At 37.2% G+C, this 72,089-nt stretch overlaps 3 protein-coding genes and 4 pseudogenes across 7 annotated transcripts; 5 read left to right on the top strand and 2 right to left on the bottom strand.

Annotated features, from left to right (window-relative positions):
* Positions 1-12,909: 12,909 nt before the first annotated feature.
* On the top strand, positions 12,910-13,851 carry LOC308346637 (olfactory receptor 4K13-like; the record flags this gene model as incomplete). Its single annotated transcript, XM_080809698.1, has 1 exon — positions 12,910-13,851. The coding sequence occupies one exon, from the start codon at positions 12,910-12,912 to the stop codon at positions 13,849-13,851; it is 942 nt and encodes a 313-aa protein (XP_080665824.1).
* An 8,099-nt stretch (positions 13,852-21,950) lies between these two features.
* On the top strand, positions 21,951-22,892 carry LOC308346638 (olfactory receptor 4K13-like; the record flags this gene model as incomplete). The annotated part of the gene is made up of 1 exon (XM_080809699.1): positions 21,951-22,892. One exon carries the CDS (start codon positions 21,951-21,953, stop codon positions 22,890-22,892), a length of 942 nt encoding a protein of 313 aa, XP_080665825.1.
* A 341-nt stretch (positions 22,893-23,233) lies between these two features.
* On the top strand, positions 23,234-39,079 carry LOC308346639 (olfactory receptor 4K17-like; annotated as a pseudogene). The gene is made up of 2 exons: positions 23,234-23,270; positions 38,444-39,079. The product of its transcript is annotated as an olfactory receptor 4K17-like (transcript).
* Positions 39,080-40,805: 1,726 nt separating this feature from the next.
* Positions 40,806-41,854, top strand: LOC308346640 (malate dehydrogenase, mitochondrial-like; annotated as a pseudogene). The gene has a single exon. The product of its transcript is annotated as a malate dehydrogenase, mitochondrial-like (transcript).
* A 9,465-nt stretch (positions 41,855-51,319) lies between these two features.
* LOC308346812 (olfactory receptor 4K14-like) lies at positions 51,320-52,593 on the top strand (the record flags this gene model as incomplete). The annotated part of the gene is made up of 1 exon (XM_080809857.1): positions 51,320-52,593. The coding sequence occupies exon 1, from the start codon at positions 51,655-51,657 to the stop codon at positions 52,591-52,593; it is 939 nt and encodes a 312-aa protein (XP_080665983.1). The 5' UTR covers positions 51,320-51,654.
* An 11,295-nt stretch (positions 52,594-63,888) lies between these two features.
* Positions 63,889-64,830, bottom strand: LOC308346641 (olfactory receptor 4F6-like; annotated as a pseudogene). The gene has a single exon. The product of its transcript is annotated as an olfactory receptor 4F6-like (transcript).
* Positions 64,831-70,946: 6,116 nt separating this feature from the next.
* Positions 70,947-71,898, bottom strand: LOC308346848 (olfactory receptor 4K14-like; annotated as a pseudogene). Its single transcript has one exon. The product of its transcript is annotated as an olfactory receptor 4K14-like (transcript).
* Positions 71,899-72,089: the final 191 nt, after the last annotated feature.

A 72,089-nucleotide genomic window follows, 5' to 3' on the forward strand; every position in this document is an offset into this window, starting at 1 on the left:
AGACTGCATTCCCAGGACTCTGAGTCACTTGACCTCCAGATGCTTACAAATGAGTATCACTGTTAGGTTAACATGAGGTAGGAGGAAAGGACAACAAAGAATATACACAAACATACACACATTCACACTACCTTAGCCCAGACATCTGCAGTACTTCTGTGGCTCACTCTGAAACTTAGCCACATTTCCATGGCTCTAGTTCTCCTAGGGAAATGGGCCACAATACTTCTGACTTTTGCATGGTAGCTGTTATAACCAGAATAATGGTCTCCCAAAGAAGTCCACACCTTTATCAGGGAACTTGTGAATATGTTACCTTACATGGCAAAAAGACCTTTGCAGATATGATTGTTTATAAACCTTCAGCTGGGGAGATTATCCTGGATAATCTGGGTGGACTAATCTAATGCATGAGTATTTAAAAGCATTGAACTGTTACGCTGTAAAGAAATTAAAAACAAAATAAAAGCATTGAACCTTTCAGGGATTCAGAGAAAGCAAAAAGTATACAGGGAGGATGAGACTTGAGGAGGCTTTAATGTACTGTTTCTGGCTTTGAAGAGGAAGAAGACATGACCAACGAATACAGGCAATGCCTAAACCGTGAGAATAACCCCAGACTAAATATCAGCAAGGAAATAGAGATGTTATTCTACAACCACCTGGAATGAAAGTTGGCCCATAGCCAACATGAGCCTGGGAGCAGTTTCTCTCTCAAAGCTTCCAGTAAGGAATATTGTCCTGCCAACCACCTGATTGTATTGCAGTGAGACCAATGTTGGATTTGGGACCTACACAGATGTGAGATAATAAATTTGAGTTGAATGAAGCCCTTACATTTATGGAGACTTGTTAAAGGAGAAGAAGAAAATAGAACATATGGCCACACCCTTGGCATGTGGTAAGACTGTGTCTTCTCTTGTCCTTCCAGTTTAGATCTGGGGGTAACTTCCAGTTAACATTCATTTTTTGTTTCCTTGAACATTTGCTGCTATCATTTCAAATTTCTTGTCATTAGAGTAATTAAACTCCTTCTGTTTTATATATGTACCCTGTTTAACTGAAAGCATTTGCCTGTAAATATTTATAGGACTTAACATTAGTATAAAACTAACACTTTCCCAATTAGACCTGAGAAAATATGGAGGTGAGGAGAGACAACGGGCATCACTCTTCTAGGAGTCAGCCCCTACACAGAATTTTTACTAAGTAGCTGCCTGATAATACTATTTAATTTTTTTAAATTTTTTAACTTTTTTATTTTAATAAACATATAATGTATTTTTATCCCCAGGGGTACAGGTCTGTGAATCGCCAGGTTTACACATTTCACAGCACTCATCATAGCACATACCCTCCCCAATGTCCATATCCCCACCACCCTCTCCCGTCCCCCCTCCCCCCAGCAACCCTCAGTCTGTTTTTTGAGATTGAGTCTTTTATGGTTTGTCTCCCTCCCAATCCCATCTTCTTTCATTTTTTCTTTTTCTACCTCCCCCCAAACTCCCCACATTGCATCTCCACTTCCTAATATCACAGATATCATATGATAGTTGTCTTTCTCCGATTGACTTCTTTCACTAACCATAACACCCTCTAGTTCCATCCACGTCATCGCAAATGGCAAGATTTCATTACTTTTGATGGCTGCATAGTATTCCATTCTGTGTATATACCGCATCTTCGTTATCCATTCATCTGTTGATGGACATCTAGGTTCTTTCCACAGTTTGGCTATTGTGGACATTGCTGCCATAAAAATTCGGGTGCACGTGCCCCTTCGGAGCACCACGTTTGTATCTTTAGGATATATACCCAGGAGTGCAATTGCTAGGTCATAGGGTAGCTCTATTTTCAGTTTTTTGAGGAACCTCCACACTGTTTTCCAGAGTGGTTGCACCAGATTGCATTCCCACCAGCAGTGTAGGAGGGTTCCCCTCTCTCCGCATCCTTGCCAGCATCTGTCATTTCCTGACTTGTTAATTTTAGCCATTCTGCCTGGTGTGAGGTGGTATCTCATTGTGGCTTTGATTTGTATTTCCCTGATGCCGAGTGATATGGAGCAATTTTTCATATGTCTGTTGGCCATCTGGATGTCTTCTTTGCAGAAATGTCTGTTCATGTCTTCTGCCCATTTCTTGATTGGATTATTTGTTCTTTGGGTGTTGAGTTTGCTAAGCTCTTTATAGATTTTGGATACTAGCCCTTTATCTGATATGTCGTTTGCAAATATATTCTCCAATTCTGTCAGTTGTCTTTGCTTTTGTTGAATATTCCCTTTGCTGTGCAAAAGCTTTTGATCTCGATGAAATCCCAATAGTTCATTTTTGCCCTTGCTTCTGTTGTCTTTGGCAATGTTCCTAGGAAGAACTTGCTGCAGTTGAGGTCAAAGAGGTTGCTGCCTGTGTTCTCCTCAAGGATTTTGATGGATTCCTTTCTCACATTGAGGTCCTTCATCCATTTTGAGTCTACTTTCGTGTGTGGTGTAAGGAAATAGTCCAGTTCCATTTTTCTGCATGTGGCTGTCCAATTTTCCCAGCACCATTTGTTGAAGAGGCTGTCTTTATTCCATTGGACATTCCTTCCTGCTTTGTCGAAGATTAGTTGACCATAGAGTTGAGGGTCTATTTCTGGGCTCTCTATTCTGTTCCATTGATCTATATGTCTGTTTTGGTGCCAGTACCATACTGTCTTGATGATGACAGCTTGTAATACAGCTTGAAGTCTGGAATTGTAATGCCACCGACTTTGGCTTTCTTCTTCAATATTCCTTTGGCTATTCGAGGTCTTTTCTGGTTCCATATAAATTTTAGGATTATTTGTTCTATTTCTTTAAAAAATGGATGGGATTTTGATAGGGATTGCATTAAATGTGTAGATTGCTTTAGGTAGAATAGACATTGTCACAATATTTGTTCTTCCAATCCATGAGCATGGAATATTTTTCCATTTCTTTGTGTCTTCCTCAATTTCTTTCATGAGTACTTTATAGTTTTCTGAGTATAGATTCTTTGCCTCTTTGGCTAGATTTATTCCTAGGTATCTTATGGTTTTGGATGCGATTGTAAATGGGACTGACTCCTCAATTTCTCTTTCTTCTGTCTCTTTGTTAGTGTAAAGAAATGCGACTGATTTCTGTGCATTGATTTTATATCCTGACACTTTACTGAATTCCTGTACAAGTTCTAGCAGTTTGGGAGTGGAGCCTTTTGGGTTTTCCACATATAGTATCATATCATGTGCAAAGAGTGGTAGTTTGACTTCTTCTTTGCCAATTTGGATGCCTTTAATTTCTTCTTGTTGTCTGATTGCTGAGGCTAGGACTTCTAGTACTATGTTGAACAGCAGTGGTGATAACGGACATCCTTGCCGTGTTCCTGACCTTAGTGGAAAAGTTTGCAGTTTTTCTCCATTGAGAATGATAGTTGCAGTGGGTTTTTCATAGATGGCTTTGATAATATTGAGGTATGTGCCTTCTATCCCTACACTTTGAAGAGTTTTGATCAGGAAGGGATGCTACACTTTGTCAAAAGCTTTTTCAGCATCTATTGAGAGTATCATATGGTTCTTATTCTTTCTTTTATTAATGTATTGTATCACATTGATGGATTTGCGGATGTTGAACCAACCTTGCAGCCCTGGAATAAATCACACTTGGTCGTCGTGAATAATCCTTGTAATGTACTGTTGGATCCTATTGGCCAGCATTTTGGTGAGAATTTTCACATCTGTGTTCAACAAGGATATGGGTCTGTAATTCTCTTTTTTGGTGGGATCCTTGTCTGGTTTTGGGATCAAGGTGATGCTGGCCTCATAAAATGAGTTTGGAAGTTTTCTTTCCATTCCTATTTTTTGGAACAGTTTCAGGAGAATAGGAATTAATTCTTCTTTAAATGTTTGGTAGAATTCCCCTGGGAAGCCGTCTGGTCCTGGACTTTTGTTTGTTTGGAGATTTTTGATGACTGTTTCAATCTCCTTACTGGTTATGGGTCTGTTCGGGTTATTTATTTCTTCCTGGTTCAGTTGTGGTAGTTTATATGTCTCTAGAAATGTATCCATTTCTTCCAGATTGTCAAATTTGTTGGCGTAGAGTTGCTCGTAGTATGTTCTTTAATTGTTTGTATTTCTTTGTCGTTGGTTGTGTTCTCTCCTCTTTCATTCATGATTTTATTTATTTGGGTCCTTTCTCTTTTCTTTTTGATAAGTCTGGCCAGGGGTTTGTCAATCTTATTAATTCTTTCAAAGAACCTGCTCCTAGTTTCGTTGATTTGTTCTATTGTTTTTTTAGTTTCTATTTCATTGATTTCTGCTCTGATCTTTATGATTTCTCTTCTCCTGCTGGGTTTAGGCTTTCTTTGTTGTTCTCTCTCCAGCTCCTTTAGGTGTAGGGTTAGGTCGTGTATTTGAGACCTTTCTTGTTTCTTGAGAAAGGCTTGCACCGCTATCTATTTTCCTCTCAGGACTGCCTTTGTTGTGTCCCACAGATTTTGAACCGTTGTGTTTTCATTTTCATTTGTTTCCATGAATTTTTCCAATTCTTCTTTAATTTCCTGGTTGACCCATTCATTTTTTAGAAGGATGCTGTTTAGTCTCCATGTATTTGCTTTCTTTCCAAATTTCCTCCTGTGATTGAGTTTGAGCTTCAAAGCATTGTGGTCTGTAAATATGCAGGGAATGGGGGCACCTGGGTGGCTCAGTGGGTTAAAGCCTCTGCCTTCGGCTCAGGTCATGGTCCCAGCATCCTGGGATCGAGCCCCGCATCGGGCTCCCTGCTCAGTGGGGAACCTGCTTCCTCCCCTCTATCTCTGCCTGCCTCTCTGCCTACTTGTGATCTCTGTCTGTCAAATAAATAAATAAAATATTTAAAAAAAAAAAAAAAAAAAAAAAAAAAAAAAAAAAAAATATGCAGGGAATGATCTCAATCTTTTGGTACCGATTGAGACCTGATTTATGACCCAGGATGTGGTCTATTCTGGAGAATGTTCCATGTTCACTATTCTGTTGCTTTGGGATGGAATGTTCTGAATATATCTGTGTTCTCCATCTGGTTCTGTGTGTCATTTAAGGCCTTTATTTCCTTGTTGATCTTTTGCTTAGATGATCTGTCCATTTCAGTGAGGGGAGTATTAAATTCCCCTGCTATTATTGTATTACTGTCAATGTATTTTTTTGATTTTGTTATTAATTGGTTTATATAGTTGGCTGCTCCCATGTTAGGGGCATAGATATTTAAGATTGTTAGGTCTTCTTGTTGGACAGACCCTTTGAGTATGATATAGTGTCCTTCCTCATCTCTTATTATGGTCTTTGGCTTAAAATCTAATTGATCTGATATAAGGATGGCCACCCCAGCTTTCTTCTGATGTCCATTAGCATGGTACATTGTTTTCCACCCCCTCACTTTAAATCTGGAGGTGTCTTCGGGTCTAACATGAGTTTCTTGTAGGCAGCATATTGATGGGTTTTGTTTTTTTATCCATTCTGATACCCTGTGTCTTTTGATTGGGGCATTGAGCCCATTAACATTCAGGGTAACTATTGAGAGATATGAATTTAGTGCCATTGTATTGCCTGTAAGGTGACTGTTACTGTATATTGTCTCTGTTTCTTTCTGATCTACTACTTTTAAGGTCTCTCTTTGTTTAGAGGACCCCTTTCAATATTTCCTGTAGAGCTGGTTTGGTGTTTGCAAATTCTTTCAGCTTTTGTTTGTCCTGGAAGCTCTTTATCTCTCCTTCTATTTTCAATAATAGCCTAGCCAGATATAGTATTCTTGGCTGCATGTTTTTCTCATTTAGTGCTCTGAATATATCATGCCAGTTCTTTCTGGCCTGCCAGGTCTCTGTGGATAGTTCCGTTTCCAATCTAATGTTTTTACCCTTGTATATTACAGACTTCTTTTCCCAGGCTGCTTTCAGGATTTTCTCTTTGTCACTAAGACTTGTAAATTTTACTATCAGGTGACAAAGTGTGGACCTATTTTTATTGATTTTGAGGGGCGTTCTTAGCATCTCCTGGATTTTGATGTTTGTTCCCTTTGCCATATTAGGGAAATTCTCTCTAATAATTCTCTCCAATATACCTTCTGCTCCCCTCTCTCTTTCTTCTTCTTCTGGAATCCCAATTATTCTAATGTTGTGTCATCTTATGGTGTCGCTTTTCTCTCGAATTCTCTCCTCATGGTCCAGTATTTGTTTGTCTCTCTTTTGCTCAGCTTCTTTATTCTCTGTCATTTGGTCTTCTATGTCACTAATTCTTTCTTCTGCCTCATTTATCCTAGCAGTGAGAGCTTCCATTTTTGATTGCACCTCATTAATAGCTTTTTTGATTTCAACTTGGTTAGATTTTAGTTCTTTTATTTCTCCAGAAAGGGCTTTTATCTCTCCGGAGAGGGTTTCTCTAATATCTTCTATGCCTTTTTCGAGCCCGGCTAGAACCTTGAGAATCGTCATTCTGAACTCTAGATCTGTCATATTACTAATGTCCATATTGATTAGGTCCCCAGCCTTCGGTACTGCCTCTTGTTCTTTTTTCTGTGGTGAGTTTTTCCGCCTTGTCATTTTGTCCAGATAAGATTTGCTTTCTCCTCCTCTGGAATTCCGCTGTTCTTGGTGAGTGAAGTTGGTCTTGGCTGGGTTTCTTGTTGATCTTCTGGGGGAGGGACCTGTTGTAGTGATTCTCAAGTGTCTGTGCTGCAGGCGGAATTGCACTGCCCTTGCCAGGGGCCGGGCTAAGTAATCTGCTCTGGTTTGCTTTCGGGAGCTTTTGTTCCCTGAGCGCTTTCCGTAGAGTTCTGGAGGACGGGAAATAAGATGGCGGCCTCCCAATCTCTGGCCCGGAGGAGCTGAGAACTTGGGGTCCCGCTCTTCAGTGCACCCTCAGAGAAAAGCGCCCAACCACCCCGCCTCCCTGGCCTGCGGTCGCACCTGTAGGAAAGCAGTCAATTGCTGGAACCTGGAGAAAAGTGCCCAGTCTCTTCCGTCTCCATGGTGTCCGGCCGCGCTCCAAGCCCACCCAGCCTGAGACCGGCACAAGGTAACCCTGGTCTGATAGCTCATTCCTCGGCTTTGTCACTGTAGCCAGCTTCCCCGCTCTAATACCTGCGAGCTCTGCGGCGCTCAGACGCCCCCAGTCCTTCTTTGACCCTGCCTGGGCTTCCCCCCGGTTTAGCCTCTGGAACGATATCCCTCCATGGAGCAGACTTTTAAAAGTCCTGATGTTGTGCTCCATTGCTCTGCCACTTGCCGGGAGCCGGCCCATCCCCCCATGGTCTGTCTTCCCGTCGCTTTGGATTCACTTCTCCGCCAGTCCTACCTTTCAGAAAGTGATCGATTTTCTGTTTCTGGAATTGTTGCTCTTCTTCTCTTTGATTTCCCATTGGATTTGTAGGTGTTCACAATGGTTAGATAAGCTATCCAGCTGATCTCCTGCTACCCGATGTCGTCTCAGCCTGCTACTTCTCCGCCATCTTGACTCCTCCCCAATACTATTTACCTTTATGTTATAGGCCACTTTTACTTGCAAAGAAGGCTATACAATGTCATTTAAGGAATTCAGGTGTCAGTTACCAACGAAGAATGGGAGAAGGTTACTCAGCAGTCTCTGCTACACAGTTGAGCCTCATGGCTAAACTAGTCATTGGTGAGGAAAATGAAAAACTGATTGGCTCAGGCTGGTGAGATGCAGCTTTTTGGACAGGGATGGATACTCCATGGGAGTGTGGACACCTGATCCCAAGAAAATCTGCCTTTTTTTTTTTTTTTTCAAGAAAGAAGCATCATGGTTGGAAAACTGCCATAGCCAGTTATAATCACTGTTAGTTTAACATTGCTCTACAATTCTAGTTAATGAAATAAGGCACAAGAAATGTATTAGAAAAAAAATACTATTACTGTTTATAGATCATTTATCAGTAACCCCCCCCCCAAAAAAAAGACAATTAACTGGGAAAAATTTACAAATGAGATTTCTACAATGATATCATTTACAACTTAAATATTTAAAAAAAGGAAATAATAGCAATTAAAATCAATTATGTTATAGAAAAGATCAGACAGCATCAAAGTAGGAAATATGCAAAATTAAATTTAACAAAAATTATTGATAATGAAGATGAAAAAATTTTATTGCATCATAAAAGGAGGCAGACTTAAAATCTTTCTTGAGGAAAGACTCAATCTTGTAATTTTGTTGATTTTTTCTATCTTTCTTAAAAGTTTAATACTGTGATATCAAAATATCATTGGAACTTGTTTTAACTTTAGAAAATAAGTTTATTTTATTTAGAATTAAAAGATATGAAACTAGCCAAGAAAACTGTGAATGAATAAAGCAGTGAGAGCAGACTTGCCCTTCCATACATTAAATATGCTGTAAATAAAATGAGTAGTAAAATACATAGTACCTCCTCAAAAATTATCAAGGAAAACAAAACAGTAAAAGAGCATACCTGAAGAAGAACCTGATCTCTCGGCAAATTTAAAAGCTTATAAAGAATGCATAACAGGGTCGCCTGGGTGGCTCAGTGGGTTGGGCCTCTGCCTTCGGCTCAGGTCATGATCCCAGAGTCCTGGGATCGAGCCCCGCATCGGGCTCTCTGCTCAGCAGGGAGCCTGCTTCCTCCTCTCTCTCTGCCTGCCTCTCTGCCTACTTGTAATCTCTGTCTGTCAAATAAAATAAATAAAGTCTTAAAAAAAAAGAAAAGAAAGCATAAAAAATTCAAAAGGTTATAAAGAAAGCATAATAAAGGGTGCCTGGGTGGCTCAGTGGGTTAAAGCCTCTGCTTTTGGCTCAGGTCATGATCTCAGGGTCCTGGGACCAAGCCCCGCATCGGGCTCTCTGTTTGGAGGGGAGCCTGCTTCCCCCTCTCTCTCTGCCTACCTCCCTGCCTACTTGTGATCTATCTGTGTCAAATAAATAATAAAAATCTTTTGAAAAAAAAGCATAATAAACTCAAAAAATAAAGAAAGAAAAACAAATTCTTAGTCGAATGAATTGTTATTTAATTGCAAAGATGAAAAATTATCTCACATTATTTTTTTAAGACATTTATTTATTTATTTATTTGACAGACAGAGATCACAAGTAGGCAGAGAAGCAGGCAGAGAGAGAAGGAAGCAGGCTCCCTGCTGAGCAGAGAGCCCGATGTGGAGCTCTATCCCAGGACCCCAGAATTATGACCTGAGCTGAAGGCAGAGGCTTTAACCCACTGAGCCACCCAGGCGCCCCTATCTCACATGATTTATCAATAAATTCCAGCTAAAGTTTAAATGTGAAAATTTTGGTCTTAATAAAATTTAGAATTAAAATAATCCAGAATATTTTTATTTTTCCTAAATATCACATTAATCAATGCTTAATGTAGAAAACAAACTACAACAAAAGAATGAACCTCAGACAAAATTCTCATCAGTCAACTCTAGTCCTATTTTTCCACTGCCTACCTGAATACTGAATATTGTCTTTAAATTATTATCAATTTTATGGATGAAAAATGGTGTCTCATTTCTGTCACGTCAAAGCTGCATTTAACAATCCCAATTACTTATTTACTACCAGTCTCTGAGGAATTTAAAACAATCAAATGAGTTTTCTCCTCTGTGCCTTCTACCAAGGGATACATTGATATACTATTGTCTTTTGAATTTCAGAGCAGAAAATGAAATCACTGGACGATTATGCTTCTATTTCATACTGATGTTACTTCTGAAGTCCAAGTGCAAACTGGTAGGCTACATAATCCTGACCTGTTACTTTACCTTACAAACCACATCTATCTCATTATTTTCATTAATAATCTTTTTAAATGTGTCCATAAGTGATAATTACAAATGCCAAAATGATAACAAAAAGGAAGAGCTGAAAGGGAAAAAATTAACTTTGAACATACCTGATTTGTTACAACTGGAAAAAAATTACAAAAATCAGAAACACCGTACCAATGATTGCAGGAAATTAAGATAATTCGGCAATCCAGACTAAGTAAATTATTCTTAGAGAAAAGAAATCTAAGTATGTTCAAATTTTTTGACTATCCTTATCAGGTTGAATGATCTCATTCTTTGAATTATAGCAGAAATATAGAGAACGTTCCTTTGTTGTTTTTAGAAATGTAATTATTTTAAAAGAAATAAATAATAGAAATGCAAGGATAAAGTGCCTGATTCATGGCTTTGAAAATCACAGAATGTCACCACTCATAAAATATTGATGCTATCATTAACTTCTTAGGAATTATTAGAAAAACATGTGAGAAAATTCAACTTCCCTATGGCAACATTCTGAAAATGACCAGGTAGTTAATTGCTCATTAAGAAAAAAAAAATTAGAGATAGCATCTTGTCTAAGACCCTATCTCTGCCAGACCCATTTGCACCTGCAAATGTACTTACTGCATACTTCGGACAAATAAAGAAGGTCCAGGGGCTATAGCTTAGGTAAGTAAGATCGCTGTCTTATAGCCAGGGTATGAAGCACAAAGAAGGAGTACATATTCACATCTGTGAGTGAGAACTAACAAACATTTTCATTTTCAGTTCTATTACCTTGTGAAAGAAGGAAGTTTTTATGTACTCTTAATAATGGTGTCAAACATAATGGAAGATTATGAGCCATTTATGATAACTGTGCATCTTAGTGACAGTAACTATACATAGAAAGGAAAATATGATTAAATGTTATTATGGTTATCTAGATAGACTATATTTTTAAAAATTTGAACTGTGTAACTCAAAAGTTAAAATGTACCCCAAAACCATGTATATTCTATTTTCTTTTCTGACAATCTGCATTAGTTCTGGGTCTAGGCTTTCATAAAAGCAAGGGAGGGACTGGAGATGAACAACAAGCCTGGAATAAGACTTGAAAGATAGAGCTACAATCAGGCAAACAGGAAGGTTTTTAAAAAGTGAATTTGTATACATCAAGCACTGACATATTCCCTTGATATATGTGTATTTTTTAAAAGCTCATTTAACTTAGCTGAATCCACTTCAGTCAGTAACATGATTTCTATGACTTTTTCCATCTCAGCAAAGTTAAAGGTTAAAAGAACTTAAAGGAAATAACTGTGAGAAAGGATAGGTCCAAGGAAGCTAAGAAACCCAAGATGGCACTCTAGTCAAACAATACATTATATTTTAATTTTTAAGAGATTTTTAATTTGTTTAATAGACAGTGAGAGATACAGTGGGAGAGGGAATACAAGCAAGGGGAGTGGGAGAGGGAGAAGCAGGCTTCCCGCTGAGTAGGGAGCCTGATGTGGGGCTTAATCCCAGGGCCCTGAGATCATGACCTGAGCCGAAGGCAGAAGCTTAATGACTGAGCCACCCAGGGGCCCTCATATTTTAAAATTTTTAAAGCCATGTTTACAAATGTCAATGATTCATCTTACGTATCTTTACCCCTCACTAATGGAGTTAAGTGGAACAAGACTACAATGGTAAACTTCACTAGTCTTAATAAAAGTGATTTAGATGTTTCTATACACTTACATATGTGAAAACATATGACTTAAAAACAGATACCAGATAAAAATAGGTATTTAATTCAATTTTACAACAACTGGATAAGCATGCACAGATAGGATACCCTTTATGTATAATCACATGAAGAGTTAAGAAATATGTAAAGGAGCACCTGTAGTTCTGAGAGTCAATCTGGTCATTCAAGTCTAAAAGTTCAATCTTTCTCAGTAATTGCCTTTAATCTCAGCTATAAGTGTTTCTTTTCTTTTCTTTTCTTTTTTTTTAAGATTTTATTTATTTATTTGACAGGGAAAGATCACAAATAGGCAGAGAGGCAGACAGAGAGAGAGGGGAAAGCAGGCTCCCCGCTGAGCAGAGAGGCTGATGCGGGGCTTGATACCAGGACCCTGAGATCATGACCCAAGCCGAAGGCAGAGGCTTAACCCACTGAGCCACCCAGGTGCCCCAGAATTCTCAGTGGTTTTCTTTTTTTTTTAAGATTTTATTTATTTATTTGACAGATCACAAGTAGGCAGAGAGGCAGGCAGAGAGAGAGGAAGAAGCAGGCTCCCCGCTGAGCAGAGAGCCCAATGTGGGACTCAATCCCAGGACCGTGAGACCATGTCCTGAGCGGAAGGCAGAGGCTTTAAGCCACTGAGCCACCCAGGCGCCCCGCTGTAAGTGTTTCTACATGCAACCTTCTATCCGCAGTATGTTCATGGACTATAGTCAGTTCAGGAAGCATAATACAGATTATGTGACTTCACCAATATTTAATATGGCAAACCTTTTTTTAAGATTTTATTTATTTGAGAGAGGATGAGAAGAAGGAGAGGGAGAAGGAATCTGAAGATGTCTCCATGGATTCAGCTCAAGCCTCCAAGGGGCTCATCCATTCATGTTATCATGACCTGAGCTGAAACCAAAAGCTGGATGCTTAAGTGATTGAGCCACCCAGGTGCCCCTAATATGGCAAACTTTTTACTGCATATTGAGACTGTCACAAAAAAAGTGTCAGTAATGAAAAAAATTATTTTAAAAAAGTGTCAGTTAATGACTTCCTGAAAGATAAAAATCCGTTTTGCTGATGCCTTCCAGAACTTTTTTCTATCATTCTAATAAGTTAAATGTTCACATAAAGTCTGATCTGCAGCTGAACAAGAAGGGAGAGGTTTTCTCAAATGTCCAACTGACCTTACCCCTATAAGCAAAACACACATTTCACTGAGTTGGTTCCATGCCCTCCACACTTTCTAATGTCACGTGGTCCTATGAAATATCTCCAGCAAAATACCTGCAAAGCAGTCATATTACCAAAATGGTTGTGTGCCTACATATGAGACAGCATGTAAGTAAAGATCAGGTTTACTGACTTCTCAGTCCCTATGACATCCTGTTTTTTTTCTTCTTCTAGGCAACCTCTGACAAACATGCAAAAGGATAAATGGATCTCCTGAACAACAGATCAAGTGTTTCTGAGTTCATCTTGCTGGGACTTTTGAGTTCTCAAGAAATTCAAATATTCTTTTTTGCAATCTTCTTTCTTGTCTATGTAGCCATCATAGTAGGAAACCTCCTCATTGTGATCTCTGTAATAGTTGACAACCATCTTCACTCCCCCATGTATTTCTTTCTGGCAAATTTATCATTTTTTGACTTGTGTCTTTCTTCTGCTACAACTCCCAAAGTGATTGCAGACTTCCTTAGAAAACACAAGACCATCTCCTTGTGGGGCTGCATGGCCCAGATGTTTTTGGTACACTTCTTTGGGGGTGGAGAGATGTCTCTTCTGATAGCTATGGCCATGGATAGGTATGTCGCCATATGTAAACCCTTGCACTATAAGACCATCATGAATCACAGGGCTCTCATTGCACTTCTACTGCTCTCATGGGCAATTGGGTTCATACATACCACAAGCCAGATGGTTTTCACCGCCGGTTTACCTTTCTGTGGTCCCAACATTGTGGACAGCATTTTCTGTGATCTTCCCCTGGTCATCAAGCTTGCCTGCACTGACACCTATATCCTAGAGCTCTTGGTGATTGCAAACAGTGGGCTCCTCTCCCTGGTCTGCTTCATTTTCTTGCTCATATCCTATATTGTCATGCTGGTCACCATCTGGCAGCACTCCTCCAGGGCATCCTCCAAGGCAGTGTCCACACTATCTGCTCACATCACTGTGGTCACTCTCTTCTTTGGTCCCACTATCTTCATCTATGCTTTCCCATTCAGTAGTTACTCTGTAGATAAGTTTCTTTCTGTGTTTTACTCTATAATCACCCCCCTCCTTAATCCAATTATTTATACTCTGAGGAATCAGGAAATGAAAGCAGCCATTAAGAGACTCAGCAGCCAGCATCTTGGTTCCTGGTTCACTTCCTAAGTAATGTCTATAACAACTGATTATTTGTGGTCTCTGCTATTTGGGGGTTTTGAGTCTTACATATTTATTGGAATAATTACAATGAAAATGTTAAATACTGTTTATTTTCCTCAAAATTCATAGAACCATTAATGTCAGTTTTATTAAAAATTTAATGGAAAATAGTCATTAACACAGATTCAATATATAAATATATGTGCATTCATTAATTCCTTGTCAGGATTTAAGGAAGCAGCCCTGTTGAATGTTTAAAACACCTAATTATAAATATTCTTACAAAAATTTCATATGGTTTTAATGGCTCAGCATGTAAAAATAGGTAACTTTAATATGACAACACATTATATGGTGTTTAACATCAATTTTTTCCCTAACACTGTATTTAGTATCACAATAGGTGTTAAAATATCCGTCAATATTTGTCAAACCATATGAAGTCTTCACAGAGGAATTGTGATTTGAATGAGGGTAACTTTCTCACTATAGCCTCAGTATACTACATATTTAGTAGAAGGTAAAAATATGCCTAAAAATAAATATTTTCAACATATCTCTGAGTACTTGAATAGTTTTCAAAGAATCAATATCAACTGAAATATTAAAAATTAAAACCATGAACTACTTAGTGTAGCTTGCTCTACCAGATCACATGGACACTTATTTTCTTAAAAGATATTTGTTTGTTTATTTATTTATTTATTTAACAGAGAGAGAGAGAGAGAGAGCAAGAGAGGGAGCCTGATGCAGGGCTTAATCCCAGAAGCCTGGGATTCTGAAGACAGAGGCTTAAGGACTGAGCCACCCAGGCGCCCCTCACTCAATGCTTTTTCCACTGAATTTCATCATTCATGAAACATTAAAAAAATATTTACTAGGTACCAATCATTGTTCAACACAACATAGATACATGGTTATAGATACAGACCTGGTTTCTGTTCTGGAGAGAGTAACCAAGGGGAAGGATCTATGTTAGGGGCGGTGGTCTCAGAAGACCACTTTAAAGGGAGACATTCATACAAACCAGTTAAGAAAACTTCAGAATTAGAGATTTGAGCAAAGAAAAGAGCCTTCCATACAAAAGGGCCAGTGTAAACAGACACTGTAAAGTGAGAGTTTGTTAAGTATTAAAGGTAGACTTTGGTGAAGGAGATTGATGAATAAAAGGGAGAAGATCTATGCTGAGATTTTATAGAAAGGAAAACCAGAATTTTCAGGCCTAGTAGATTCCTCTTTATTGTCAACGTAAAGCCGCTAATGTGTTTTGAGAATAAGGAGGATGGGATCCAACATACATTATATTACGTTATACCTCTGTCCTCTTAAGTAAAGAATATAATGTAGCTAAAGTGAAAGCAGAAGGAATTGTTAATGGACTGTTTAAGGTAGGAAGCCTGAATTTATTAATAATACAAATATTGAGTTTGTGGAATCTATAAAGACTTCCAAAGACAATTAGAAAACCTAAAATTATTTTAACATCTTGGGGACCAAGATGCTTTTTTGATGTCTTTTTAATATATTTTTAAATGTCTCAGTTTTAAAGATATTTTAATATTTTATTATGAAAACGTCTGAGTATAGTTCACACACACATTACATTAGTTTCAGGTGCACAGCATAGTGATTTGAGAAATTTTATGTATTATGCTACTATGCTTACCAGAAGTATAACTCCATCTGTCACCATACAACACCATTATAATATCATTGACTATATTCTTTATGCTGTGACTTTTATTCCTGTGACTTGTTCTTTCCATAACTGAAAGCCTGTATCTCCCACTCACCTTCACCTTCACCTTCCTGTATCCCCAATTGACTCACCTCTGGAAACCATCAGTTTGTTCTCTGTATTTATATATATAATTCTGCTTTTTGTTTCATTTTTTGGATTCCACACATGTGTGATGTCATATGGTATTTGTTTTTCTCTGACTCATTTCACCTAACATAACACCCTCTAGGTTCATTCATGTTGTTGCAAATGCAGTATTTCATTCTTTTTATGGCTGAGTAATATACCATTGTGTATATATACTGTATCTTCCTTACCCATTCATCTAGCGATGAACACTGGTTGCTTCCATATCTTGGCTATTGTGAACAATGCTTCAATAAATGTAGGGGTGCATATATCTTTTCAAATTAGCATTTTCATTTTCTTTGGTTAAATACCCAGCAGTGGAATTACTGGATCATACTGTAATTCTATTTTAATTTTTTTTGAGGAATCTCCATACTGTTTCTCTTAGTGGCTGTACCAATTACATTCCCACCAATAGAACATAAGAGTTCCTTATTTCCCACACCCTCACCAACACTGTTTTGTCTTGTGATTCTAGACATTCTGACAAATGTAAGGTGAATGATATGACATTGTGGTTTTGATTTGCACTTCCCTAATGATTATCATATTGGGCATCTTTGCATGAGTCTGTTGACCATCTGTATGGCTTCCTTTGAAAAATATATCAATGCAGGACCTTTGCCCATTGTTATTCAGATTGTTTGTTTGTTTTTGTTTTTATTTTTATTTTTTGGTGTTGACTTACATACATTCTTTATATATTTTAGATATTAACCCATTATTAGATATATCACTCCCAAATATCTTTCTCCAGTCAGTAGGTTACTCTTTTGTATTGCCGATGGTTTCCTTTGCTGTGCAAAAGTTTTAAAATATACCTTGAATATCAAACTTACATATTTTTCCTCCTTATCCCTTTTTCTTCCCTTTTAAGTATATATGTCCTATTTGAGTTTGGCACTAGATCATGTACTCCTAATAGTTCAGCTTTATTTTGAAAAATTCTATGCATACCACCCTTATCAACTGATTTGGGTAATCACGTCAGGACATCCAATATTGGTCTAATATTATCTTCCTAATATCCATACTAAAGACTCCTTTTCTTTCTTGCAAACATCTCAAATGCCACACTACACTGTGGCATATATTGCCTTAGCAAAATATTTTTTTAAAGATTTTATTTATTTATTTGACAGACGGAGATCACAAGTAGGCAGAGAAGCAGGTAGAGAGAGAGGAGGGAGCCTGCTTCCTGAGCAGAGAGCCTGATGCAGGGCTCAATCCCAGGACTCGATCCCAGGACTCTGGGATCATGACCTGAGCTGAAGGCAGAGGATTTAACCCACTGAGCCACCCAGGCATCCCAGCAAAATATGTTTAAAGACTTATTTTTCATGACAATTCTAATTGCTAATGGCTGCAGGGGTAAAATAAATTTTAAAAACTGTTAACTAAATTGAATTTAAATTAAAAAAAATCCTAGGCTCAGTCAGAAAGAATGAGAAACCTATTAGGAATGTCTTCTATGGACTTTGGAAATGAATGTGACACCACATTTATCATACATTTACTCCCCTTATTTTCTTGTAATCTTTTCAAGAGTATTCCAACTAGACAAACATGGAAGAGCTATAGTACAAGGGACACACAAAAATTTCTGTGCCAAATGAACTCATGAGCAATCATACATTGTCACACTGCTAGCCTTTATTTTATTTATCTATATTGTTTTACTATAAAAGTTTTACTATAGTTGCCTCCATGATCTTCCTTTCAGAGTCTTGAGTCATCATCAAGTTCTACATAATTGTAAAGGACTAAAAAATTCTAAACGTTTAGAATGGTCGGTTGAATGCTAAACTCCACTAACTCATCATTTATTGCTTACCATGATGAAAGCCTCTCCTTGCTCATTCTTTGTGTGTGCTGATTCACTTGCTCTCTCTCTCTCTCTCTCTCTGTTCTCTCCCCTTCTATGATAAACTGAGATTTTTTTTCTGCTCATAACTGGTCTCTAGTATATAAATTTCCTTATATGTCTTGCTCAGTGTAGATTATTTTAATTTTACTTGAATAAATGCATTCAGTTACTAATTATAAATATTCAGATTGATAAAATCTAATTAATAGAATTATAATTATCTCAAGTCTATCATTTATGATAGATCATCTTCTAAAAAATGTGCATATCCTTCTCCAATCAAAACACTTGAGTTAGTGTTTTTTCTGGAAAGCATTTACTAGAGAAAGTTCACATAGCTGATACACTTGGCGAATTACAATCCACTTAAATAATGAGAGAAGTCCTTGTTCTGAACTCTTGGGAACACCACCATGTTTATTTTAATAATTCCCTTTAGGGAATTGATCACCAGCCTGCATTTTATTTATGTTTCTTGTCCTTGTCCTTTTTCCTTTCTTTCTTTTTTTTTTTTTTTGGTACCTGCAAATTATTGTCTTGTATATTCATGAAGGCAAAAAAGATAAAACAATATATATCCAGGATCTAACTGTTTCTGCACATCTTTGAAGAGGCCACTCCTCAGAACTGGTAGGTTTAAATGGCAGTGCTAACAAAAAACTGCAATTGTATACTTTAATAAAGGAGGAGTTGTTTTATAAGAAACTTAGAACTGAATGAAACAATATTATTCTGATCATGAGGGCAACAGTAAAAGATAATTTTGGTTAACTAGCAATTTTACAATGTATCTACTTTCGCTAAGAACAAGAGCCACATTCCTGATTTGAGGGGTCAGTTTTATAGTTCAAGTTTGTATTCTGAGATTATAAACAAATTAGTTATCACTATGGGATAAAAAGACAAAATGATTTAGAATATTAAAAGAATGGAAAAATTAGGTCCCTCCTTGGCTAAGTATAGCATCTGTGATAAGTCTGAAACATAAAATAAGAAAGTCTCATATCAAGAAAATAAGAAACATTGATTTCATATTACTTATCTATGTTACTGAGTATTTATTTCAATACAGAAAACACATGAAATAAGTAAGATAAATGATTAATTTAAATAAATTTTTAAAAATTTCCCCTCAAGTACACTTATTTTGTTCACTGAAGTCATATAAACTTTCATTCAATATAATTACCTAATTGTACTGCTAATAAATTTCTTTGGTAATTTTGCAACCTAAGGACTATTTCCTATTCTTCTAAACACACTGACCTTTTTTCTACCTACATTTAAAGCAATTAATTTTAATATTTTAAATTTGATCAATATGTGAGAACAAAGCCCTTTGTACATCTTAAATGCTGAGCCTTTTTCTATTAAATGTACAAGTTAACTTTTTAATTAAAAAATATTTATAATGGTTATTCTGACAGCAAATCTAATTTTTCCATTCCAAACATTTTTTTGTGGTGAGTGAATATTACTTGGGCATGGGTTACCTAATCTATATATGACTTAACTCTCTCATAAAAAAGACTCATAAAAAAAAACCTCAGGATCAACACAAACTGTACAACTCTTATTTTATTAAAAGTTATGTATATATTTCTACATACACTGTTTAAGTACTTTTGTGTAAATGTATAGAAAAGACATTATTACTAAATATAGACACTCAGTACTGCACATTTTATAGCATTTTTTCCCCTAGGCAAGCCACCAAAGTTGAAAAAAGGGCACTAATTTTTCATCCTTAAGTCACATAAATGTCACAGAAAGAGCTAGGCTCTCCAATCACAGGTTATCCATTCTCAGACAAAATTCCTGCTAGAGAGAAACCAAACCACGCTTGATTCATTTTTCTTTTTTAATAAAATTTTCAGTGTGGTTGGCTTTGCTTTTTTGATTCACATTTATTCAATTTTTTTTATTTCTTTTCAGTTCACTGTATTTGTATAATATATACACCCTCAAAAGTTTAAATTTTCCATTTGAGGTTTAATTGGCTCAAGTTAGGAAGAATTTTCTTTTCATTCTCCGATTTATTTCTACTTGTCTCTAAGTAGAAAAAAATATATTTTAAGGATATTTCATTTTTGATCATATGTACAAATGGTCATATTGAATGATTTCATCTATAATAATATATTTCAATCCATCTATATGTGCACTTAGCTGTGTATATTTTATAAAGAGACTCATGAAATTCCAAAAAATCCTAAATTAATAAGTATTGGTTTCTGCTTATTATTTTCCAATTTTACTTATTGAACTATAAAAATTACTTTTATAATTCTCAAGATTTTTTCCTTTAGTATTTTGAGTCTGAGGACTGCACTGTTTTGAAACCACACATAACTAGTATGTGACTCAATTACTACATGAAATAGAATACCAATGGTGATAATAAATCTCTATAATGAAGACAAACAGGTAATTATATCATTAAATTTAACAGAGGAAAAACATTCATTTAGACTGTCTTTTTTACCAAGTCTTACATAGTAAAATTCTTCTGTGGTTCTTATTGGTTTGGGTAACTTTATAATCACCAAAAAATGAGATAATGCTAAAGACAGAATTTTGTGAATGCACATACATAGTACCTATGGGTATACAATGAAATACACAAATATAGTCCATATATGTTATCCTTGGGAGTCTCATAACAATCTGTGAGGTTGAAGAGTAGGTATTACTTTATGTATATAGAAAAATAAATCAATGTTCAAAAAATTAAGACCATATTTCCCTAGTAAACGTAGAGGCCAGGACTAGAATGTAAATCTTGACTCTTGGTTCAAGGTTTTTTGTTTTTGTTTTTCCCTTATTCTGATAGTTGGGCTAAATAATAATATCTGAGTATTTTATGAACTATTAAGTCAAAAAATATATATTCAGAGTAGATTTTCCACAATCTGTTCTGGGGCCCAGAACTAGAACATGGTATATGTATTTGTGTTTGTGTGTATGTATGATTCTGTAACTATGTCTGTGTCTTTGGTGTGTATCACTAATAGTTTTTCAAAAAGAAGAAAACGGGAAAAAAAAGCTGGGACCAAAAGATCTAAATCAAAATGAAAAAGTATATAAAAGCAATCAGTGTCAGCTCAATAAGGGAATACACACAAAGTACAAGTGGCAAAGATATATGAACCAGTGTAAGAGTCAAGAAGAAGTCTGCACACAAGTATGAAATATCAGAGGAAAGCATTGGGTACAAAAGAAGATAAGCGTGTAGGAACCAAGGAAACATTTACTTGTAAAAAATCTGCTGGTTGGTCATAGTCCACCTATAAATTGATTGCAAAGGGACAAGAAAGCAAACTTCAGCCAAGAACCTAGCAACAAGAGACTGTGCAAATAGGCAAAAAGGCTAAACAGCCAAGGTCAGCAGTTTTGTCCAGAAACCAAAGTATTTAAGATAAAGAGCTCTACAGAAGAACAAAGAGGAGGTGGTAGTTGAAGAGGAGGAGGAGGGGGAGGAGGGGGTGGAAAAGGTAGAGAAAGAGGAGGAGGAGGGGAAAGAGAGGAGAGGCGTAGAGAAGAAAGAGAGAGAGAAAAAAGAAGACAGGAAAGAAACAAGGAGGGAAAACAGGGGGAAGAGGAGGAAAAGGGGGAAGAGGTGAAAGGAGCAGGGAGGGGAAAGGAAGTGAGAGGAGAAATGAGAGAGGAGAGGAGAAGAAGGGTAAAGAAAAGAAAAGAAAAAAGGAAATCTGTACACTGAGAAATATTTATGTTCCTGTGCAGAAAGTGGGAAGTTTGTTTTATTATAGTTTTCGTGGGGGAGGGTTAAGAACGCACCACGGGCTATAGCCAGTTTAAGGCTTCAGGAAGAATTTGCTAAATTCCTGAAGTTATTTGCTGAGTAGGAAAATAATTCAAGTCACATGCACTTACCTGACTATTTCAAATTACAGGAGGGGAAAATGGTAAAAGATAAAATAATAGGCACCACAGTTTAATGACTATGTTTCTATACACTTGAACTAACTCATTTGACCAACGGCCTTTTGGTTCTTGGACTGCTTGACCCATTGAACTCAGGATAAAACCCATTGCTCATAAACTCAGGATAAAAACAACAGATCAATGTGGAGACAACCTGTGCCTGCAAACTATGTTTAAAAATTTTATGATAAACTTCTCATCTTTTATGACTTCTCTTACTGAAAAAAAATACAGTAATGTGAATGTTGCATGAATTGATCAATTAAAATGTATTTTTCAGAAATGTCCATCTTCTTTCTTTGTATATGAATCAAATACTACTTTCTATATGGCCATATCTTCAAAATTATCACAGGTTAAACTGTCACTTTTTCCAGATTTTCTACATTTTAACGACTTTCTGAAAACCCCTATATAGACTAGATGAATAAGATGAACAGCTCAATGGTAACGGAGTTTGTTTTGTTAGGACTCACCAAAACATGGGAACTTGAAATTTTCTTTTTTTTCATATTTTCGTTGGCCTATGTAGCAATTATGGCAGGAAACCTTCTCATCGTGGTCACTGTAACCTTTGACTCACTTCTGTACTCCACACCAATGTACTTCCTTCTTGGAAATCTCTCCTTCCTGGATATGTCTATTTCCACAATCACAACCCCTAAGATGGTCACAGATTTCCTCAGAGAGTATAAAACTATTTCTTTGTGGGGCTGTATGGCTCAGATGTTCCTCCTCCACTTTTTAGGTGGCAGTGAGATGACTCTTCTCATAGTCATGGCTGTTGATCGATACATTGCAATATGCAAACCTCTTCACTACACATCCATCATGAATCGCCGGGTCCTCGTGGGCTCTGTGCTGCTATCATGGGCTGTTGGTTTTGTGCATACGATGAGCCAGATGGTTTTTACTATCACCTTGCCTTTTTGTGGCCCCAACATAGTAGACGATATTTTTTGTGACCTTCCCCGTGTTCTAAAACTTGCCTGCACTGAGACCTACATTCTGGAGTTGCTGGTAACTGTTGACAGTGGACTGTTGTCTTTCATCTGCTTCATACTCCTGCTCATTTCCTACACTGTCATTCTGGTAACTGTCCGACGTCGATCCTCTGGTGGACTCTCCAAGGCTCTGTCCACACTGTCTGCTCACATTACTGTGGTCACTCTGTTTTTTGGGCCAATTATCTTCATTTATGCTTGGCCATCTAGTGGCTTTTCAGTGGATAAATTTCTTTCTGTGTTTTATTCAATTATTACACCTTTACTGAACCCCATCATTTATACTCTGAGAAATCAGGAGATGAAAGCAGCCATTAGTAGACTGAGGACCAAACATATCCTCAGAATAAACTGGTATTAATTTGTTTTGTTTGTAGATTTTTAAAAATATTCATTATGTATACTGAATTTATCAAATGTTTACTTCATTACATTTATATGACATGTTTGGTTTCTTCCCAACTATACTTATTTTAGTTGAAATTTAATCCAGTTGGAGTTAATATTTTTAATGTAATAAAGAGTTAAGGAGAAAAAAAAAAAAACTTGACCCACTAACTATAGTCGAACAACCAGAAATGTTAAAGACTAAATTCCATTAAGTAAGGAGAAATCGCAGTCTGGGAGTGCACAAAGTATTGTAGGGATCTCCTGGGTCACACTCGGAGAGAAAGCTTCCCTTTCAGGAGTACATTTGGAAGGATGTATATTGCCTCTTCAAGGACAAAAGATCTTGCAGGTGCCCCCAAATAGTCTTTCATTGGCAGGGGCATGCACAGAGGTTGGATAACCTGGTTGCTGCTTTTCACTGTGCTACACCATAGATTCTGTGCACTGCACAGAAACTGGACCATTTTTTTCTAAGGCAAAGGACACCAGACACAGCATGGGCAGGCTTTTCTCTGGAGGAAAGGAATGGGTCTGCACTGTACCAGGTCCCTTAAGATTTGATCTTGAATCCCAGCCTCCAGCCAAAGATCAAATCCAGGAGAGCTCTTAATGCTCAGTGAATTGATGGCCTTGGCTATTCTTTAAGGGCTTCCTTATCAGCAGGGGGTGTGAGATCTCCTGTCTTTGGTCAAGAGGGATGACACCATTTCTGTCCTCACCACCAATACTGAAGGACTTCGGAGAGCAACAGAATGGCCCTCAGTGAAAGTGGGACCCCTTTATACCAAACCCTGTGCCTCTGTGTCTCTCAAGTGCATATATCCTAGGGCAGGTCTGACCCTAAGCCAGCGTGATGTGTCTCTCTCCCAGAAGGCCAGCACAGGCAGCACCCCTTCTCCTGCTGGATTTAAGCTATATTTGCTGTTCTCTTTTCCAGCCCCTTTAGGTGTAAGGTTAGGTTGTATATTTGAGACTTTTCTTGCTTCTTGAAGAAGGCCTTTATTGCTATATACTTCCCTCTTAGGAATGCCTTTGCTGCATCCCAAAGGGTTTTGAATGTCATCTTTTCATTTTCATTTGCCTCCGTCTATTTTTTAAATTCTCCTTTAGTTTCCTGCTTAACCCATTCATACCTTTTTTTTAAATTTCCACTTAGATTTTTTAATGTTATATTCTTTTTAATTTTTTCCCAGAGGTTTGATATTATTTTTTATTTAAATTCAATTAGCCAAGGTACAGTACATTATAGTTTTTGAAATAATGTTCAAATGATTCATTAGTTGAGTATAACACCCAATGCTCATCATATCACAGGCCCTCTTTAGTTCTGTTTTTAAAAAATATTTTTTTATGTTTAGAGAGCATATAAGTGGGCAGACGGAGAGGGTGAGAGAAATTCTCTCACAGATTCTGCACTTAATGCACAGCCCAATTTGGGGCTGGATTTCATGACCCCGAGATCATGACCTGAGCTGAAATCAAGACTCAAGACACTTAACCGACTGAGCCACTTAGGCAACCCAACTCATTCATTCTTTAGTAAGATGTTCTTTAATCTCCATGTATTTGTGACCCTTTGGATTTTTTCTTATAATTGACTTCAAGTTTCATAGCACTGTGGTCTGAAAATATGCAAGGTATCATCTCAATCTTTTTGTAGGGGTCGAGGCCTCATTTGTGACCCTTTAAAATGTGATCTATTCTGGAGAATGTTCCATGTGCACTCAAAAAGAATGTATATTCTGCTGCTTTAGGATGAAATGCTCTGTATATATCTGTTAATATAGTCCACTGTGTCATTCAAAGCCCTTGTTTCCTCTTTGATCGTCTGCTTAGATCATCTGTCCATTGCTATGAGTGGGGTGTTAAAGTCCCCTACTATTATTGTATTATTACCAATGAGTTTAAGTTTGTTATTAACTGATTTATATATTTGGCTGCTCCTAGGTTAGGGGCATAAATATTTACAATTGCTTGATCTTCTTGTTGGAAAACCTCTTTATAATGATATAGTGCCCTTCTTCATGTCTTATTAAAGTCTTTGGTTTAAAATCTAGTTTGTCTGATATAAGGATGGATACTCCAGCTTTCTTCTGATATCCAGTAGCATGATAAATGTCTCTCTACTTTCAATCTGGAGGAGTCTTTGAGTCTAAAATGAGTCTTGTAAGCAGCATATTGGTGGGTCTGGTTTTTGTTTTGTTTTGTTTTGCTTCTAAATCTATTCTGATGCCCTATGGCTTCTGATTGGAAGATTTAGTCCATTTACATTCAGAGTTAATTACTGAAAGATATGAATTTTGTGCCATTATATCACCTCTAAAGTAGCTCCCCTTGAAGACTGTCTTTGTTCCTTTCTAGTCTTTGTTATTTTGATCTCTCTTTCCTACTCTAAGTGCCCCTTTAATATTTCCTGAAGGTTTAGTTTTCACAAACTCCTTTTGCATTTGCTTATCTTAGAAAATCTTTAGCTCTCCTTCTATTCTGAATGACAGCCTTGCTGGATAAAGTATTCTTGGCTGCATATTTTTCCCATTTAGCACCTTAAATATATATTTCCCATATAGCACCTTAAACAAATATAATATATTATATTAAATATATTAAATATATTCCCATTTAGCACCTTAAATATATTGTCTTCTGGCCTGCTAGGTCTGTGTAGATGGGTCTGCTGCCTGTCTTATGTGTCTGCTATTATAAGTTAAGGACTTTTTCTCTGGAGCTTCTTTTAGGATTCTGTCCTTATCTTTGTATTTTGCAAGTTTCACTATGATGTGTTGTGATGTTGACTTGTTTTTGTTGTTTTAAGGGTAGTTTTCTGTGCCTTTTGGGCCTGAATGCCTATTTCCTTCCCCAGATTAGGGACATTCTCAGCTATTATTTGTTCGAATAAACCTTCTGCCCTTTCCCTCCACCCTGGCTCTTCCTCTTCTGGAACTCCTATAACACAGATACTATCTCAATCTATGGAATCAGTGAGTCCCCTAAATCTAAAAAGAGGTCATACACTGTCCAGGGCCCGGGACTTCAGGAAGTGTTTCTGGTGTATGTTGTGAGCACTCTGCTGTTGTGTTGTGGCTTTTCCTTCCCACTCTTCTGTCCTCTATGGAATTCTTCCTTGCTAATAGTGGGGAGTGTTTGGACCTTTAACTAGGTGTGCTTTGATTTTTTTTTAAAGATTTTATTTGTTTATTTGACAGAAAGAGAGACAGCAAGAGAGGGAACATAAGCAGGGGGAGTGCGAGAGGGAGAAGCAGGCCTCCCACCAAGCAGGGAGCCCAATGCAGGGCTCAATCCCAGGATCCTGGGATTAGGACCTGAGTCAAAGGCACGGGCTTAACAACTGAGTCACCCAAGCACCTCTGATTTGTTAATATAAGTCTTGCATCTGCCACAATCTCTCTCTCCAATTGTTCAGATTCCTTTCTTAATCCTCATATTTCTAGTTGTTCAAAATAGTTTGATGTTTATCCAACTGTCTGAGGAGCAAGGAAAGTTCAGGGTCCCCCTAGTACCTCACCATTTAACTCCTCCCCTCCTAGTATTTTCTTTCTAAATTCTTGACTGCAATTCTCTTCAAATAGTCACCATTCTAAACGTATTTACTATTTCCCTTTAAATATGCCAGTTTCTTCATAATATAGGAACCACTGCTCTATAAACATACATGATTTAATTTACAAAATGCCATTGTATGTCCTTTCCCTCTAAATATATTCACACTGTTTTTATAAAGAGAGAGCTTGTACTTCAAAGCATTGCTATTATTCAGTAGTACAAATAAACTCACTTTACTGTCTATTCACCAAATGATGGCCAGCTTAACTGCTAATATTTTCTATTAGCATAAATGATTTCATGATTAATAACTGTCCAATAGCCCTATGTAGGTGTTAGAATTTCTCTAAGATAAATACCCAAAAGTGAAAAAAACTGTACAACAAAGCGTTTATCCACTTATTTTCTTTTTTTTTTTTCCAATTTTTTATTTATTTTCAGTGTAACAGTATTCATTGTTTTTTCACCACCCAGTGCTCCATGCAATCTGTGCCCTCCCTAATACCCACCACCTGGTTCCCCCAACCTCCCACCCCCCACCCCTTCAAAACCCTCAGGTTGTTTTTCAGAGTCCATAGTCTCTCATGGTTCACCTCCCCTTCCAATTTCCCTCAACTCTCTTCTCCTCTCCATCTACCCTTGTCCTCTATATTATTTGTTATGCTCCACCAATAAGTGAAACCATATGATACTTGACTTTCTCTGTTTGACTTATTTCACTCAGCATAATCTCTTCCAGTCCTGTCCATGTTGCGACAAAAGTTGGGTATTCGTCCTTTCTGATGGAGGCATAATACTCCATAGTGTATATGGACCACATCTTCCTTATCCATTCATCCGTTGAAGGGCATCTTGGTTCTTTCCACAGTTTGGCGACCGTGGCCATTGCTGCTATAAACATTGGGGTACAGATGGCCCTTCTTTTCACTACATCTGTATCTTTGGGGTAAATACCCAGCAGTGCAATTGCAGGGTCATAGGGAAGATCTATTTTTAATTTCCTGAGGAATCTCCACACTGTTCTCCAAAGTGGCTGCACCAGTTTGCATTCCCACCAACAGTGTAAGAGGGTTCCCCTTTCTCCACATCCTCTCCAACACACGTTGTTTCCTGTCTTGCTAATTTTGGCCATTCTAACTGGTGTAAGGTGGTATCTCAATGTGGTTTTGATTTGAATCTCCCTGATGGCTAGTGATGATGAACATTTTTTCATGTGTCTGGTAGCCATTTGTATGTCTTCATTGGAGAAGTGTCTGTTCATATCTTCTGTCCATTTTTTAATATGATTATCTGTTTTGTGTGTGTTGAGTTTGAGGAGTTCTTTATAGATCCTGGATATCAACCTTTTATCTGTACTGTCATTTGCAAATATCTTCTCCCATTCCGTGGGTTGCCTCTTTGTTTTGATGACTGTTTCTTTTGCTGTGCAGAAGCTTTTTATCTTGATGAAGTCCCAGAAGTTCATCTTTGCCTTTGTTTCCTTCGCCTTTGGAGACATATCTTGAAAGAAGTTGCTGTGGCTGATATCAAAGAGGTTACTCCCTATGTTCTCCTCGAGGATTCTGATGGATTCCTGTCTCACGTTGAGGTCTTTTATCCATTTCGAGTTTATCTTTGTGTACGGTGTAAGAGAATGGTCAAGTTTCATTCTTCTACATATAGCTGTCCAGTTTTCCCAGCACCATTTATTGAAGAGACTGTCTTTTTTCCACTGGATATATTTTCACTAAATATTTCATACTGCTTTTCAGAATGACTCTAATTCCAACTATAGAGCAGGATACGTTGCTCATATCCCCACTATAAAATTTGACATAATTTGCCTTCCCAAATTTTTGTTTCCTTATAAAATAATACCATGTTGATTTAATTTACCTTCTTTTTGTTATCAGTGAATTTGGAGCCCCTCTCATACCTCAGCTTTTCTACGAACTACTCCTGTAAGATCTTGGTCCACATAAAATGGGTTTTCTGTGCTCTTCTTGTTGATTTGCATCCTGCGCATCTGCATGGTTCAATACAGTAGCTAGTAACATATGTCCGTTTAAATACTAATTTGAATAAATAAAAATAAGTAACACTGAAATTTTAGTTCCTCCCACCAGTCTCATTCTGGGATTCAATAGTTATATGTGAACAGTGACTACAATATTGAGTAAGACAGATATAAAACTCTTCATAAACACTTTCATCATTATAGAAAAGTCCTTTGGGCAGCAGTCATCTAGATATTGATCACTTATTAATTTAATATATTACAAATATTTCTGTTGAATTTGTCATTCGTATACCAATCTCTAGTTTCCTTGATAGCAAAAAAAAAATGTTTACTGTTTGTATTCTGAAATTTAATTAAAAGCTTACCTTTTCATTCATTTTTAAAAGATTTGCTTATAAGATATCCTTCCTAAAACAAAAATCACAAAAATATTCTTCAACATTTTCTTCTTATCATATCACATTTTTCATATTTTCTTGTTAAATATTTCTGGAGCCCACCTTTGTGTATTGGGAACATAGGAACCCAACTTTATTTTTCTCCTTTTAGTAAATCACTGGCCTCAGCACCAACTACAAATTAATGTGTCCTTTCTCCATTATTTTGCTTTGCCATTACATAGGGGTGTGTGTGTGCGTGTACACACACACACACACACACACTATACATATGTGTATCATGTATGTATATACACATATATGTACATTTCATATATGTACATATTATGTGTGTGCATGTATCTCAGAATATATATACGTGCATATAAATATAACATTTAGTTTTCTATTCACTTCCATTTTTTGTCTTTCATTTTACCAGTATCTTATTGTTTTGGTACCATCACCTGGCATATGCCTTAATATCTAGTTATTTTTGGGACACTTGGGTGGCTCAGTTGGTTAGGACACTGCCTTTGGCTCAGGTCATGATCCCAGGGTCCTGGGTTCAAGTCCTGCATCGGGCTCCTTGCTCAGCTGGGACCCTGTTTCTCTCTCTGCCTGCCACTCTGCCTGCTTGAGCACTCTCTCTCTCTCTCTGACAAATAAATAAATAAAATCTTTAAAAAAAAATCTAGTTATTTTCAATTTGCAAATATCATTTTGCTTTAAGTTTGCCTACTATAATTAACACTTTTATTTTGCTCGTAATAGTCGATATTGGTTTTTTATGTATATAAGGTATATAGATATATAAGTATATTAAATTATATTTACATGTATATAGTTATCTATTAATACAGAAATATTAATAGGTCTATATTACATATATAATTATATACATGTATAATTTTATTTCTGAACTTTGAGAGTAAGTTATAAACATAGTGTTCTCCCTAGCTACCTTGGTGAGTATTTCCCCCAAATATATAATTTTCAAATTTTTAATTTTTAATTTTCAATTTTCAATGTATTTGAATTCAACAATATAATTTTAAATTTTTCAAATTTCAAATTTACTTAATTTTTTTTGCCTATTATGTGAATAATGTCCTTTTAGAAAAGAAAGTCTCTGGTACAGGACCAATCCAGGGTCACAAGTTATGTATTACCATGTTTCTTTTTTTACTTTATCTTTAACAATTCCTTAATCTTTCTTTAACTTTCACACCACTCACTGTTTGTAGATAACCAATCTCTTTGTTTAGTGGCTTGTTTCCTAAATTTCATACTGCACAGATGTTCAGATATATGGCTACTTCCCTTCTTGTTTTCCTCTTTGCTTTCTTCCTATACACATTACTTTGGTCTTTTCATTTAACTCTGTATCCTGAAAAATCAGGTTGTATGACTGCCATATCAGGTCATAAACATCTTATTCATCCTTCATCACAGATATGTATCTCAAATACCCTAATAAATATGAAAGAAAAGCAGAAAAGGAACAAAGCAACACAATTCAAATGCTCTCTGGCAGCATATCACACAATCCTAGCAAGACCTCATTAGCCTGGGACTAAAGTATTCATGTCAGATAAGTGCTACCATATGCTTCACCAGGATATTCTCATAATTTTTATTCTAGTTTCTTTGATCATTTATTTTCATCTCATTTTTGTCTCATTTCTGGTTTGGACCTCAATTAAAGAGACTATAGTCTCAATAGCTTGCTGCCAGCTTGTCAGAAATAAATGATTTTGGGGGTGCCTGAGGGGCTCAGTGGGTTAAGGCCTCTGCCTTCGGCACAGGTCATGATTCAAGGGTCCTGGGACAGAGCCCCCGTATTGGGCTCTCTGCTCAGTGAGGAGCCTACTTCCCCCTCTCTCTGTCTCTGCCTGCCTCTCTGCCTACTTGTGATCTCTGTCAAACAAATAAATAAAATCTTTAAAAAAAAAGAAAGAAATGATTTCTTTGTTTTCAAAGATTAAGCTATACCAACATTTTATATGAATTAATTCCTTATTCTCTGCTGATGAGGTTTGACTCTATAATTAATTAAAGTACAAACACTAAAAAACTGCTCCTTATCTCTCCCATCTAACTGTTGGATGCTAACAGAAAGATGGGTTGAACCACATTTGAATTCCATGGAAGTAATCTGATCACATCTTCCCTCGGGTAGGAAGTGACATGTATCTGTGTTTATATCTGAGGTCATTGCAAATGATTTATATGTAGAGACTTCTAGGTTTTGTGGCTTCTTTTTGTTTTTTTAAGATTTCATTTATTTATTTATTTGAGAAAGAGGGAGCATGGCATGAGCAGGGAGGGGAGAAGGCAGAGGGCGAAGCAGACTCCCCACTGAGCAGGGAGCCAGACATGGGGCTCTATTCCAGGATGGATCCCAGGAACCATCCCAGAACCTGGGATTGTGACCTGAGCCAAAGGCAGATGCTTAACCAACTGAGCCACCCACGTGCCCCTGTGTTGTGGCTTCTTAAAAGTTTTGAATATCTTCACATTTTGGTAATCCCACTAGAATAACAGTGACTTGCCAATAAAGGATTTTTTAAAAAGATTCATTTCCCAAACTTACTCATTGCCAAGGTATAGGTACATGGGTTAGAATCCATCAATCTGATACCTCTGTGGGAGTTTTACTTGAAAATGAGTCTTATAAATAAGAAGGCTAGAAACAGTCATTCATTTTGTTGGTACCAGCAGCAACAAAATTTATTTTATATGATTATTTTACAACCAAAAATTTTTAAAAATTAATGGTCTCACAACCATCTGAAGACAAGAGAAGAAAACAAGCCACCAGCTCTAAAAATCTCTCTAATCTCTATAGTGGGTGGAACTCTATCCTTCCTTTCAAACTGTTATTGATTCTAAAAGACAAAACCATCACAAAACACATTTTGTGAGTATTATCCTCTTACCAGACAGAATTCCCATTAGAATCACCTATTGAGTATTCCCAAAACTTATTGGACACTACCTAATATTAACAGAAACTGTACTAGGAAGTCCCTACGTTGATACATCTTAGTGATCTGTTCCTTTTTAAAGAACTATGAATTCAGAACTCCTGGCCATCTAGATATTTTCCCATCTGAACACACTCCCTATAACTGCTTCTGGACTGGTAGGCAAAGGAGATGTTGCAAACATAATACAGTCAATACATTTGCCTGTTAAGCTCACACAAAATAGCAAATGTTAACTGAGTTTGTTACAATCATCAGTGAAAGGCACAATCTCAGGTTTGGGAAAACGTGTCATAGGTTATGGATAATAAGCCAGGAAGAAAATTTCACTTAGAGTTGTGAAAATTAAGTGAGATGATTTAGGTTCTAGATAATAAGCCAGAAAGAAAATTTCACTCAGAGCTATGAAAATTAAGTGAGATGATTTATGTGAGTTCCTAAAAATCTAATCTGGTAAATACCAGAACCCCAATAAATGACTGCATTTATTGTCACTGAGGAAAGATTTTTCTGCCAGGCACTGTGCTAGGTCCTAAGAGGACAATAAATAAATTTTAAAAATTCATAATCTTGGGAGACAGAAATATATAAAAATAACTATATCACTATTAAAAAGGCAAATAGATACCATGAGGGTACACAGAAGAGAAGCTTTAATTCCAACTTGGCCTGTTAGGAAAAGATCTACTGAGAATCTATTATTTGATATAGGCATTAATGACAAATAGAAGTGAGAATGTCAAGTGGATTCATATACACAGATGCATTTATTTCTTCTTGATACGGAGCTAAATTTCCTGACATCATCCTTTCTAGAAGCCTTTGCAAAAAGAGTGCACCTGCATCTAAATTAAACTATTAAGACATATAACCAACTCTCAATAACCCATGTTAATTTAAGAAAATCTAAGCATTTTCTATGCAAACAGGTAGCTGTATGTGAGGTTTTGTTTTGGTGCGGTTGCTTCAGTTCTACCAGCTCCAATAAAGAAACTGCTACTATTGTTGATCTTGGACCATTTTTTATGATGCTGGAAAGAATAAAGAAGAGCTTAGAAAATATAAGAATGTGCTAGACAAGAAATACAGACTTTTCCTGAACTACTCTTAGAACCTGCATAAACACCAGAAATGAGATCATTTGAGATCAGCTGTATTCCAGTGACCTCACCCATAATTACCTCTACTTCTCTAAACATGGGCTCCCTTTTTTGTGTGTGTGATCTGCTCAACAGCCCTGTCCATTCCTCTCACTAATGGGAAGAGCAAAAATTCATTACTCAATTTTTCTTCATTATATATTGGGCTAGGAAACAAAAGAAACGGGGCTCTGGTAAGACTGGCTAGGTCAAAGTAAGGAAAAGAAATTAGATCTTACCATTTACCTAAAGAGGAAAAAAATGGGAGTCAATAAGAGGGCACATAATATTTATAGTGGGATGGGCTTGGTGGGAGGCAGAAAGGGAGAGTTACTGGGAGTGGAGAAGTTCTAGTAAGGAAAGGGATTGAGGAATCCTGAACACTGATAAGAGTTAGTTCCTTCTTCGGAAACTATGAATTCAGAAATAAAATATTAGTTCCTATATTTAAAAACAATACACTAGAGAACACATACAAGATTATCTTAGAGATCTTGAGGTATGGTTCCAGATGACTAAAATAAGCAAACATTACAATAAAGAGAATTACAAGAATTTTGTTTCCCAGTGCATATAAAAGCTATGTTTATACTACAGACTATTCAGTGTGCAACAGAATTATGTCTAAAGAAAACAATGTCTATACCTTAGTTTAAAAAAACCACTGCTAAAAAAATAATAACCATTATCTGAGCTTTCAGCAAGTTTTAATATTTGTGCTGGTGGATGGTCCTGCCTGCATGTTGATGGCTGCTGACTGATCAAGGTGGTAGTTGCTGAAGGCTGGGGTGGCTGTGGCAATTTCTTAAAATAATATAATACTGAAGTTTGCTACATCAACTGACTCTTTCATTACCAAATTCTCCATAGCATGCAATTCTGTTTGATAGCATTTTACCCATAATAAGACTTCTTTCAAAATTGGAGTAAATTCTTCCCAACTCTGCTGCTTTATCCACTAAGTTTATGTATCCTTTGTTGTCATTTCCATAACCTTCACAGTAGGTTGTGTAGATCTTTATCAGGAATACACAGTAGGTAAAGTAGATCTTTACCAGGAGTAGATCCTTATCTAAAGAAACCACTTTCTTGGCTCATCTAAAAGAAGCAACTCCTCACCTGCTAATGTTTTATTAAGATTGCAGCAATTCAGTCACTTTTTTAGGCCCCACTTATAATTCCATTTCTTTTGCTATTTGTATAATATCTACAGTTACTTCCCCCACTGAAATCTTGAACCCCTCAAAGTCATCCATGAGGGTTGGAATCAACTTCTTCCAAATACATGTTCATGTTGCTCTTTTGACCTCTTCCCATGAATCACAGATATTATTAATGGGATAAAGAATGGTGAATACTTTCCAAAAGGTTTTCAATTGACTTTGCCCAGATCCAACAGAGGAATCAATATCTACAGTAGCTATAGCCTTATACGGTATACTTCTTAAATATTAAAACTTGACACAGAAGGGAGGAGGGTGGCGGATGGTTAACCAGGTGATGGGTATTAAGGAGGGCACATGCGGTGATGAGGACTGGGTGTTATATGCAACTAGTGAATTGTTGAACACTACATCAAAAACTAATGATATACTATATGCTGGCTAATTGAACATGATAATAAAAAAAGACTTTAAAATTGAAGTTACTCCTTATCTGTGAGCTGCAGAATGCATGTTGCATTACCAGGCATGAAAACAACATCAATCTCATTGGGGATTCCACCAGAGATCTTGGGTGACCCAGTGCATTTTCAATGAACGTAATAAATTGAAAGGAATCTGCTTTTCTGAGAAGTTGGTCTCCACATGGACTTAAAATATTCAGTAAACAATGTTGTAAGCAGATGCGCTGTCTTTGGGCTTTGCTATTATATTTACAGAGCAAAAGCAGAGTAGATTTAGCATAGTTCTCAAGGGCCCTAGGATTTTCAGAATGAAAACTGAGCCTTGGCTTCAAATTAAAGTCACCAACTACATTAGCCACTGACAGAAAAGTATGCCTGTCCTTTGAAGTTTTGAAGCCAGGCACTGACTTTTCCTTTCCAACTATGAAAGTCCTAGATGGTATCTTTCCATATAAGGCTCTTTAATCTACATTAAGAATCTACTGTTTAGTGTAGCCACCTTCATTAATTATCTTAGTTCAATCTTCTAGTTAAATGTGCTACAGCTTCTACAATAGCACTTGATGCTTCACCTTCTACTTTTATGTTATAGAGAGAGCTTCTTCCCTAAACCTCATGAGCCTGCCTCTGCTAGCTTCAGATATTTTTGCTGCAGCTTCCTCATCGCTCTAAACCTTCCTAGAATTGAAGAGATTTAGGGCCTTGCTGTGGATTAGGCTTTGACTTAAGGGACTGTTGAGGCTGGTTTGATCTTCTCTCCAAACCACTAGAACTCTCCATATGGACAAGCAGGTGGTTTCACTTTCTTACTATCTATATGTTCTTGGGAGTAGCACCTTTAATTTCTTTCATAAGCTTTTCTTTTGCATTCATAACTTGGTAAATTATTTGGCACAAGAGGCCTAGCTTTTGGCCTGTTTCTAATATGCCTTCCTCACTAAGCTTAATCATTTCTAGCTTTTAATTTAAGGTGACAGATGTGTGACTCTCTTTTTTTTCCCACTTGAATACTTAAAGGCCATTGTAGGGTTATTAACTGGTCTAATATCAGCATTGTTTTGTCTCAGGGAATAGGGACCCCTAAGTAGAGAGATAGAGATGGGGGAACAGTCAGTTGGTGGCAGTCAGAACACAAACACTTATCAATTAAGTTTGCCATCTTAAATGGGTATAGAACTCCAGAAAAATTACAACAGAGGTGACAAAGATCGATGATCTCAGATCACCATAATAAATATGATGAAAAATTTTATTGAAAAAATTACCAAAATGTGAGGCTCCTGAATGGCTCAGTCAGTTAAGTGTCTGCCTTCAGCTCAGGTCATGATCCCAGAGTCCTGGGATCAAGCCCTGCATAAGTCTCTCTGTTCAGTGGGGATTCTGCTTCTCCCTCTCCCTCTGCCTGCCACTCAACCTACTTGTGCTCTCTCTGTAAAATAAATGAACAAAATCTTGAGAAAAAAAAAAAAGACTGAAGCCACAGTCTTTAAAAAGATTACCAAAATACAACAGAGACAAAACGTAAGCAACTGCTGTTGGGAAAATGGTCACAGTACATTTCCTCAATGCAGTGTTGCCACAAACCTTCAATTTGTAAAATACACAGTAATTCCAAAGTACAATAAACAAGGTATACATGTATAAATGAGTTTAGAGACTTATATTTAGGGATCTAACTAGAGAAATGTGACCAAGATCTAAGGTAATAGACTTATGATTGAAAGTGAAAACAATAAAGCAATGGTTCTCAACCAGAGACAATTCTGTCCCCCATGGGACATTTGGCAATCTCTGGAGACATTTTTGGTAGCCACAGTGAAGAGGAGCTACAGGTAACTAGCAAGTAGAGACTAGGGATTGTATTAAGTACCTTACAATGTAAAGGACAGCCCCTGTAACCAAGAATTATTCAGCCCCAAATGCTAATGGTGTGAGAAATCCTGGTGTGTAGGAATATAATAGAGTGAGGCATAAAAATATGGGTACACTGAGTTCTTTTAGGTGGAATCTTAATTAAAATACTAGTTAGGGTTTCACAATCACATTATATCAGAGAGGAATAATTTGTATTTTAAAGAAGTGGATTATACACTTCAACATCGGCCACAGCAACTTCTTTCAAGATATGTCTTCAAAGGCAAAGGAAACAAAAGCAAAAATGAACTTTTGGGATTTCATCAAGATCAAAAGCTTCTGCACAGCAAAGGAAACAGTCAACAAAGAGGTAACCCATGGAATGGGAGGAGATATTCGCAAATGACACTACAGACAAAGGGCCGATATCCAAGATATAAAGAATTCAAACTCAACACACAAAAAACGAATAATCATGTCAAAAAATGGGCAGAAGACATAAACAGACACTTCTCCAAAGAAGACATACAAGTGTCTAGCAGACACATGAAAAAATGTTCATCATCATTAGCCATCAGGGAGAATCAAATCAAACCCACACTGAGATACCACCTTATACCAATTAGAAGGGCCAAATTTGGGGAGTCTGGGTGGTTCAGTGGGTTATGCCTCTGCCATTGGCTCAGCTCATGAGTTTGGGGTCCTGGGATCGAGTCCTGCTCCCCCCCCCCCCGCCTTCCTCTCTGCCTACTTGTGATCTCTCTATCTCTGTCAAATAAATAAATAAAATCTTAAAAAAAAAAGAATGGCCAAAATTAACAAGACAGTAAACTACATGTGTTGGAGAGGATGTGGAGAAAGGGGAATCCTCTTACACTATTGGTGGGAACACAAGTTAGTGCAGCCACTTTGGAAAACAATGTGGAGATTCGTTAAGAAATTAAAAATAGAACTACCCTATGACTCTGCAATTGCACTACTGAATATTTACCCCAAAGATACTGATGTAGTGAAAAGAAGGGCCATCTATATCCCAATGTTCATAGCAGCAATGGCCACAGTCGCCAAACTGTGAATAGAGAACCAAGATGCTCTTCAACAGACGAATGGATAAAAAAAAGATATGGTACAAAAAAAAAATATATATATATATGGTCCATATATACTATGGAGTATTATGCCTCCATCAGAAAGGATGAATACCCAACTTTTTATCAACATGGATGGGGCTAGAAGAGATTATGCCGAGTGAAATAAGTCAGGCAGACAGAGTCAATTATCATATGGTTTCACTTACTTGTGGAGCATAAAGAATAACACAGAGGACATGGGGAGATGGAGTGGAGAAGTGAGTTGGGGGAAATTGGAGGGGGAGACGAAAGATGAGAGACTGTGGGCTCTGAGAAACAAACTGAGGGTTTTGGAGGGGAGGGGGATGGAGGTTGGGTGAACCTGGTAGTGGGTGTTATGGAGGGCATGTATTGCATGGAGCACTGGGTGTGGTGCATAAGAAAATGAATGCTGGAACACTGAAAATAAATAAAATAAAATGGAAAAAATTAAAAAATAAAGTAGTGGATTATAAAAAGCATTTTTTAATGATTTTGAGTTGCCACAGATACTTGTTTTGAAGTGCACATGCTAGTTGGCAGAACCAAGACTCTTCAGAAGGGAAGTCACTGTGCACAGCCACACTTGAAGTCGATCCTCTATGACAGCCAGTTAGGGTAAGGGAGTATAGACAGGTAATATGGGACACATACAAAAAAATGTGTCAACCAAAATATCTGTGTTAATTGTTATATTTTATTTTATTTATATTTATATTTTTATATATTTTTATTTTTATTTTTATTTTATTTTATAAAAATTCTATATGTAAATATTTCTAATTACACTTAATGTCTACAAAGTAAGATTATACTACACAAAGTGCATTGTAACTTGCTTTTTTTCATTTAAATAATGAAATAAGACCACTCCCTTTGCTGGATCTTTCTCCTTCACTTACTGGGTGGAACTGAAATGGAACTTTTGGTCTCCATGACACATGACAGATATGTGGCTATTTGTAAACCCCTACATTGCACAACCATCATGAACAGGAAGGTGTATGTTCTGCTGATAGTGACCTCATGATTCTTAGGTCTTCATTTAGGGCTTCAGATACTCTGTTGTGAATTTGCCTTTCTGTGGTCCCAATGTGGTGGACAGCATTTCCTGTGATCTCCCTCTGGTTACTAAGCCTGCCTGCATAGATATCTACAGATTGTCATTGTTGCCAGCAGTGGGATGATCTCTCTGAGCTGGTTCATGATTGTGCTTATCTCCTACAGTCTGTTCCTCATAACCACTAAGAGTCACTCTTCTACCAGAAATCCAAACCTCATTCCACTTTGATCACATCACCGTGGTAATTCTCTTTCTTGGCCCATGTATCTTCACCTGTATCTGTCCTTTCAGCAACCACTTGGTGGATAAGTTCCTTGCTGTATTTTACACCACTGTAACCCCATCTGGAACCTAATTATCTACACTGTGAAACAAAGAAATGAAGACAGCAATGAAGAAATTCTGTCATGATTTTGTGAGTTCAAGAGAGAACAGTTAGATTAAAATTTAATTTTTAAAGGGAACTTCAGATCTTTTAAAAACTGTTATTGATATGATACAGAGTATATAAGACTTAAAAAAGTCAGAACTTCAAGGATATTTTGAATCTAGTACCAACAACAACAACAAAATAAATTAATGGCTTTAGATATTTTATATGATTCCAACTAATTATAAAAATTTTCCATTAAAAATTCACTCATAGGGATGCCTGGGTGGCTCAGTCTGTTAAGTGTCTGCCTTTGGCTCAGGTCATGATCCTCAGGTCCTGAGATCGAGTCCCACATCTGGCTCCCTGCTTGGCGGGGAGCCTGCTTCTCTCTCTGCCTGCTGCTCCCCCTGCTTGTGCTTGCTCACTTTCTCTCTCTCTATGACAAATAAATCAATAAAACCTTAAAAAAACTCACCTGTATTTAAGACATATCAAATATATGCTTTATTTGGGTATTAGAATGGCATTGGTTGAAAGGGAAAATAAAACAAATCTCCAGAAAATCTACCACATTTTTCTGTATAGTCAGAATGGTTTGGCACTTACTGGGCATCCAAGGTTGGTTCTCTGTCTCCTCAATAATTTTAATGTCTGAGTCAGCACTTACACGTGGTGCTTCCTAAGAAAACAGTTAACTATGAGTTTCAGTATCTATGGATATACTGGCACAGTACACTCATTTTTCTTGTGCCTCCAAAATGAGTTTTCATAGATACTTTTAAGGCTCCTAATATCATTAAAATTTATTTCCATCTTCTCACTCCAAAATTTCTCAGTTTCAGAATCTATGTCCCTGACTCAAAAAAAAAAAAAAAAGTTACCAAATTCAGGATACATCCATGGTTTCCTTAAGAGTAAACTGAATTTACAATATGATATTAAATAATAAATTACATTTTGCATGTTATCATTCTCCAGGAAACTAATGTAATGACATTTGGATATCATCACATCACTATTAATTCCCACTGATAAGACACAGTTCAGTGGAGTTTCTGTAGCTGTGAATTTGAATAGATTCATTCACAACTTGCCATTAGTCCTCTCTGTAAAACATGCATTGACACATGAAATTAAAAAAAAAAAAAAAGGTGGCTATAAGAAGTTTTGCTTGTTTTTTTGTTTGAGAGAGAGAGGAGGGCAGGAAAAGGGCAGATGGGGAGAGAGAATTCTGAAGCAGACTTCCCACTAAGTGCAAAGCCCAAAACAGGGCTTGCTCTCAGGATCCTGAGATCATGACCAGAGCTTAAATCAAAGGTGGCTTAACTGAGCCACCCAAGTACCCCAAGAAGTTGTGTTTTATCTTTTCAACAAGTCTAATGTAGACACAAGTAGAGTCTTGACAACAAAAGAAGATCAATAGGTATCTTTAGATAATTTTCTCCAATTTACATATCATATAACTACAATCACAAAAACTAGAATTTAATGATTACAAAAAAACATGAAATCATGGGGAAGAAATTTAAGGTAGTGGCAGGAAATGTGGTTACAGAGACAAAAGGAAATAGGAAAATAACCCTGTGTATTCACTCAATGAAAACTAATAATGTGAATAACATGACAATAACCAAATGTTTTATTTAACTTTAATGATGTCAAGTTGAGAATAAGACAATCTTTATAATAGTTAAGTCTATTATACAATGGTCAAACTGTCTCAAAATGTATTTCTGATAAATTCCAAATTTCTCAGAGATTATCTCCTTATGTTCTATTGTGGAGTGGAGCCATGAGGCCCTGTGCAGTGTGGCAGTCACTGGTGTCACCTGCCTACCACCAGCTCCTCCACCTGCAGGTTTGTGCCCCTGCCTGGCCTGCCCACGCTGCTCCCACAGCAACTTCAGCACCTGGGCCAAGAACAGTGTGTAAAGTAGCTGTGCTAGGACTTTCGGAGAAATAGGACAGCCCCTTTCACTTCTCCTCAAGAACATCCCCTTGGTAAGCTTCCTGAACATCTACAATGTTGCTCATGTACCTGAGTAGCCACAGACTAAAGCCACATTGAGACCAAAGCAACTATGAAAGGCTACCTTGAACCTAAACAGTTGCCAGACTGCCTGAAAGATTGTGATGTGGTAGTTATTCCAGTAGGAGTCTTGAGAAAACCAGGCAGGATATCTGTTCCAGACCAATGCCACAGTTGTGGCTACCCTGACTACTGCCTGTGCCCAGCATTGCCTGAGGCCATGATCTGCACCACTTCAAATCTAATTAACTCCACCATCCCAATCACAACAGCATTTTCAAGAAACATGGAACATACAACCCCAATAAAATCTTTGGTGACAACCCTGGGCATTGTCAGAACCAACACTAATTATAGAACTGAAGGGTTTTAGATCCAATTCCAGTCAGTGTTCCTGTCACTGGTGGCCATGCTGAGAAACCATCATCCCCCAACCACTCTAAAAATGGACCTTCCCCAGGACCAGCTGACAGCTGTCATTGGGAGGATCCAGGAGGCCAGCACCAAGGTAGTAAAGGCCACAGATGCAGCAGGCTCTACCACACCATCTGTGGCGTATGCTGGAGCCCAATATGTCTTCTCCCTTGTGGATGCAATGAATGGAAAGGAAGGAGTTGTCGAATGTTTATTAAGTCCCAATAAATGGAGTGTCCCTATTTCTCCACACCATTACTGCTGGGGGAAAAGGGCATCAAAAAGAGTCTAGGCAACAGCACCACTTTCCTTTCCCAGAGAAGATGATAGCCAAAGCCATCTCTAAGCTGAAGGTGTCCATCAAAAAAGGAGAAGAGTTCATGAAGAACATGAGATGAGAAAACAGCTAGTGAGTAGTCTATTTCTCTAACTTATTAAGGCATCATGTCACTGTAAAGACTTATCAGGCCCCTTTGTGTTTCAGTTGTGTTAATGATGAGTATTGTATTAACGTTGCTGTCCCTTCCAAATCACAGGTCTATCTGTTGATGGATCAATAAAAGTAGGCTTTATCTTTTTTTTTTTAAGATTTTATTTATTTATTTGACAGAGATCACAAGTAGGCAGAGAGGCAGGCAGGGGGGCGGGGGGTGAAGTAGGCTCCCCAATGAGCAGAGAGTCCGAGGTGGGGCTCGATCCCAGGACCCTGGGATCATGACCCGAGCCAAAGGCAGAGGCTTTAACCCACAGAGCCACCCAGGCGCCCTGGCTTTATCTTTTTTAAAATGAAACAAAACAAAACATAGACACACACACACACACAAATGTAGACATATTTGCTGATGTGTTCAATGGGGCCTGAAAGAGTCTCTTGCCCAAAATCTTCACTCAGTATAGCTTGTCACATGACCTGAAATTCCACTATATTTTTTTTCATTCTTTTAGTGATAAAACAATTTGCTTTTAATAAATTCATTATTTAAATATACAAAAATACAAATGGTAACATATTTGCTTGCTTTCAGTCACGCATATCATATCATGAATGAGTTTAATTATTCTCTTCTATGACAACCAGCTGAGGTCAAACCCTTGCAGAAATGGTGGCCTGATGGGGGTAGATACTAAGAACAGACAGGAAAAGATAGAGAAAGACAGGAAAAATGGCCTAGGAAGCACAAAGATTTTACATATTTTTTAACTTTTTTTAGACAAGCTTTGCTCATACTATAATGAATTGAAGAGCACTGGCCAAGAGGTGAGAACAATTTTGAAGTTCTATATGTGTAACAGGAAAATGGATCTAACTCTAAGAAACTGCGTGTGAATATCTGGGGTACTAGAGAGAATCCCTGACTCTGCAGGCACTGCTATTCAGCACATTCACATTAAAATGTACTGATTACAGCTGACCCTTGAACAACATGGCTTTGAACTGCCTGGGCACACCTATATGCCAATTTCTTTTGAAAAATACAGTATGCTACTATAAATATATGTTCTCTTCCTTATGGCATTTTCTTGTGTTTAGCTTACTTTATTGTAAGAATATAGTATATAATGCACAAGACATACAAGATACATGTTAATCAACATTTTATGTTATTGGTAAGGCTTCCAGTCAACACTAGGCTACTAGTTGTTAGGTTTTGGAAGACTCAAAGTTATACATGGATTTTTGACTATGCAGGTGGTTAGCACCCTTAATCCCTGCTTTGTTTAATGGTCAACAATATTATATTGTCTCTATTCCACACAAATACTTTGCAAATGTTGATAGAAACTCAATTCCTAATGCCCAACATCTGTAAAAGCATAAATGGATAAGCAAACTGTGACATATCCATATGTTGAGCAATAAAAAGGAATAAAATAGGATTTGAAAATCATCTTCCAAGAGAAACAGCAATAAAACTGAAAAAAGTTTTCGGACAAAAGCACCCAAAACAAAAGAAAACCTTTAAACTTTTTCAAGTCTAAGGAAAATAACCAGAGGGCATACAACAAATTGAGAAATATTTATTCAAGAATCTCAGTAATAACAGGGGAAGTCTCTGACATTTAAGCCAGAGTCTGCGCCTATTCTCCCAGCTCTCTGCTGTGAAAGTTCTCTGCTACACAGGTGCTGCATCCCATAAGGAAAAGCAGCTCCCATTATCCCTCCAAGCTCCAGAACTGAGACAAAGAGATTAGATCCCAGGTGGCACTAAGGCTGGCCATGATAACTGATGGCTCCCATCTCCCCAGCTTGGCTCTGGCTCCACAGTGTGGAGATCTGCCCATGGTGTGGAGATCTGCCCAGGGTGAGCATTGCAGGAAAGAGAAGCATGGAAGCCCTGCCTGAGGAAGGTGATTTTATTTGGAGAGCAATGCAAAAAAATCTATGTCCAGGGCCTACTGTTTGAAATGATCAGGGTCACAGTGGAAACATCTCTAATGATCCTATAAAAACAAAAATATATATATTTTAAAGGAATACTATGGAAAACTATGTACCAACAAATTAGATAACTCGTATGAAAGGGACAAATGCCTAAAAATATACAATAATAGAAAATCTAAAGAGACATATAAGAAATAGACATTGTTAGTATTTTTTTAAACTTCCCAAAGGAAAACTCCAGGCTCTGATGGCTTCATTGATAAATTCTGCCAAATATTTAAAGAAATAGGACCAATTCCTCAAAAACTCTTCCAGGAAATGGAGAAATACGAAACATTTCACAACTCATTCTATGAGGGCAATTTTACCCTGATACCAAAGCCAAACAAAGACAGCACAAACACACACACACACACACACACAAACCTACAGACCAATACTTCTCACCAATGCACATTCAACTATATACTACAGAACAGAAACACATTTTAAATGTAAATACATAGATAGGTTAAATCTGTAAGGATGAAGGAGGAGAACAAAGTCAAAGAACAGACACTACTCAAGTTCAGAACTTAACTATAAAGCTACAGTAACAAAGATAATGAGGTATTGACATATATCAATGGGATGAGATAGAAGGTCCAGAAATAGGCTCACATAAATTTAGGCAACTGATCTTTGAAAGGAGCAAAGGTAATGCAGGGGAGCAAAGACAGTCTTTCCCACAAATGCTACTTGAGCAACTGGACATCCACGTGCCAAAAAATAGAGAGAGAGAGAGAGAGAGAGAGAGAAGGGAAAGAGAGAAAAAGAAAAAGAGAAACCAACATACACCTTACACTTTTCACAAAATTTAACCCGAAAGGATCACAGACCTTTTGTGAAGTGAAAAATATAAATCTCCTAGAAGATAACATAGGAAAAAGTCTAGATGACCTTGTGTGTAGCAGTGACTTTTAAAATACACCACCAAAGGCACAATCCATGAAAGAAATAACTGACAGGCTGTACTGCATGGAAATTAAGAACATTTTCTCTGCAAATGACAATGCCAAGAGAATGAAAAGAAAAGTCACTCTGGGAAAAAATATTTACAAGAGACCTATCTGATAAAGTGTTGCTATCCAGTATACTCAAAGATCTCTTTAAACTCAACAACAAAGAAACAACCTGATTTTAAAAAAATCAGCAAGACACCTGATTAAAAACCTCACTAAAGAATATAGGGGTGCCTGGGTGGCTCAGTCAGTTAAGCGTCTGCCTTTGGCTCAGGTTATGATCCCAGGGTCTTGGGATCAAGTCCCATATGAGCTCCCTGCTCAGCAGGGAGCCTTCTTCTCCCTCTCCAGCTGCCCTGTGCTTCTGTTCCCTCTCTTGCTATCTCTCTGTCATAAATAAATAAAATCTTAAAAAAAAGAATGTATGCAGATGGCAAATAAGCATGTGAAAAGATGTTCAGCATCATGTATCATCAAAGAATTAAAAATTAAAATGAGATCCACTATAAACTTATTGGGATTACTAAATCTAAAATTCACTAAATCTAAAACATTGATAACATCAAATGCTGAACAGGGCCTCTAATCCTGATGGGAACCAAAATGGTACATCTACTTTGGAAGACAATTTGGCAGTTGCTTACAAAACTAAATAAACACTTACCATTCAGTCCACCAACTGTGCTGCTTAGTATTTACCCAAATCCATTGGAACAAAAACCTCTATACTGAGGTTCACAGCAGTGTTTTTCATAATTGCCCAGATTTGGAATCAACCAAGATCTCCTTCAGAAGGTGAATGGATAAATAGACCATGGTATGTCTAGACAATGAAATATTATTCAGTGCTAAAAGGAAATAAGCTATCCAGCTGCAAAAAGACATGCAAGAAACTGAAATGCATATTACTAAGGGAAAAAGCCCAGTGTATGTTGTATGATTCCAACTATATGCCATTCTGGAAAAGGTCAAACTAGGCAATCCATAAAATTAGTAGTTGCCAGGGATTGCACTATTGGGTGTTTACCTCAAAGATACAGATGTAGTGAAAAGAAGGGCCATCTGTACCCCAATGATCATAGCAGCAATGGCCACGGTCACCAAATGGTGGAAAGAACGAAGATGCCCTTCAATAGACGAATGGATAAAGAAGATGTGGTCCACATATACTATGGAGTATTATGCCTCCATCAGAAAGGATGAATACCCAACTTTTGTATCAACATAGATGGGACTAGAAGAGATTATGCTAAGTGAAATAAGTCAAGCAGAGAGAGTCAATTATCATATAGTTTCGCTTATTTGTGGAACAAAGGAATAACATGGAGGACATGGGGAAATGGAGAGGAGAAGTGAGTTGGGGGAAATTGGAGGGGGAGATGAAAGATGAGAGACTATGGACTCTGAGAAACAAACTGAGAGTTTTGCAGGGGAGGTGAGTGAGGGGTTGGGTAAGCCTGGTAATGGGTATTATGGAGGACACATATTGCATGGAGCACTGGGTGTGGTACATAAACAATGAATTCTGGAACACTGAAGAAAAAAAATTAGTAGTTGCCGGGGATTAAGAAAGAGGGGAAAGTAAATAGGCAGAGCACCTATGATTTCAGGGCAGTGAAACTATTCTCTATGATACTACAATGGTGAATATATGTTATTATATATTTGTCATAACCTATAGTATATACACCATCAAAAGTGAACCCTAATATAAACAATGGATTTTGAGTGATAGTGAATGTCATTGTGGGTTTACTGATTGGAAAGATGTATCACTGTGGTATCAAATGTGACCATGAGGGAAGTTATGCATATGGGGGGGTGCTCAGGAGGTATATGGAAACTCTTTGTATGTTCCACTAAATTTTGCTGTAAATCTAAAACTATTCTAAAGAAAAAGGCTATTTTAAAAAATTCAAAAAATAAAAGGACAGAAAAATATAGAAAAAGATGTATCATATGAACACAGATCAAAAGAAATCATCAGAGGCCATTTTAATATCAAAGTACATTTCAGAGCAAAGAATACCACGGATAAGAATGTCATTTCATGGGGTACTTGGGTGGCTCAGTCAGCTCAGTGTCTCCCGTAGGCTCAGGTTGAGATCCCAGAATCCTGGGATTGAGGCTACCTCCCCCTGCCACCCAGGCCCCCTGCTCAGCAGGGAATCTTCTCCTTTTGCCCCTCCCCCACTTAGGCTCTTGCATGTGTTCTCTTTCTCAAATAAACAAAATCTTTTAAAAAAATGTCATTTCATATTGAGAAAGAAGTCAATTAAGAAGTAGTAACAATTTAATTATTTATGTCCCTGATAACAGAATTTAAATACATATGAAGCAAAAACTGAAAGAGTTGCAAGGAGAAATAATTTTTTAAAATATAATCAGCAAATTGGAAGGGGAGGTCATACAGAGGATGTGACCACCAGTTGACCCATGCGCTGGACCAGGGCAATTGGAGGTTTCTCACTCCTTACCCTGTCCTTGGAATGTGCATTTGACTTGCCTACCCTGCTCCCAGAAGCTGCCTGAAGGATACAGCCTTTAGAGAGTGATGTGGCGTTGACCCTGTCTGGACAGTATACATGGCTGAACCCACTTAAGGCCTCTAAATTAACTTAAAGATTTGGCCAGTGGGTACAGAGATCTACTCATTTTGCAGCCACCCATGATAGTGGTTATAGAACACACTGGTCAAGATATGACTTCCCTTGCAACTAGAACTAAAACCTTAACTGAATTTGATGACATAAATCTAGTTAGAGATTAAGATTGCAGAAGACGTCTTCTTGGTACTTATATGTTAAATGATAAAAATTTAAAACTTCACTAATGTTTAATGCATAGCTGCTTTATAAGTGATTTTTATTATCTCCTTGTTCTGATTTCTAGAATATGGAAAGGTTATTCTTGACAAGGACATCCCCAAGAGATGTCCAACAGAAATTATTTTCATAATTCTTGTCCTACCCAGAATACAGAATAGGAAAATTTCACCCAAGGGATTCTTCTAGTGATGAATATATGTCAGGCTGAGGGAAAGTGCTTCTACAGATACCATCTCCACCCAACTGTGGATGTCATCTCAAGCATACATCAGAAGAGAAGAGGAAAAAGCAATCTGGTCTTAGAAAAAAATTGTGTTTGGTAAGCTATCTCGTGTTCCTTGTGACTCTCTTCCTTAATTTTTAAAATATCTGTATGTATCTGTATTGCCCATGCCCACCCATGGCAACTTGAGTGTGGCTTGTTTAACTTCTGACCTTTAAAGAGAGTAATACAGTTTTTCTCCTCCCATCCTATTCCTACGGGAGCTTCTATGGTTCCTTTAACAAAGGTGTACAGACCACCATCATGCAGCCCCACAGAGATGTTCTCAGGTGTGCTTTAGATCTCTGTTCTTTGATGGCTACTGGATATTAGCAACTTCCAGCTATCTTGGCTCAAGTGGATATTGCCATTTAAGAGGATTAAGTTTTTCATATTGGTTAGAGTATTATATGTTAAGATAACTTTTAACATAGAGATAGAAGGTAAAACAGTTATATATCCAGTGAGAAATGACATAATTCAGTTACTAGACAAGTAAGATAAAACTACAACCTGAAAGAAAAGGAAGTCATCTTAAGCTAGTAGAAGGAACTTGGACTTTCTCCCTGTGCACCTCACCCAGTGTGTATCTCAGGCAATTCATTAAATTATTTGAGTCCAAGTTTCTCTTATAAAAACATAAATGTTGAGAATCTCAGTTTTATGATGATTATTGTTTAAAAAATCTTAGTGGATAAACATTGAGTCTAGAAGACCATGAAAAATGTGTTGCCATATTTAATACTCCTAAAAAAGTAGCTCAATTTGTCTCCTTTCCCTGATTTCTCAATTTTACTAATCCCAAGGTTATCATTACTCCCTTTGTGAAAATTCTCCAAGTTAAAGTTAAGAATTTCAAAGGTGCTTTAATAAAATGTGCTACTGCCTCATGTATGGTTTCTTAAAATATGAATAACCCCTCTCAGACAAAAGCAGAAGTGAAAAGTAAAAAAGATACAAAGCTACTGAAAGCAGGTAGCAGGTCTGAACTTCTTTTACATCTGTATAACCTGCTGAGTATGCTTGTTAATTTAGAAAAAAATGTTAAGAGGTAGGTATTTTTTTTTTAAAGGTGGTACCATATGGTAACTAACATAAAAAAAAAAGGTGGTACCAAGTATTTTATTGACATAAAGTCATTGGCTATTCACTAAGATTGTCCAGTAAGCTCTGGACATTGTACCGCTTTATCATGTTCATCATAACATGTCTATTATTAGATTGAGTGCTCTCTTTTCACAGATGGGGGAAATGGAAATAGAAATAGGTTTAGTTCAAGGTCACAAGGTCAACAAGTATTACAGTTAGATTTCAGATCAGATCAGACTGATTAAAAAGTCCATAGTCACTCTACTAATTGTCTTATTTACTGGATAAATATTAACATGTTTATAATTAATGCACCAATATTATGGAATTTTAATTTCAAAACTCATTAAAAAACAGTAGGAATTTTTTATTGGTAAGTTGTTCCCTAGCAATGTACATATTGCTATTAGCTATCTTCTATATCATTTATTACAACACACAAAGAATTAGTTACTGACAACTAATCCCAGAAAGGGATTTGTCTTTACAAAAATTAAGTGTCAACGTGAAGTTGAAATTGTTCAAGTTTCTCAGGGGACATAAATATATTAGGTGTAATATCAGGATACTTTCTTTAGAAATCAAATCCCTACTATGGAAGATACGTTTATTTATGTCATGAGAATACTAACACATTTCCCCTTTTCCCCAGCAAATGAGTGCTTTGCCTTATTCTTTAGGAATATCTTCTTCATTTCTACCCTATGCTTCTGAGTTCTCAGTACAAGGAAAGGGGAAATTAGTGCTTATGATGAGGTAATGGTTTTCACTACTCACCTGCTCTCTTTGGCACCACCCTTAAGATTTCAAGGGTAAAAATGGAAGAGACACATTAAAAAGTGAAAAAAAAAAAGGAAAGGGAAAGAAATAGTAAAAGGAGAAGAGAGATATAAAATTATCTTTTTGTCATCCAATGAGAAAAGGACTCAGTTTGCTTAAGGATGAATATAAACAATGTCATTATTATACTTACATAGTATTTGTACAAAATAGGACATTATAAATATTTATTGGGGTGCCTGGGTGGCTCAGTGGGTTAAAGCCTCTGCCTTTGGCTCAGGTCAGGATCCCAGGATCCTAGGATCGAGCCCGGCATTGGGCTCTCTGCTCGGAGCCTGCTTCCCCCTCTCTCTGTCTCTGCCTGCCTCTCTACCTGCTTGTGATCTCTGTCTGTCAAATAAATAAATAAATAAAATCTTAAAAAAAAGAAACTATAAATATTTACATATTATATTTAGAGGTATGTAACTGATGATCTCTGAAATTTTATCTTTGTGCTCACTCCATGCTAACAAAGATGTACTGTACTTCCACAAGTCTACAATTTATTTACATCCTAGAAATGACACATAGATATTTCAAACTTGTATGGCATTATTTGCAAACCTAGGGATTTCCTAGCATCCATGAATATATAGCTGACCCTCGAAAAATGGAGTCAAAAATTTGTGTACAACTTTTGAATCATCCAAAATTTAACAACTAATAGCCTACTGTTGACCAAAAAGCACTACTGACAACAAAAATATTTTGTATATGTATTATATATTGAATTATCACAATGAAGCTAGAAAAAGGAAAACATTATTTAAAAAATCATAAGAAAAATATATTTACAGTACCTACTGAAAAAAATCAGCATATTAAAAAAAACCTGCACAGTTAACCTGGGTTGTTCATAACACCTGTGTTGTTCAAAAGTCAACTGTAAATGAACACAAATATCTTATACTGATAAATTTGAATACTTATTATATTTTGGTTATATCTTTGCTATCATTCAGATTTCACTTTAGACTCTGAGTCGGAGCTATCTTCCTCTTTGGTTAAACCCTTTCTCATACAACTCTCCAAATTTTTTTCTAATACATTTAGTTCACTAAATGCATTTCATTTAATTGTGATCTTAATAATAAATTATGTGCCTGATTTTGCATTTGAATTATCATGCCAATATTTTATAAGGCTTTCTATATAACTTCTCTCCAACAGATTGTTCCAAAGTATATTTTATAGTAATAAAATAGTTTTAAGATATTTTATAAAAGAGGTTCAACTGAGGTTTGAAGGAATCATTATTCATAATACAATGAAACTGTAACTTCGTACCATGTCAATTGCTCTGGATTTGATACCTGCTCACTATAATTTTCTTAAATAGATGACTTAAATTTTAGTTATTTCGTGTAATGGTTATCGGTAGTAGCCCACTCAGATACTTTTTACTGGAGTGGTGGACTGAAGCTAATTTCCAGATGACACCACAACTTCTTCCTCTTTTTTTTTTTTTTTTTAGCATTTTCTTTAGCTGTGCTGCTTCCTCACTCACTTCTTATAAGAGCACCCTCTCAATACATCATTTACATGAAAATCCCATCTCAAGACTTTGCTTTTTGGAAAGCCAATCTTAGACATTTAGCTTCTTTTAAAAGGCATAATGGCATGAATATTTTGCCAAGATTTGTCTTCCCAGTTATATTTTCACTTTCAGATACAAATGCTCATTTTCAATGAAACTTAACTTTCAATGAAATTAAATTTCAACTGAATTCTAAAAATTAAGTACCCTTTCCAATGCCACTAACTGACAATCTATCATTCTCTCTAGGTTATTTTAGAGGACGCACTGAATAAAATGGATAAAGGAAATGTGTCTATAGTGTCAGAATTTGTGCTTCTGGGACTTTGCCACTCATGGAATATGCAGGTCTTATTCTTAATAATATTTTTTATACTTTACCTGATTATTATATCTGGAAATATTGTCATTATGATCCTAATCATCACTGACCCACATCTTCATTGCCCCATGTACTTCTTGTTGGCCAACCTGTCCTTTGTTGATATGTGGCTTTCTTCAGTCACCACTCCAAAGATGATCACAGACTTTCTTAGGGAGAACAAGACTATTTCCTTTGGAGGATGTATGTGCCAGATCCTCTATGTACATTTTGTGGGAGGGGGTGAGATGGTGCTATTAGTGGTAATGGCCTATGACCGCTTTGCAGCCATCTGCAAGCCACTGCACTATTCAACCATTATGAGCCTGCAAAAATGCACTGGGCTGGTGGTGACTTCCTGGACCATTGGCTTTGTGCATGCCATGAGTCAAATGGCTGTGATTGTGCAATTGCCCTTCTGTGGCCCCAGGGAAATTGACAGCTTCTTCTGTGATATACCCCTGGTAATCAAGCTTGCCTGCATAGATTCCTACAATTTGGGAATATTAATGAACACTGACAGTGGGGTTCTGGCCATGACCTGCTTTATTCTGTTGTTGATATCCTATACCTATATTCTTCTTACTATCCGCCAAAGCTCTAAAGCTGGTGCATCTAAGGCACTATCTACCTGTACTGCCCACATCGCAGTGGTGGTGCTTTTCTTCGGGCCTTGCATCTTCATCTACGTGTGGCCACTCAGCATCACCTGGGTGGACAAATTTCTTGCTGTGTTTTACTCTGTTATTACACCTCTCCTAAACCCAGCTATTTATACCCTGAGAAATAAAGAGATAAAAGATGCCATGAAAAGATTCAGACACTACTACATGAATTCCAAGGGAAATATTTAATGCAGAAAACTTACTGTAAGCACTTCAAACTGATGATACATTGACCTTGTAAAATAGGTTGAAAATCTAGGAATTCAGTTTATTTCTATATGTTATGGCTGTCTCCAAGAGCAGGAATAGGGTTAATATAATTTAAAAAATCACATTTATTTACTCAACCAGTAGAACACCACCAAAATATATTCCTAAAACCCAAACATTAGTGATCCTTCTTTCTGAGGGAATTATCTAATCAGCCTTCCTGTGCCTTTAACTATGTTAAATGAGAACGTAAAATTCATTGCACAAAGCCATCCACCCATCCTGATTGATAGTGTATTTTAATAAACCTTCTCCTAACTTCATTTGGGAAGTATTCCTCTGACATTGACTTCTTCCCTTGAAACTTCGCCTAACCTCTTGTCAAGAGGCAACTGAATTATTTTTTAACTTAACTTCCTACTCATATACTAATAGAAAGGATTGGAAAAAAAAAATAGAGATAATGCAATGAAAGCAGAAAATATGTAGGGAATAGGAATGGAGGGTATTCTGTGTTTCATTTCCATTAACTCAGTATCCATAAAAAATGGTAAAAGCTAATATTTCCCTTGGTTATCTTAGTCTTAAGAACTAATATTTATTATGCCTTATACTGTTATTAACCATTTGTGTGAAAGTCATGAAATGTAAGCTCAAGGCAAGAGCCATGCTTTTGCCTGATTAATTCCTGAAATGGCAGTAGCTAATACATGGGTTAATATATAGTAAACAATAGATTTTAATGAACATATAAAGGACAATTTTTCCATTCAAAACTCGTAACATGTATTGATTATGGCATACTGAAGTGCAGTCTTTTGTCATTAAAAAAATTCCTAGGTTTCAACTTACAACTAAAATTTATCTTCTTTCTTGCAGAATTATAAATTAAGTGGATTGAAATTCATTTCTAAAAATCAACAATAAAAGTCATAAAATAAATATTTGATACATGCACTGGTATTTTTCTCTTAACATGGAAACAAAATACAACAAAGTGACAAAAAAATGCACTTATCCTTGAATGTCTACCCTATGCCTTTGTGTTATATGCATTAATTTAAATGTTTTTATTATTTCCAACATATGATTAAGAAAATGAGACTCAGATATATGAATTAAAGTTCCTCAAGATAACACAGCCTTATTTTTTTCTTCACTCAGGATTCAAAGATCAATTTTAATTCCAAGACTGTTCATTTAATAAATAATGCTACCCAATATGATAGAAAATTATTTCCAACAAAGAAAGTGAAAGAGTAAAATACGTCAAGAATACCAGAGTATTTCTATTAACCTAACAAAATAAACAATATATTGGAAATAGCATAATTTGCAATCAATTTGAGCACACAATATAAACTGGGACTGAGAGAAACATCACCTAAAGACAAGCCCGCACACAAATGGTAGAAAAGTATTGAGTCAACCATTTAGTTGTTTCTATCTTGGGTTGTAGCCTCAGTTCATTCTCATGAGTACACCATTCATTCACTATACTGTCACCACTGTATGTTTTAAGCAATCTTTTTTTCTGCCCAGAATACTGAGAATTTTTTTTCTCTGTCTATCCTTATTAGATCAACCTGAGTGTTAAATATGATTTTTACTGATTTTCTAATATTGCACAAGTAGAAGGGCTTAAGAATATAATCTGCCATAACAAAATCCAGGATCTATATGCTCTCAACTCAAATGTTTCAGTCACTTTCTTCCATGCTATCCAAGTTTAGTATTTACATGTTTATCTCCTTAATTCTGACTGGTTTCTATTAGAATCAGCTTCACAGATATTAATCTAGAGGACTTGTAGTTATACATACTCTCTAGTCAAACTCAAATGGCCAATAATCAGTCTTAATTTCCATTTAATGAAAATATCATCTACTCTGGTGAAAGCATTTCTTCCTTAGGCACCAAGACCTCCAACACAGTAGAGCTTAGAGTGATACAGATGAGAAGCAAAAATTTTTGAGTGAGTTGTTATGTGTAACAGTGAGAGGATCTACCATTTCTACAGTTTGACACCCAAATTCAGAGGGGAAAGATCTTGTCTTCGAAAAGAGCCATAAAGTCTTCAGTATACCATTCTACCATTCTATTAGACCATTTGTTAGTGAGTGAACAAGTGTTAACATCAGTGCATTCCATGGTCATGAGACCACAGCTGAACTTGTTTGGTTATAAAATAAATTCCCTGATCAGATGCAGTGTTATGCAGAATACCACCATTGTGATAAAGCATTTTTAAATCTATGGATGGTAGAGTAGCCTATGATATTTAGTTAGGAAAAAACTGCATACCCATAATACATGTTCATTTCAGTGGTCAAAACTGTACTTCTTCAACAATGGAAATGTCTCAATACAATTTTTTAAAAGAAGTTATTTATTTGACACAGAGAGAGAGAGCATAAGCAGTGAGCAGCAGAAGGAGAAGGAGAAGGAGGCTCCCCACTGAGCAAGAAGCCCAATGCAAGACTCGATCCCAGGACCCTGGGATCATGACCTGAGCCCAAGGCAGATGCTTAACTGAATGAGCCACCCAGGAACACTCTCAATAAAATTAACTTACCACCAGGACATTGGTGGATCCCCACAGTAAATTGTGTCACTTAGTAGCTCAACATTAAAGGGGCAAATCATACTAACAGCCAGATCAAGCTTTGTAAGGAATTCCAGGTTGTTTAGCAATGAATGATCTCTAACCCTGGTCATTTTGCATAGGAACTCATTTGTCAAGCACTGAGATGGCTGAACAAAGAGGTTAATGTGGTCATAATTTGTTATTTGTCTACCTTACTTCTAAAGTTTCCTCTCTAGTAGATGCCCAGAAGTACATATTCACATGGGACATCTATATTTTCAAAACCTGTGCCCATTCTGAGAGATGTATCACCCGAACTCTCCCCCAGGAATTCTCTGTCAGTAGACTTCCAATTCTATTCATTACAAGCCCTGACTATCTAATCACACCATTAGTAACTATTCATGGACAAATATATATCCATGCTTCCAATCAAACAAAGTCGACAACCAAAGGTACTGCTTGAAATTCTTCCCAATGGGAGAATTTCTCCTCATCACACTCCTTCAGGGCCATAATCATAATACTACCATAACTAACCAATACCTAACCGTATTACTCCACTAAACTGAGGCAGTAAAACTGCGGGCTTTCACTTTTAGTTGCTGCCAATTATATCAAACAAAACCAACTGTATATTTAGGTCCAAATTTTTAAATTTTTAGTCCATGGGTTTTAGGGAAATTCCCATGTAGCCAAAGATGTATAATGAGGAAGAGAAGGAAATCAGGCAGTAGTAGTTGTTAAAGGACTTTAATCTGTAACTTCTTAGGCCTCTGGACCTTCTAAGCCCAACTTCTTATGTGCCATTTCCACATAATGATATCATGTTGTTTCTGCATCTCAATTTTGTGGTTTAAAGAATAAGACAGCATTCAGTTTGTGATGATGGGTAGCAGAAAGCACACAGTCACTTGAATCCCAAATTTAGGCATTTAATAACTACTAGAGCTCAGTGGGATACTAGCCGCTGGACCTGTAGAAACTCTACTGAGGTGGTTTATTCCCCAGTATCTACTCAGATAGGTCTATAGCATCCACAATACTTACATTTTTTTCCTTTCACTGAGTCCAAACAGAATTACCACATCAGTGTAGTAGACTGGTATGATGTTTGGTGGAATATCAAAATGATCAAAATTTCTGCAAAACATGACAAATGGATGAATTTTATGGTATGTGTATTATAGCTTTATAATAAAGATTTTATATATATACATCTATATAAAGATTATATCTATATATAGTCTTTATTATAAAGCTGTAATACTTATAAATTCTAAGTCTGTTAACTATACCAACAAAATGTATACCCTCAAGTGAATAAATACAAGTGTAAAGCTGCCTCCATGAAACAATCCACAACATAGTTTACTTATTACATTAAGCTAATCTCAAAACAATTCTTTTAATGTAATACTGAAAGTAATATTTGGCAAAAGGAAAGCAGACACATTCCTCTGACCTGGTTCCACACAGTAATGCAGAAGGCAGATTATAAGGTTATTTTCTAATCATAAATGCTATAGTCATTCAGAAAGACAGACAACACCTTCATTCATAATCCTTCTACTCCTTTTTTTTTCCTTCCTTCTCTTCCCATCTTTAATGGCTCTGTGCTGGTCAGATTATATTTAGAGTATTAAACTTCATACCAAGAATCTGAAGTCCATTCAAAGAGAGTAAGGAAACAGAACTATGTTATATGAGGACCACCTCTAAAAATTTAGAAATGCTTAGCCTAAAGAAAAAAAAGATTGTGGAAAAAAGAATGTGGAATAGTGGCAAAGAAAATTATAATTAAGATCCTCTTGGGGCACCTGGGTGGCTCAGTGAGTTAAGTGTCTGCCTCCCACTTCAGACATGACCCCATGGTCCTGGGATAAAAATCTAAGTCAGGCTCCCTGCTCAGTAGGGAGCCTGCTTCTCCCTCACCAAGACAGCGTGGTACTGGCATAAAAACAGACACATAGACCAGTGGTACAGAGTAGAGAGCCCAGATATGGACCCTCAACTCTATGGTCAAACAATCTTTGACAAAACAGGAAAAAATATCCAGTAGAAAAAAGACAGTCTCTTCAATAAATGGTGCTGGGAAAACTGGACAGCTATATGTAGAAGAATGAAACTCGACCATTCTCTTACACCGTACACAAAGATAAACTCGGATAAAAGACCTCAACATGAGACAGGAATCCATCAGAATCCTAGAGGAGAACATAGGCAGTAACCTCTTTGATATCAGCCACAGCAACTTCTTTCAAGATATGTCTCCAAGGGCGATGGAAACAAAAGCAAAAATGAACTTTTGGGACTTCATCAAGATCAAAAGCTTCTGCACAGTGAAGGAAACAGTCAACAAAACAAAGAGGCAACCCACGGAATGGGAGAAGATATTTGCAAATGACAGTACAGACAAAAGGTTGATATCCAGGATCTATAAAGAACTCCTCAAACCCAACACACACAAAACAGACAATCATATTAAAAAATGGGCAGAAGATATGAACAGACACTTCTCCAATGAAGACATACAAATGGCTATCAGACACATGAAAAAAAGTTCATCATCACTAGCCATCAGGGAGATTCAAATGAAAACCACATTGAGATACCACCTTACACCAGTTAGAATGGCCAAAATTAGCAAGACAGGAAACAACGTGTGTTGGAGAGGATGTGGAGAAAGGGGAACCCTCTTACACTGTTGGTGGGAATGCAAGCTGGTGCAGCCACTTTGGAGAACAGTGTGGAGATTCCTCAGGAAATTAAAAATAGAGCTTCCCTATGACCCTGCAATTGCAGTACTGGGTATTTACCCCAAAGCTACAGATGTAGTGAAAAGAAGGGCCATCTGTACCCCAATGTTTATAGCAGCAATGGCCACGGTCGCCAAACTGTGGACAGAACCAAGATGCCCTTCAACGGATGAATGGATAAGGAAGATGTGGTCCATATACACTATGGAGTATTATGCCTCCATCAGAAAGGACAAATACCCAACTTTTGTAGCAACATGGACGGGACTGGAAGAAATTATGCTGAGTGAAATAAGTCAAACAGAGAGAGTCAAGTATCATATGGTTTCACTTATTTGTGGATCATAACAAATAATATGGAGGACAAGGGTAGATGGAGAGGAGAAGGGAGTTGAGGGAAATTGGAAGGGGAGGTGAACCATGAGAGACTATGGGCTCTGAAAAACAACCTGAGGGTTCTGAAGGGGCGGGGGGGTGGGAGGTTGGGGGAACCAGGTGGTGGGTATTAGGGAGGGCACGGATTGCATGGAGCACTGGTTGTGGTGAAAAAACAATGAATACTGTTATGCTGAAAAGAAATTTAAAAAATTAAAAAATAAAAGAAAAAAATACCATCAGCATTTTTCAAAGTGCTGGAACAAACAATCCTAAAATGTGTATGGAACCAGAAAAGGCCCTGAATTTACAAGGGAATGCTGAAAAAGAAAAACAAAGCTGGGAGCATCACGTTGCCTGATTTCAAGCTATATTACAAAGCTGTGATCACCAAGATAGCATGGTAATAGCACAAAAACAGACACATAGATCAATGGAACAGAGTAGAGAGCCTGGATATGGACCCTCAACTTTATGGTCAAATAATCTCATACAAAGCAGGAAAAAACATTCAATGGAAAAAAGTCTCTTCAATAAATGGTTCTGGGAAAATTAGACAGGTACATACAACAGAAGAATGAAACTCAACCACTTTCCTACACCATACACAAACATAAACTCAAAATGGATCAAAGACCTCAGTGTGAGACAGGAATCCATCAAAATCCTAAAGGAGAACATAAACAGTAAACTCTTTAACATCAGTCACGACAACTTCTTTCAAGACACATCTCCAAAGGCAAGGGAAACAAAAGCGAAAATGAACTTTTGGGACTTCAAGATAAAAAGCTTCTTCATAGCAAAGGAAACAGTCACCAAAATAGCATTTCTTTTATGTATCTTTCCTTTTCTTTTACTTTAGCCAACCTATAGTGTGACATTCGAAGGGAGTTTCTTATAGCTTATACATGGATCATGTTATTTTATCCATTCTGGCAATCTCTGCCTTTTAATTGGTATATGAATTAAGACCATTTATATAAATGATATGCTTGGGCTTAAGTATTTTTATTTTCAACTGTTGATTTCCCACTTGACCTGTCTCACACTGAACACTGATAGGCATTGTTAAGCAATGCGTTTGTCTTACTTTGTTTATTATCTTGCTTTGTTTTGTGCTATTATTAACATGTCCTCTACAATACTGTCTCCTTTACTTGCCATTCTTAATTTTTTGAAATTTATTTTTATATTGTTTTGGTATAAAACTTTATAACTTATTTTTATCATCTATCTTTCTGCAATACGCTTAGTTACCTCACACACACAAAAAAAGGGGCTTCAATTTTTGGGTTGTCTGTTCTATTATATTTTCTGACTCCTACCTATTGCTGATCAGAAAAGTCAACAAATCATTCCAGTTTTTACCTATCTCCCCCATTAAAAATGTTTAATCAGAGAATTAACCCTTCCATACTATTTTTTCATGTGTAGTTTCATCTTTAGGTCTTAATTTTGTAATACAATGTATTAAATTCTAAGCAACAGTATAGCTGAAGGGTCTCCTAATAGTTCTTAATTGCATGGGGAATCCTCTAGAAATCTCAGGAACTGCTTATACATACAACATCCTATAAAAGCTTGCAGACTTAAAATCATTTTCTTTCACCCTAATATACTTGAAAAATAGATTGGTTATACATTATTTTTTTCCATTTAAATTCAACTAGTCAACATATAGTACCTCATTAGTTTCAGATATAGAGTTCAATAATTCATCAGTTGTATATAACACTCAGTGCTCATTACATCACATGCCCTTCTTAATGTCCATCACTTGGTAATCCCATCCCCCACCAACCTCCCCTCCAGCAACTCTCAGTTTGCTTCCTAAAGTTAAGAGTCTCTCGTGTTTTTTTTTCCCCCTCTCTGATGACATATGTTGATTTTTAAAGATTTATTTATTTATTTATTTGACAGACAGAGATCACAAGTAGGCAGAGAGGCAGGCAGAGAGAGGTGGGGAGGGGAAAAGCAGTCTCCCCACTGAGCAGAGAGCCCAATGTGGGCCTCAATACCAGGACCCTGAGATCATGACCTGAGCTGAAGGCTGAGGTTTTAACCTACTGAGCCACCCAGGTGTCCAACATACATTAATTTTTATATCAGATTTTATTTCCTTGAATCTTTTGGAAATGTAGCTCCATTGTCACCTTTCTTTGTATACTACTATCAAGAAGCCAGATGCCAATCTGATTTGCTCTCCTATTTAGGTTGTTCAGGTATTTTGATGGGAGGCTCAAAAGATACTATATTTTAAATATGTAAAAATGTTATTAGGCTATGCCTTGGAACTAAACATACCAACTATCCCCAGTTCACTGAAAGCTATTTCATTATATAGATTCTAGCCTTTTATTTGACACATTAATAAAAGTTTGAAATGTTAATTCTGTTATATTGTCTCATTTTCAAATTATAGAAATACTAAGTATCACTTGTCTGGTTCTATACAACTTTCTAAAAAAAAATCTCCATATTTAATTAGGTTTCATTTTCTTGGTTCTTTTAATCCTTATATCCTGTATCCTTCATTGTAATTTTGGCCATTCTGTTCTTCTTTGGAGTATCTAGTAGCTGATTCCTTATTTTTTTTTTTTTTTTAAGCAAAGGGTCAGGGGTAAGAGTGGAAGAATTAGCTAAGAGGAGATGGAGAGGCCAGGTATGCACTGATTTTGTGTTACAGTTTTAGTTTTTTTTTTTTTTTTTGACAGACAGAGATCACAAGTAGGCAGAGAGCAAGAGGAGAAAGCAGGCTCCCTGCCGAGCAGAGAGCCCGATGCGGGCCTTGATCCCAGAACCCTGGGATCATGACCTGAGTCGAAGGCAGAGGCTTTAACCCACTGAGCCACCCAGGTGCCCGCTGATTCCTTATTGATTGATGCCCAGCAAAATTATCTTTAGAGCAAACTAATAATTCCAACCAGTGTCCTTTATACTCCATTACTTTTTTTTATTTATTTCTTTTCAGTGTAACAGAATTCATTGTTTATGCACCACACCCAGTGCTCCATGCAATACATACCCTCCCTAATACCCACCACCTGGCTTCCCCAATCTCCCACCCCCCGCCCCTTGAAAACACTCAGATTGTTTTTCAGAGTCCATAGTCTCTCATGGTTCATCTCCCCTTCCAATTTCCCTCAACTCCCTTCTCCTCTCCATCTCCCTATGTCCTCCATGTTATTTGTTATGCTCCACAAATAAGTGAAACCATATGATACTTGACTCTCTCCGCTAGACTTGTTTCACTCAGCAAAATCTCTTCCAGTCCCGTCCATGTTGCTACAAAAGTTGGGTATTCACGCTTTCTGATGGAGGCATAATACTCCATAGTGTATATGGACCACATCTTCCTTATCCATTCATCCGTTGAAGGGCATCTTGGTTCTGTCCACAGTTTGGCGACCGTGGCCATTGCTGCTATAAACATTGGGGTACAGATGGCCCTTCTTTTCACTACATCTGTAGCTTTGGGGTAAATACCCAGTACTGCAATTGCAGGGTCATAGGGAAGCTCTATTTTTAATTTCCTGAGGAATCTCCACACTGTTCTCCAAAGTGGCTGCACCAGCTTGCATTCCCACCAACAGTGTAAGAGGGTTCCCCTTTCTCCACATCCTCTCCAACACACGTTGTTTCCTGTCTTGCTAATTTTGGCCATTCTAACTGGTGTAAGGTGGTATCTCAATGTGGTTTTCATTTGAATCTCCCTGATGGCTAGTGATGATGAACTTTTTTTCATGTGTCTGATAGCCATTTGTATGTCTTCATTGGAGAAGTGTCTGTTCATATCTTCTGCCCATTTTTTAATATGATTGTCTGTTTTGTGTGTGTTGGGTTTGAGGAGTTCTTTATAGATCCTGGATATCAACCTTTTGTCTGTACTGTCATTTGCAAATATCTTCTCCCATTCCGTGGGTTGCCTCTTTGTTTTGTTGACTGTTTCCTTCACTGTGCAGAAGCTTTTGATCTTGATGAAGTCCCAAAAGTTCATTTTTGCTTTTGTTTCCATCGCCCTTGGAGACATATCTTGAAAGAAGTTGCTGTGGCTGATATCAAAGAGGTTACTGCCTATGTTCTCCTCTAGGATTCTGATGGATTCCTGTCTCACGTTGAGGTCTTTTATCTGAGTTTATCTTTGTGTACGGTGTAAGAGAATGGTCGAGTTTCATTCTTCTACATATAGCTGTCCAGTTTTCCCAGCACCATTTATTGAAGAGACTGTCTTTTTTCTACTGGATATTTTTTCCTGTTTTGTCGAAGATTATGGACCCTCCACTCTATGGTCAAATATCAATCAATGTGATAGAACAAATCAATAAGAGAAGAGAGAAGAACCACATGGTCCTCTCAATTGATGCAGAAAAAGCATTTGACAAAATCCAGCATCCGTTCCTGATTAAAACCCTTCAAAGTATAGGGATAGAGGGAACATTCCTGAACTTCATCAAATCTATCTATGAAGGACCCACAGCAAATATCATCCTCAATGGGAAAAAGCTTGCAGCCTTCCCGTTGAGATCAGGAACACGGCAAGGATGCCCACACTCACCACTCTTGTTCAACATAGTATTAGAAGTCCTAGCAACAGCAATCAGACAACAAAGAGAAATAAAAGGTATCCAAATTGGCAAGGAAGAAGTCAAACTCTCTCTCTTCGCAGATGACATGATTCTTTATATGGAAAACCCAAAAGACTCCACCCCCAAACTTCTAGAACTCATACAGCAATTCAGTAACGTGGCAGGATACGGAGTCAATGTACAGAAATCAGTGGCTTTCTTATACACTAACAATGAAAATACAGAAAGGCAAATTATAGAATCAATTCCATTTACTATAGCACCAAGAACCATAAGATACCTCCGAATAAACCTAACCAAAGAGGTTAAGGATCTGTACTCAAGGAACTACAGAACACTCCTAAAACAAATTGAAGAAGACACAAAAAGATGGAAGACCATTCCATGCTCTTGGATCAGAAGAATAAACATTATTAAAATGTCTATACTGCCTAGAGCGATCTATACTTTTAATGCCATTCCGATCAAAATTCCACCGGTATTTTTCAAAGAGGTGGAGCAAATAATCCTAAAATTTGTATGGAATCAGAAGAGACCCCAAATTGCTAAGGAAATGTTGAAAAACAAAAATAAAACTGGCGGCATCACGTTACCTGATTTCAAGCTTTACTACAAAGCTGTGATCACCAAGACAGCATGGTACTGGCATAAAAACAGACACATAGACCAGTGGAACAGAGAAGAGAGCCAATCATTCTCTTTATATGAGAATATTTTTCAACTCAGTGACAGAGAAAAGTATCAGCTACACCAGTAGCTCTGCAAATACACCTTGAAATTCATAAAACTTTCCAAGATTCTATAGACTAGTCAATATGTAAGCCACACAAAAAGTATACTTTCAGAATTTTAAAATCTTAAAAAATACAAAATAGCCTTTAATAAATACATGTATAATCACACTATTGGCCATTAACATGGAATAAATTATCCAAGATTTTTGAGCTGCTTAAATAAAGAAAATAAATTATCTGAAGACAGTATACAACCTTTTAATACTTGTGCATATAGTATTGCATACAGAAGGCAACACTTGTTTTCTCCTGAGCTTTTTGAAAGTTATCTTCAAACTCCGTCTCTTCATTGCCATCTTCATGTCCTTCTTCCTCGATGTATAGATAAAAGTATTCAGAATAGGTGTAATCTTAAGGTCCAAAATGAAAAAATCATATCCACTGACATGGTGGGAAATGGCCACATACAAACAAAGATGTATGGTCCAAAAAACAAAAGGAGCACAGTGATATGAGCTCTAAGAGTAGAAAAGGCCTTAGACAAACTACCTGAGGGACGTTTCCATACAGTGATCAGGAGGAAGATATAGGAGATAAGCAATGAGAAGACGCCCATGGAAACAAACTCACTGGTGGCAGTAACTATGAATTCCATTCTGTAGGATCTGTGCATGCCAGTTTGATAAACCAAGGAAGGTCACAGTAAAAGCTATCTATCTCATTGGGACCACAAAAAGACAAACGGCCAACAAAAGCTAACAAGGCCATTAAATGAATAAGGCCAATAGCCCAAGCACCAGACAGAAGTAAAATGCACATCTGCAGACTCATGATGGGTAGTGGAGGGGCTTACATATGGCTACATATTGGTCCAGGGCCATGGTGATGAACAGCACCATTTCTGATCCACCCAGGACAGGGAGCACAAATATCTGGATGACACATCCCTGAAAGGATATGGTTTTGTGCCCAGAGAACAGGTCATGAATCATCTTAGGAACTGTTAAGGTAGAAAAACACAGATCAATAAATGAGAGACTGGCTAAAAGGAAATACATGGGGGAATGTAAAGGAGGGTCAAAGGTCACTGTAAACACAACAAGGTTTCCCAGAATGATTTTTACATAAAACACAGGAGAGAAAGCAAGGGGAAAATGCTGCACTGGTCTACACATATAGTGAACCAGGAATACAAATTAAGACCCTTTAGAGTAATTTGTGCCATATACTGGCTTTGTCTAATGATACCTAAAAGATAAGAACCAAAATAATAAACAAATAATTGATCAAAAATTATTATTTAAAAACACACATTTAAGTTTTTATTAAAACCGATTTTAGGAAGGAATTATCAGTAACAGCCATAAGGTGTTTTTAAAAAATAATGTGTTAACTTAACCAGTCTGCTGATGTACTAAATGAGCTTAACTAATATTCCTAATAAGCTCCTACTGTTTGCCTAGTACTATGTCAAGTTCTGAGGTAAAACACTGATCTTGACTTCATGAGATTTACAGGCTAATGGTGGAACTAGACAATAACAGCTTTAAATACAAACAAAACTCATAATTGATTTAAAGAAATGAACTAGGGAGAATGTATTTCTTAAGCAGAACCATAAAACTGCAAGTGTCACTTCCTTAGTCAAGATCCTCTGGGCCCTCCTAATAGAAGAGGGGGAAATACCAGAAAACCCAATGGTGAGATATACATTTCTTTCTATGAAAGTCTCCCTAAGCTCTTCTTCTCCAAACTGCATCTGAGATCAAAGAGGAAGAGAAAGAACTGAAAGAAATAATCTCCCCATTTATAGGAATGTAATTTTACTTCAAATGGAAATCCTTAAATTTGGGGGCTCCCCTTTGAGAATTTAGTGTTTAGAAATTACATTAAACATTTTCTTTACACAAAATAATTTGATTTAAAAACTATTTAAATATTCATGTTAAAGAAAAACATTGATATCTCACAGAGAAATAAAAGAGGAAGCTGCTGATTTCTTAATGACTGTAGGTAAAGAATAAATGTTTTAGAGGCCTTCAACTTCAAAGCAACTTCTCAGTAACCGACTCTTCTTTCCATAAACAACATATTTTATGAGGTCACAGATTTTGATTTACTATATCCTCATGATGTATTTCTGAGAATGCATCCTGGTCCATTAAGAGAGACTCCTCACATAAGCAAATCCTTCTAACCAAGCCTTAATAACAACTACACCTGCAGATAGGTAATGTCAACAATAATCCAGTGGTTCTCAGTCATGATTATGAATAAGGATTACCTGAAGCAGCTTAGTGTAAAAAGCACATTTGTGGGATTCATTCCCAGAATTCTAATTCAGAAAAGCAATGATGGATCCATGTTCTTTGCATTCTGAAAAGCATCCCAAGTGATTTTAAGGTATGCAGTCTTCAAATCACACTTTGAAAAACACTTTATTCTGTATTTTAATTACCTTATTTCAAAACAGGAAAATGAGTTTCATAAACACCTTTTCAAAGTTCAAAGAAGTTCCTCCATTTAAAATCTATGGCTGCCTGTGCACTGACAATGACAAATTACCTACAAAAGCTCATAGTTCCCAGAAAACTGGTGACATTACTCACTCAAGTTTCATTAACATATCAAGGAGGCATGTTTATCCACTCCAGACAACAAAACTCCTAAAATGCCAGCACAAGAGTTCACATCCATCCTCAAGGATCTGGCCAGAGCAAGACAGAGAGCTGAGCAGAAATGGGAATGAGACAAGAGACATGGGTACTTCTAAAAAGTCAGAAACACTTATGGTATCTAGCATCTATTTCAGCATTTACAACAGGACTGGTTGGTTCTGTGCTAAACATGCTGTGTGTGTGTGTGTGTGTGTGTGTGTGTGTGTGTAATAATAGGACAAATACAGCATCCTCAGAAATCAGAGAAAAACTGAATAAATAAGGGAAGCCTTACCTAACCATGAGGACTGGATTAAGTTCCCCTCTCCTATGCTCTCAGAGATTATGTTTATCTTGATCATAACAATCATCTGACAGCATATTTTGTGACCGTTTCCTTGCTTTTATTCCACTACAGAAAGAATGTCTGTTCTTAAATTCTCTATGTCCACTACAAGCTCTGTTCATGTAATCTGAAATACAGCTGGGGCTTGACATTAATTGAATAAAATGTATAAACAGGATGAGGCATATTTTGATAAAAAGTGGCTACGTCTAAAGTCTATGAAGTCGAAAATCAATATTACACCAATAAGAAAAAGGGAAAGAAATCCTAAGGCAGATAGATTTCCTTTTAACTTCTCCTATACTTTATTATTATTATTTTTTTATTCCATGTTAACCCACTATGGAAGCACTGCAGAATCTGAAATGGTGATGACGGGATTCTCCTCCCTAAAGAATGCAGTCTCAATTGAAATGGTAGACACTAAAAGACTAGCCCCTTCTCTGAGTCTTGTTCTCAGGAACCCTCCGGAAGCCCTCCATTTTGGCATTTTAATTAGGATGACCTGTAAAACAGCACTCATCACCCCCTCCCTGAAACAACCACAACTTATTTTCCCAGTCAGTTTTGGGACCAGACTGACCACAACTGCTGTCTGACCCACACAACTCTGAAATCACGGCCCCATCCCCCACAGATGGTTGCCCAAGGTCGGGACAAAGTTCTGGAATCCAAAGTTCTCATTCCCTACTTGCATATGCTGTGACAACATCACCACAATACAGGCCCCAGCTACAGGGCCGGAGGAAGGAGGGCTATACCAGAAGCCTATCTGGTGAACACTCAAGATGGGCCATTTTGTGGGGCCCATCAAGAAGGAGCCTTGAAGGAACATCACACAAAGGGGGCACTGCAGGAGGACAACACCTGGGGCATGATCTTCCACAAGGCGACCCGGCCAGAACGAAGACGCGATTCGGATCTTCAACACGACCAGCGCCACCTCCACCCTGGTGTGCTGACAGCTCACCTACCTGATGGAGATCCAGTGACCCCGACAAGTGGCCAGTGACATCTTTGGAGTCCGCAACAGGAATCAGGCCATGTCTTGCAGGAGTCTCCGCTGGCAAGCACACCCACGTTTGTCAGGAAGGTCTCCCTACCCTTCAGGGAGCTAGTAAGGCACACCTGAGGCCTCACACAGGCAGCCAGGCCTGGCCCCGGTGTGTGCTCGACCAGTGGCCGTCCCTGCCCCGAGGTCTTCTGGCCAACACCAGCCGCCTCAGCCGGGTAGAGCAGGAGACATGCAAGCCCGGAGGCCTGAAGGAAGGCACGCCAGCGCTGCACCACCTCCTGAACGCTTTATTGGTGGCCCTCCCGTCAGCCCCCGTGGCCCTGGCCCGGACTCCCTGCTGCGCCCGCACCTGGCTCACCCCAGGCTCCACCACAGCCTGGAGCCCTTGCGCGTTCTTGCAGTGCAGACTGGGTGATGCTCTGGCAGACAGATTTCTAGGATCCACTGTCTGCCTTAGCGCAACATTGACACTTGATGCTCTTTCTTCTGATGTTTATTCAAGATTTCAGAGGCAATAGAAATGCCCTCCCAGCTGGGCCTTATTTGGCAGGAGGGAGGGGGCGGGGGTTGGGATAACCAACACCTCTTTCCCCCTTTGTTCAGAGGGAAACTCAAATGTTTCGGCAAAGTTTTAAAATAAAGGCATTAAGAGGAAAACATGAAATAGATTCCCATAGACATGATGTTCATTTATAACGGGATTTAACCTCTAAAGACACAATATGTTTTCTTCCTTTTTTATTTCAATGTATTCTAGCATGTTTATAAATAAAACTTTTCACTTTCATATTTTAACCCCGCTTTTGCTCTCTTCAACAATATAAGAGTAAGTTATCATCGACCTAAAATCTATGTTGGTATCCACTCTTTTTTTTTTTTTTAATTTTATTCATTTAGTTGAGAGAGAGAGAGAGAGCATGAGAAGGGAGAAGGTCAGAGGGAGAAGCAGACTCCCCACAGAGCTGGGAGCCCAATGTGGGACTTAATCCTGGGATTCCGGGATCATGACCTGAGCCGAAGGCAGTGGCTTAACCAACTGAGCCACCCAGGCACCCTCCACATTTAGTTTTAATTGAAGTATAATTGACATACAGCATTCTATTTAAGTATGTATTAGATTGATTCAATATTTTTATACTTTATGAAATGATCCCCTCAAGAAGTCTAGTTACTGTCAGCTTACAAAGTCATTACTATATTCTTGACTATATTCCCTATGCTGTGCATCACATCGCTGAGACTTATTTATTTTATAACTGAAGTTTGTGTCTCTTAATACCCTTCACCTACTTTGCCCACGTCCACCCTCCTCACATCTGACAACCACCAGTTTGTTCTCTGTATCCCTAAGACTTTTTCTCTTTAGTTTCTTTTGTTTTTTTAGACTCCACATACAAAATCATATGGTATTTGTCTTTCTATGACTTATTTCACTTACCATAATACCCTCTAGGTCCAGTCATTTTGTTTAAAGAGTAACATTTCATTCTTTTTTAATGTTTGAATAATATATACAGATATATATATATATATATATATATATATATATATATATATTTAGGAAAGTTGGAGAGAACTCAAATACATGGAGGCTAAAGAGCACCCTACCCTGCTAAAGAATGAATGAGTCAACCAGAAAATTAGAGAAGAATTTAAAAGAATTCATGGAAACAAATAAAAATGAAACCACAACTGTGCAAAACCTTTGGGATACAGCAAAGGCGTATATACAGATACACACACACACACCCCAGTTCTTTATCCATTCATCTCCCCTTGGACACAGATTACTTCCATATACTGGCTATTGTAAATAATGCAGTAGTGAAAATAGAGTGGAGCTCTTAAGCTCTTTAATTGTTCACATACAGGGGTGTAATTGGTCATAAAATTTGACAACTCCAAAGTCTATAAAATCAAAACTCAGTATTATTGCAGTAACAAGCAAGAGAACTCCTGAGAAATTTATCCCAAGGCAGTTTTCAATCTGTATTCTTCTAGTGTTCATGAAAATGTATGAGATTACAGTCATAAGAGAAGACAGAAGTACCTAGGAGCATGCTTCTCCTTATTGAAAAACTGTCCAAAATTATTAGACGTTTCATTTGGTTACTCAAGCAACCCAATCATTGCCCAATTCTCTCCTTTTGTTTGATGTTTCAGAATCTACATACAAGAAAATTGAATTCTTTGACCATTAGTTTAGTTAATACAAAAGTTAACTCTTGCTTATAATAGTCTTTTTAGGATCCAACGACATTTAAAAACTCAGCATAAGATTTGACTCTGTTATACTCAAACACACTTCCTAATAGATGACTTGCCAAGGGACGGAATCAACACAGTAAGATATAATTTGATGTAGTGTTTATTTAAAGTCTGTGCATTAAATTTTATTATTTTCCTACTCCAATGCATTTTAAATCATTACACAATATCTCAATTTACACCATGAAATATTGAGCCATAAAATAGCAATTTTCACCATGTGAAAATTAACTTCTGTAATTGAATTTCACTGGCATACATTCTTTTTTTTTTTCAATAAAAAGTTTAAGCATAGTACACATTTCCAGGAAAATGTATACTTTTAAATAAGTAGGATTTTGAAACAGCGTCTTTTTCCTTCTCTCCGACTTTCAAAACCAGGAGAAAGACTGATAGAGCATTTTATTCTCACACTTGCTTCCTTCTGCTGAATATCTCATGTCTTGAATGGTTACAAACTGACAGTCTTGCTGTATTGAACTATGATTAGGAAATTAAAATTCATTTTCTATAAATACTGTAGACAAAATAAGCTAGGGAGAGAAATCTGGTATAACAAAGACAGAAAATTGCTAAGTCCATTCCAAAGTCAATGTGTGGGTTGAATGTGTATGTAGATTATATCTCTTTACATAAAATTATATTACATAGAAATTACTATACAATTCTACTAATATTAAATTATAATGCAGTTATATTATACTTACAAATTACATTTGTAATACAAAATATGATAAAATTAAAATTATACTGTGATATAAGTCTTACATTATAATGTAGTGATATTATAAAGTTATATGATAAAATTTTATTTAAAGTATAAAATTATATAGAATAAAGCTATATACATGATTTTTTTTGTAATCCACAACTATTTCTCTGTAATATAACACAATACAAATTATATTAATAAAACATCAGAATGAAATCTTTATGCAGAATCCTTTTAAAGAAAGGATATCCCCTGAATGAGTAAGAACATGTAGGTCTAAGGAAAGCTGGAATTCAGTGAGAAGTCATGTGTTGGTTACCTAGTTTCTTCATAGTAGTTTTCATCTCTTTATTTCTCATTGTGTAGATAAAGGGGTTCAAAAGTGGAGTAAAAATGGTTTAAAGCATAGACAGGAACTTGTCCACAGAGACCTGACTAAAAGGCCACATGTCAATGAAAATTCAGAGCCCAAAGAAGAGTGTGACTACCATGGTTGTGCAAAGCAAGTAGAGAGTGCTTTGTATACCCCACCAGCAACATGCTGTCAGACAGTGATGAGGATAACAGTGTAAGAGACCAAGAGGAACACAAAACAGTTCATGGACAGCAACCCACTGTCTGATATCATACGTATACCTAAGACATAGGTGTCTATGCAGGCAAGCTTGACCATGAAAGGAAGATCACAGAAGAAGCTGTCCACCTCATTGGGGCCACAGTAAGGTAAATTCACAGTAAAGGCTACTTGACTGATGGAGTGCACAAATCCAATGACCCATGAAACCAACACCAGCCCCATGCAAGTCTGCTGGTTCATCATGGTCACGTAATGCAAAGGTTTGCATATAGCCACATATCTGTCATAGGCCATGGAAACCAGAAGTACCATCTCAGTCCCACTGATAAAGTGAAAGAAGATTTGAGCCATACATCCTCCAAAGGAGATGAGCTTTTGATCACTAAGAAAGTCTCTGATCATCTTGGGGGTGGGAAATGAGGCTAGCCATATATCTAAGAAAGATAGATTTCCCAGCAGGAAGTACATAGGAGAGGAGTGCAAGTGGGAGTCAGAAATTACAGTGACCACAATGATGAGGTTACCCAGCACAGTGGCCACACAGATCCCAGAGAAAAATATAAAGAAAAAATGCTGGAGGTGTTGTGAAGTGCAGAGTCCATACAACACAAATTCTGACACAAGGAATAATTCTGCAGCTCCATTATCTCAAGTTTCAGATTGTGCCCTGAATCTATATAAAGAAAGGATATATAAAGAATCTATATAAATGAAAGGGCCTGCCAACTATCAGGCACGTGAAAGTGATCACCTAATTTTATCTGAATGTAATTTTAATTTGAAAGACAAAATGTAAAATACAATATAGAGATGATTAAATCCAAGTCCAACAATAGAGTTTGCTTGTCTCCCATGTAAA

Source organism: Martes martes (genome assembly GCF_963455335.1).
Source record: "Martes martes genome assembly, chromosome: 7".
Lineage (NCBI taxonomy): Eukaryota > Metazoa > Chordata > Mammalia > Carnivora > Mustelidae > Martes > Martes martes.